The sequence below is a fragment of the Anopheles gambiae genome, chromosome 3, assembly GCF_943734735.2.
Source record: "Anopheles gambiae chromosome 3, idAnoGambNW_F1_1, whole genome shotgun sequence".
NCBI lineage: Eukaryota > Metazoa > Arthropoda > Insecta > Diptera > Culicidae > Anopheles > Anopheles gambiae.
In genome coordinates, this window is record NC_064602.1 from 38,706,559 (window position 1) to 38,778,647 (window position 72,089).

At 37.2% G+C, this 72,089-nt stretch overlaps 2 protein-coding genes, 1 long non-coding RNA gene and 1 other non-coding gene across 9 annotated transcripts in view; 2 read left to right on the forward strand and 2 right to left on the reverse strand.

Moving 5' to 3' along the window:
- Nucleotides 1–910: 910 nt before the first annotated feature.
- Nucleotides 911–3,054, forward strand: LOC1279084 (cytochrome P450 4C1). The gene is made up of 5 exons (XM_061658479.1): nt 911–1,426; nt 1,521–1,779; nt 1,991–2,117; nt 2,195–2,362; nt 2,432–3,054. The coding sequence occupies exons 1-5, from the start codon at nt 1,075–1,077 to the stop codon at nt 3,011–3,013; spliced, it is 1,488 nt and encodes a 495-aa protein (XP_061514463.1). The 5' UTR covers nt 911–1,074; the 3' UTR covers nt 3,014–3,054.
- An 8,276-nt stretch (nt 3,055–11,330) lies between these two features.
- Nucleotides 11,331–34,981, reverse strand: LOC4578054 (uncharacterized). Of its 5 annotated transcripts, XR_009766026.1 has the most exons (5): nt 34,840–34,981; nt 33,970–34,766; nt 25,567–25,719; nt 11,877–12,231; nt 11,331–11,619 (listed from the first exon to the last, which is right to left on the reverse strand). It is a non-coding gene; the product is annotated as an uncharacterized LOC4578054 (long non-coding RNA). The 5 variants fall into 5 exon arrangements; XR_009766028.1 differs by lacking the exon at nt 25,567–25,719; XR_009766025.1 differs by lacking the exon at nt 11,877–12,231.
- A 23,316-nt stretch (nt 34,982–58,297) lies between these two features.
- Nucleotides 58,298–58,370, reverse strand: Trnak-uuu (transfer RNA lysine (anticodon UUU)). The gene has a single exon. It is a non-coding gene; the product is annotated as a tRNA-Lys (tRNA).
- An 8,803-nt stretch (nt 58,371–67,173) lies between these two features.
- The window catches only part of LOC1279085 (zinc finger protein Gfi-1b), an 18,247-nt gene continuing 13,331 nt past the window's right edge, over nt 67,174–72,089 (forward strand). Inside the window, exon 1 of one of the 2 annotated variants that reach the window (XM_061657935.1) lies at nt 67,174–68,496. In XM_061657935.1, the coding sequence (XP_061513919.1) occupies nt 68,064–68,496 (433 nt within the window). In that variant the 5' untranslated portion in view covers nt 67,174–68,063. The remainder of the gene's footprint in view (nt 68,497–72,089) is intronic. The other variant, XM_061657934.1, reaches the window with a different exon arrangement.

Consider the following 72,089-nt stretch of genomic DNA (forward strand, 5'->3'; position numbering starts at 1 on the left):
TGTAAGTTCGTAGGCTGAAATTTCAGCCTGTCAGCTGATTGCATTGTATAGCAGTTTTCGAGCAGCTATCTAAGTGAATAGAATATACAGATGGGCTTATCCCAAGGTGTATGAATTTAGAAGGCTGATTTTTATCGCTTCTTCTTCTGAATGAAGATTTTAAGAGTGTTTTGAGTATTTGTCAAGCCTCCAGAAAGCTTGTTTGAACAAAAGTTTTCACCCATTCTGTTAAAAAGTGATATTCAAATTTGGTTTAAAAAACATACTATGAGACCACCTGGACTACATACACATTGATTCTAGATTCCACCTCGTGACCTTTTTAATGCACCTTGGGGTAAATGTAAACAACACCGTGTTTTCGAGCAGGTACTCGAAGTTAATTCTAGCTTTGAGGTTAGAATAACCTAGACAGAAAATTTTCAAAAAGTATTAAAATCCCAAACACGCTGCAACGCCAAGTACAGGACGTTGTATCGTTTGTGTGGTAGTGCAGGTGAACGATTTTTGTATTGCGCACCGTGCAACGGCGCACGCTCCAAACATGTTTGAATGCATTTTTCCACAATTGAGATTAAATGATAAGTTTGAATTTTTGACAGCATGTTGACCGCAAGTAAAATGAGGTATGGAGAAAATAATGAAGATATACAAAAGTATAATTTTTTCTATTTATTACCAAAGTTGAAAAATGTGGTTTTTAGAACGATTTCTTTCTGTTTGTAATAAAAAAGATGCTAGAACAAGAGTGGAATATTGTTGTTTTATTTTTGAATAAAAGTAAATAATATTTCCGACCGCCCTTGCCCCACTGTGCGGTGGTGTTTTTAGCTGATGCCACTGAGGTGAACAGCATCAGTTTAACAAAAGCAACAACACTTTACATTCACTTTTTTGCAATGTACAACCAGAACAAGAGGAGATGTGTGGGAAACAGATGAGGATCAAATTCGGGTACCTGTCCAAACTCCAAGGCAATCTCAAGGTCGGCATCAATGGGGAATATATATTCCCACTAGCGCCCTGTTTACATGCCAGTCAGTGCAAAGCAGTGCAAGTGTAAGGATCAACAAGATGTGGTGGTTTTGGTTGGTGGCTTTGGTGCTAGCAGCCCTCGGACTGTGGCAGGTGTGGATCGTACAGCGCCATCGGTTTGCATCCCACCTGCCGGTGGTGCAGCCGTACTATCCCATTATAGGGAATGCGCAGCTTTTCATCGGAAAGTCAAGCGTTGATCTGTTCAATCAGATACTGCAACAGTTCCGGCAGTATGATGGTTGGTTTAAGGCATGGCTCGGTCCAAAGCTGGTGCTGGCTACCTCGCATCCGGACATCATGAATGCAGTACTTAGACATCCCGATTGTCTGAAGAAACCGTTTTTCTACGACTTTGTGAAGCTGGAGCACGCAATCTTTGCGGGACACTGTAGGGACAGAGCGTGATGAGGAGTGACAGTGGAAGCGTTGGTGAAAATGAAGATAAAAGTGATGCGTGTGTTTCTTTTCTGTTTCTTTCTCAGATCATTTGTGGAAAACGCAACGGAAAGCGCTCAATCCGACCTTCAACACGCGCATACTGAACAGTTTTATTCCGGTGTTTGTGCAGTGCTCCAGGCAGATGGTGCAGCACATGGAGCAAAGTGTGGGTGACGTCGGCCGGTCGATATCCATCTTCCCTTTCATAAGCAAATGTACGCTGGAAATGGTGTGCGGGACGACGATTGGCTGCGATGTGATGGAGCAGCCAGGCAAGGAAACGTTCATTGAGAATCTCGACCGGTAAGCGATGCGAATGGTCTGCAACCTGTTCTCCTGTTTGCTATTTTAAGATATTTTTTTCCTGATGCTGTCCTGTTTGTTTAACCACAATCCATTTTCCTTTGTTTCCCTGTCTGCGATTGTTCTCGTTTACTCATTTACTGTTTACTCGCAACCCGTTTTCCTTTGTTGCCCTGTTTGCCGTCTCGACGTTTTGTGCGAGCTTTTTCAGATGGTTCGAGCTCGTCGCGAAACGTATGGTCAGTATCCATCATTACATCGAGCTGCTGTATCGGTTTTCGCGCGACTTCACGGAGGAGTCTGAACATCGCTCATCCTGCTTTCGATTCTTTGAAACGGTTAGGCCTCTTGATGGTTGCAGTGAAATTGACGCTCACAAAAAGAATCACAACGGACTGTATGCTTTATTGAATAGGTAATTGAAAAGGCAAAAGCTCGCATAAACTCTACCGCCATTGAGGATGAGTGTGAGGACTACAAAAAGCCACTCATATTTGCCGACCAGCTGTTGGCGGCGCAGCACAACGGAAATCCCTTTACTGACATCGAAGTTACGCACAATATTTACGCGATGATAGCGGCGGTAAGTGTGACGAATCGATGGTACAAAGCATTCCTTATGCAACCAGCTCAATAATGGTTTCCACCGCAGGGCAATGACACTACTGCACTTCAGGTGACACACACCTGTCTGTTCCTTGCCATGCACCCAGCGATACAGGAGCGCGTGTACCGCGAGGTGATGGACGTGTTTCCCAATCCCGATCAGGACATTGAGGTGGAGGATCTCAAGAAGCTGACCTACATGGAGCGCGTAATCAAGGAGAGCCTTCGGCTAGCCCCGTCCGGACCGAACATTGCACGTCAAACGATGAAAGACATTGAGATAGCTGGTGTACACATACCGCGTGACAGTTTGATAGTGATGAGCATATTTTCAATGCACCGCCGTAAGGATGTTTGGGGCCCGGACGCGGACGTTTTTGACCCAGACCGGTTTCTGCCGGAACGAAGCGAAGGCAGAAGCGCGAACGTGTTCATACCGTTCAGTGCCGGTGCGCGCAACTGTATCGGCGGGCGGTACGCCATGCTCAGCATGAAGGTGACGCTGTCCAGCATACTGCGCCGGTTGCGGCTTCGCTCGGATCTGCAAATGAATGATCTGCAGTTTCGGTTCGGCCTGACGCTGAAGCTCGAGTCTGAATATTTAGTAGAGGTAGAGAAGAGGATGTAGGTGCAGTGTGTGTGTGTGTGTGTGTGTGTGTGTGTGTGTGTGTGTGTTTTTTTTGTTTTACAAGGAGGGGGAATCTTCGAAAGACTCCCGTTGTCGCACGGGGGCCCTCATGTGTGTGTGTGTGTGTGTGTGTGTGTGTGTGTGTGTGTGTGTGTGTGTGAGAGAGAGAGAGAGCGAGAGAGAGAGAGAGAGAGAGAGAATGAGAGATAGAAAGAGAAAGAGAGAGAGAGAGAGAAAGAGAGAGAGAGAAAGAGAGAGAGAGAGAGTCGAGCAAAAGCGATTGTTCCTCTGCTGCTCTCTTCCTGAAATTAATCGAACAATGTAATTTATGTTTATGTTGAGAAACAAAGTGCTTCGTGTGGGTAGGGGAAGGTAGGTAAAGACGGACACTGCGGATAAGATGGACACTTCTCATAAATGCATGAAAAAGGTAATTTTCGAGTAATTCAACAATGTAGAATCCAAACTGAAGGTAAAACAACACATTTGAGAACATTTTTTGCATAATATATATAAAATTGGTTAAATCCACGAACAAAATAAATTTTCAATCATGTTCACCCTTGTGGATCTAATTTGACTACTGCCGATCTTAAGCTCTACAACTTGTATTGTTTATCACTTTGACCGCCGGCCTGACGTCACAGTTTTTGAGTGAGCACGTAGCGCATGGCAAGAGAGCAAAGAGAGCGACAGTTTCTCGTGCCATTGCACATTGGGCAAACGCCTGTATAAAAAGCGAAAAACCAACTTCATCGCAGGTTTACACCATAATCATTTTCTTAAAATAGATACTTAAACTTAGTTGAAACCAAAATATTTCACGTTTTTATCTTAAACTTACTGAGAAATAGGCCATCAAAGTGTAAACTTTGGGTTTTTTGTCCCAACTTTGAGCTATTTTTCGACCGAATATAAACCATCATATTTTAGTATATGATGGTTAGATTTTGATAATCAATGTGTCGTTGGAAAGGTTTTTTGTCATACTTTGATGTTATGTCTTAATATTTTGCAAAAACTTGTTTTTAAAGTTCATAAATGATTGAAAACCAAACATCACTGCTGAATTTTTGGATATTTTTATTTTGGAGAGTGATTTTTTTTATGATTCGACTCGATTTCACTCGTGAGTCGTATATCATTGGAAAGATCAACAATTTTCCTACGCATTGTCGTTAAAATTAGCTGCGACCATCTGCGACCCCGAAAATTATTAAACTTTTTCTTGAAAATAGCGCGAGCGATTTTGACGTGTTGTCGTATGAGCCATACACCACCAGTATCCAACTACCTGTCATAAACGGGCATTTGAAACAAACAGGCAGAAAACAAAGCTGAAGAGAGGAAAAACAGTTTAAAAAGGTCGTAAGATAGGAATCAGTTCTTTTCCAAACAAACCATGAAAAACACAACTTTTTTAGTGCGTAATACTTTAAAAATTCGTTTACAGTCAGAAACTTATTCCGCCTTCGTTTTAATTCCTAACAATTATTATTGATGCTGTTAACTGATACGTAATAATGCAATGTTGTGAGCGATAATTACTAAGTTTTATTCGCTGTCTTGACGATTTAAGTATAGGACTACCCTGTATAGTAAGAGCAATTGTATTGAATGAAGATAAATTGCAATAGCACGAGGAATTGATTTTCATCCCGGCGTTTGTATGGCGGTTGCCCACTGTGCATTGTTATCACTCTTTTGTTTCATTGCGATAAGCGGCGTAGCACATGTCGTTCTCGTTCTCTCTTTCCTACCTCATTCGTTCTCAAGAGAATCACTGAGCGTCAGATGCAAAGCTGAACGGTGAGCAAAACCGTCATGCGAATTTATATGACACGGCGCTTAAAGTGTTATATTTCCGGAAGTTTTATTTCATGAATGGGTTGTCGTGATCATTAATGAAAAAACTGGCGAAAGAACGAGGGTAAAAGCAATACAAAATATTGTTTTCTGGTGGTTTAAACATTCAGACATCAAAGCGGGAAAGACGGACACCTTGTTGTAGAGAAAGATGGACACCGAATTTATTGATTTTTTTACATCTTATATCAATTGGTGATAAATAGATTTCTTCAAATACCTTAAATAAGGATATTCCGATGCTATAAATCAATCAGTAGCTAGAGAAAGTATTGAAATAAGCGAGAAATGAAACACCGGTCAAAATAGTAGCCATTCGTTATGATATTACTCGCTCGACGCTGATGAGGCGCTTCACGAAATCCAATATGTTCTCACGACTTGGACAACTTTAAGCAATAAAAAGATGAGGCATTTATACGACATTGTTCAGGAATAGATGAGAAATTCTATTGGATTACAAAAATCAAATGTTGAATTTTGACATGGTGGAAAATGGATTAAACTGTTAACAAGTCCCTCATGAATACTGGGGTCGTGGACTTTTTGCGAAGTAATTTCCTAAAAGGAAGTTCTAGACTGTTGTTCTGTAAGCTGGAGCAACGTCAGCTGTAAGTGCGCGATATGTCAATAATGCTTTAGATGCTGCATTCTACGATATATTAGAAACGGTGTTTACAATTCCTAAATTCATGGCTGAATAAATCGCCGTTGCAATAGACCAAGAATTGGTTTATAAACGTACCAGGACGTGGAAAGCGATAGAATTTGTTTAAATATTGTAAAACTCTTCACTTTCTATCCTTTTCTACAGGTGTCCATCTTACCCTTCATGGTGTCCATGTTTCCCATATCAGGTGTCCGTCTTACCCGAACATTTCAAAACTGCACGAGTGTAAGATAATGTATGCACATTTTCATGGTCGTTGCACTTATATACTTTACTTTTACTTTATCCGGCGCTACAACCGCTTTGCGGTCTTGGCTCAGGAGTGTCCGAAACCGCTCACGGTCTCGCGCCTTCGTCTGCCAGTCCGTTATCCCGGCCTTAATGGCGGACGCCTCCACGCCATCTTGCCACCTCAATTTGGGCCTACCACGCCTCCTCTGTCCTTGTGGACGGCCTAAAAAGACTTTACGGGCTGGGTCGTCCGTTTCCATGCGTACAACATGGCCAGCCCACCGGAGCCTGGCGAGCTTAATACGCTGTACGACAGTGAGGTCGCCGTACATCTCGTATAGCTCGTCATTATAGCGGCTCCTCCATTGTCCTTCCACACATACGGGGCCAAGTATCCTTCTGAGCATCTTCCTCTCGAACGCGGCTAAGAGGGCTTCGTCAGATTTGGACAGTGTCCATGTCTCAGAGGCGTATGTGAGTACTGGTACTATATAGGTACTATATAGTCCCAGCTTCGTCCGTCGCGACAGGTTCTTTGAGGTGAACTGCTTTTTGAAGCTGTAGAATGACCGGTTGGCAGCCAGCATCCTTGCGCGCAACTCAACTTCCATACTGTTGTCGTTGCTGACCTTTGACCCAAGATAGGTGAATTCTGGGACGACTTCAAAAGTGCGTTCACCTATCTGTACATCACGCCTACGTAGATTCGGATTATTTATTGGTAGGTCCGCTGATGTTGCCACCATCAGTTTGGTCTTTGCCTCGTTTATCTGCAATCCGAGGTTCTCTGCCGCCTGCTCGATCCCTTGGTATGTTTCTGCTACATAGGAGAACCGCAGACCAATAATGTCTATATCATCAGCGTATGTCAGCATCTGGGTTGACTTATAGAAGATGGTTCCCGTAGTCTCCACCTTCGAGTCAAGGATGGCCCTCTCTAGCGCCAGGTTGAATAGGAGACAGGCAAGCAGTGGCGGATCTTACGGTAGGCGGACTAGGCGGTCGCCTGGGGCCCCGCCGATTTAGGGGCCCCGTAGATTGCCATTCTATAGTATGTCCTATGGACAGAGTACTAACGACAAGGGCCCCCTGAAGGTTGCCCGTTAGGGCCCCAAGGCTGGCGAATCATTTGCACCCCCCCCCCCCCCCGTCAGCAAAAAATTTAGAGCCTGTGACTGATGATCGAAGGGGCCCCCCACTGTTCCATCTCGCAAAAGCAAGTTTTGTGCCTCTACCCCCCCCCCCCCCTCCCCCGCCACAACAACATTTACCATTTACAGGAGACCTCAACTCGTCTTTCCGTCTAGGGCCCCCGATACAATTAATCCGCCACTGCAGGCAAGCCCGTCCCCCTGGCGCAGACCCTTGGTGGTAACAAAAGGTCCTGAGAGTTTTCCATCCACCCTTACCTGGCATGTGACGTTGGTCATAGTCATTCTAACTAGCCTTATCAGTTTGGCCGGGATTCCAAATGAGCTCATAGCGTCGTACAGTTTTACTCTGGCTATGCTATCATATGCAGCTTTGAAGTCTATGAAGAGATGGTATGTGTCGTTTCTGTATTCAGCCATCTTCTCCAAGATCTGCCGTATGGTGAAGATCTGATCAGTGATTGATTTTCCGTTTCGGAATCCTTTTTGATAGTTTCCTACTATCTCTTCGACGTGCGGGACAAGGCGATCCTGAAGGATCAGGGAGAGTATTTTATAGGCGGTATTCAACACCGTAATACCCCTGTAGTTGTTGCAGTCCAACCTATCTCCCTTCTTGTATATGGGGTAGATGATGCCGAGATTCCAATCACAAGGCATCGATTCCCTATCCCACACCTCAGTAACAATTTGATGAATCTCGTTTTCTAGTCGTGCACCTCCATTCTTGACCAGTTCGGCTGCAATTCCGTCGGTTCCGGGTGCCTTGTTATTTTTCAGCCGACGGATAGCCTTTCGTGTTTCTTCTATGCTAGGTGGCAGTAGCATGACACTATCTGCTAGTGGCGCTTCTAGCTGTTCGCTAAACTGGTCATTGAGTAATTCTTCAAAGTACTGAGCCCACCGCGAGAGGACCTCTGGCTGGTTACTGACCAGATCTCCATCCTTGTTGCGACAGCAGGTTACCTTAGGTACAACGTTGTTTCGGTGACCTGCTATCGCTTGGTAAAACTTTCGTGTTGGTCCGTACGCCTCTCTGGTTTGCTCGAGTTCCCGCATGTTTTGCTCTTCCCAAGCATGCTTCTTGGAGCGGTGAACTCGTTTCTCTTCGCGTCTAAGCCGTGAATATTCCTCTGCGCATGCCCGCGTTCTATGCCGTTGCTGCATTGCGCGGTATGCAGTATTCTTACGTTCGGTCACTTGTCTGCATTCATCGTCGAACCAGCCAGATTTGGTGTTGCCACGACGTGGTGGGAGTATATTTCTTGCACAGTTTATTATTTTTGTTTTTCGAGCGTTCCACCTCTCGCTCGTAGTTTCGTATCTGCCTTCTGGTAGTAGAGACTCTTCTAAAGCGGTTTTGAATTCCTGTTGGACAGCAATGTCCCTTAGAGAGTCCGTGTTGAGCCGAGGCTGCGTGTTTTCTTCGCCCCCATTGGCGCGGGGGCGGGCGATTCTACAACGTATCACTAAGCCAACCAAGTAGTGATCGGAATCGATATTGGCTCCTCGATAAGTTCTGACGTTTAACAGGCTCGACTGTCGTCGGCGGCTTATTAACACTTGGTCGATCTGGTTGAAGGATTCTCCACGCGGGTGCGCCCATGTGATCTTGTGGATTTTTTTGCGCGCAAATTTGGTACTTCCTACAACCAGATTGTTCGCTGCGGCGAACTGGACCAATCTACTACCATTATCATTACTGTGCTCATGCAGACTGTGACAGCCAGTGTATTGGCGGTACATTGGCTCCCTACCGACTTTTGCGTTGAAGTCCCCCAGGATGATTATGAGGTCATGCCTGGGACACGCATCAACGATTCTAGCGAGGCGGCCGTAAAAAAGGTCCTTCTCCTCTTCCTCTTTATCTTCGGTAGGGGCGTGAACGTTTATGAGGCTTATATTAAAGAATTTGCCTGGCATGCGCAGGGTGCATAGCCTATCGTTTATAGCAGGGGCCTCCAAACTTTTCAGCTCGCGGGCCGCATTGCTTCAAACATAACTATGTTGAGGGCCATTTGACGCTACCTTTAACTGATGAGTGAACGTTTAAATCTCGTTTTTATAATAAAATACCAATGATATTTGTACAGTTTTGTGTTACTAAAGCTTGAATTTTGTCTAAGAAAAGTAAAAACATACATTTTAATTTTAAAAATTCATAATAACCTAATATTTATATTAACTCTGGCAAAGTCATCGTGGGCCGCATTATAAGCTCTTGAGGGCCGCATGCGGCCCGCGGGCCGTAGTTTGGAGACCCCTGGTTTATAGCCTTGAAATCCATGATTGCGGGTTTCAACCGGGGACCTACGGTGAAACCCGTTCCGAGCACGCGGTGTCGGTCGTGGCAGCTGTAGTATATGTCGTAGCAATGCTTACCACGCCTGTTGTGCACACCGTTCCCTAGCCACCGAATCTCTTGTAAAGCTACGAGGTCCATGCTCAGTGTGGCTAGGGCATCATCAAGTTTTTTCAAGGCTCCGGCTTCGCTTAGAGTGCGTACGTTCCATGAGCCCATTTTCAGAGTAGTCCGGGGGCATTGCGTATGGTCGGTATCGGGATGTCCGTTTCGAAAATTTATGTGGCTTTCCGTAGTCGTTGGTTCATGGGACTGGGTGACTGGCCCCGCGCCCACGTGACCGTTTTGTTTAGCGTCGGGTTGCCCTCCCGACGTTCAGGCACCCAGTTTCCCGGGATACCCACCCCCCCCCCCCCCTGGTTCGCCATGTGCCACCATCCGCCCAAGGGGTTGGGTCAAGCCCGTGTACCCAAGCTTGGATATGTGGTGACACATGTTACCACTCTGCACGACGAGGACGTGTCGGAATAGGAGTTGGATGGGAGAGCCTGTATTATCCCTCAATGGGGCTTCGGATCCCATCCCATTACAGAGCACTTATATATCCCTAGATTTTTACCATTTCCCTTAACGTGTCCGTCTTTACCTACCTTCCCCAAAATGTCAAGTGATAACTTGTTAAAACACGCCAGAAATTCACCAAGATACTACCCAGCAACCATAACGTGAGTGAATGTTAGACATTAGAATCTAGTTTAAGATTTGATAAAATCTCAGTTGCGTGAATATTCTCAGCAGTGCGCTTCCAATAAAGAGATAAATCATGATCTATTCACACGCACTGCAACTGTACATGCACGCACACACATTCAAGCGCTTATCCTTAACCCACTAGCAGCATCTACAGCGCATACAGCAGCGCAACTATTACAACTCAGTTGCATTCGAATCGTCATCTTGAACAGAATGTTTGCAATCGTACTGTTTCTCATCACCGCGTGTGTCTGCTATTACTACACCTGTTACTATCCACTGATAGGGAAAGGCCTATCGTTCCAGGAAAAAGTCACCGGTCAAACTGTTCCAGAATGTCGTGCAACCCAGTGGAGGATCTAATGGTAGGTGGACTAGGCGGCCGCTTGGGGCCCCGGCGATTTAAGGGGCTAGTCGATAGTATGCCGTATGTATTACATGTATGCCGTATGGTCACAGTACCAGCGGCAAGGGCCCTCGGAAGGATGGAAGTTGGGGCCCCGAAGCTGGCGAATCATTTGCACCCCCCACCCCGCCAGCAAAAAAAAAAAATAGTGCCTGTGACTGATTATTGTAGGGCCCCACGGCATTTCAAGTTTACTGTTCAATCTCCCTTCAGCAAGTTCAGTGCCAGTATCAACTCCCCCTCCCCCCCTTAAAACAACTCGTCTTACCGCCTAGGGCCCCCGATACCCTTAATCCGCCACTGTATGCCAAATAAAAGAAAAAAATCGATAACATGATAACAAGGACGGTAATGTGGTGAGCGCTCCTTAACGCACAGAATCCGAACAACCTATGGACAGAGGTTTGTGAATGGTTTATTTTTCGGTGGGTTAAAAACGAGTGGCCAATGTTGAATTACATTATAAATGACAGTTCTGGGTTGCTTCAACACGTTCAATGTTTTAGGTTATATTATGCCCATTCAGTTCGAGAACGATTATGGGTCGGATATTTCAGCATGACCGCAAATGCGAGGTACACTGCACGCTCCTAAAACATTTAAAGGATATTTACAATCCCAATAAGATCTACCAAGAAGTCACCCATGTAGCCTGCGCTTTTTTTGCCCAATTTCAATAAATACCTCATGTTTATGGACCCGAACGAAGGACTAGCAGTTTATGTATGTGTAGTTTATATAGGAAGGGTAACACCACACCACAACAATTGTGGAAAGTTTGCACAACTGAAAGGATTTTTCTCATGCAACAAGCTATGTTCAACGATTCAGCATAGAAAGGGGTGTGTTTAAATGAAAAAAACAAATACTTACGATACTTTTTTTGAGTTTCGGATTTTGAAAATAAATACGGGACATACGAAAAAGTAGAAAAAAGGTTTTACGAAAGTTTTAGCGCTTATTCATTCAAGTAAAAAAAATGTTTTACTTGTATTCACTAATTTGAATGTTTATTATCGTTTATAATACTTAAAAGCATTATCATTTTGCTAATATTCATAATACTTTTGTCTGGTCATGGAAGTATAGACTGGTTGAAAGTTATCGACGATCGATAGAACAACATTCCTCGGCATGACAATACATAAATGAACTCTTGGTAATTATACTGTACACTCTACTATACACGTCTCTAACTGTAGAACTCATCATGCGCAAGCCTGTTTCCTGTGAAAGAAAGATAATTGCAAAATGTTTAATTTCATAATATGAACTAATGATATTAATTCGTGACGTTATATTTTGATTTTATGCTTTTTAAATCAGTTTTTTTAAATTAAACAGCCAGAATTCAAATTGCTTTGTACTAATACTATTTAACACATGTGGTCTAGATAGCGTTCAATGGGAAACTATATATTCCTACTATGTATTCCAACCTTCATACGTAGCGCTATTAGTTGGTTTGAGTTCAGTACACTTACCTCACATTCCTCTGCATCCTGTACGTGCGCTATAGCCTATCGAAGGCAGAGCGAAGGCAAACACCATACCAAAGACAGTTTAGAGCAAGATACTGCAAACGACCTTTTGGCAGAGGCAGCCAAATGGTTTCAAGCACACCAAACGTTTTATGGAGCGAGCAAACACCCATTTGTGTACCAGCACACGTGGAGTGAGAGACACATTCAAACCAGAGCAATATTAGATTTTTGGCAATTTACTGAGAATCGTTTACTTTCCTTTGTGCCGTGTTCTTTGATTGCGCATCGTTACCTCCGTGTGCTAGTCGAGCACAGAATACATTGTATGATTGGGTAAAGTCCGTACTCAAGTGTTCTACATGAATTTCAAAAATTTTTATGTGTGTTTATTATTAAAAATGTATTAATTTTTTTAATAATAACAAAAGTTTCAGAGGGATTATTAAAATTAATTAAATATGTATAACAACAATTCATCTAAGATGACACAAAACATTTGTCAGTAGAGATGTCTGCTCTATCCATATTATAATCAATGCATATTCAAAAAGCTCTTATCCAATTTACTTCAAATGATCTAATGTTTAATTTAATGCTTTTCATAGTGAAAGTGTGAAATAGAAGAATTAGACAAAAGTTTTAATTTATTTTCTAAATTTATTCGTCAATAATTCAAGAATTCTAATATTACAAGAATGACAACAAAACTAAAGCCTTTGTACGATTTACGACTGGCTTTAGATCGATCAACGAGTTTTAATTATTGAACTTACTTAACGTTACGGTATTATTATTATAGCTGAACTCAAATCATCCCTATCGCCCATAATCAGTTCCCAACCACATGCCCATATTCTGATTCCAATCGGTTTGGTCGTTACTGGTTTCGCGTTTCCAAAATCCAATTCATAGCGCCTCGCGTGGTTTTTCACGCTGCTAGCATTCTAACCATCCTAACCAAACGATTGCTGGGCTAGGTTTAAATCCTGTCTGGTTAATTTGTAACAAAACCGCGAACCATTTGTAACATTAAACTCGCTTTCCCATTTTGTGCCATGTTGAACATAAGTGAGAATGTGCCGGAAAGCCGTTGGCATCAAGCAAGTGAGCAAATGAGATTACACTTGTTTCGAGCGATTTAAGGCTTTACTGCTTATCCAGCATGTGTGCTTGGGTAAAAAGGGATGTGAGGTGGATGAGTAGAGTGCTGCCAGTGTATTATGTAGCTCAGAGCTCATTTGTTACATTTAACACATTTGTGCGCGTTCAACCTGATCCTTGGCAACTTGCTGTGCTGTTGTTTGACGCCGGTTGGTGTAGTGTTTATTTTTACTCTAGCCTCGGTGATGGTGGCCACTGTGCCTAAAATAATACAGGGTGTGTCAATCAAAATCATCTTCGCACCCTTAGTGTTGATTCAATTATCAGCATTGCACAATGGAGTAAGGGTGAGTGAGAACTGCGGTTTTGGGAGTCTAAATCGGGCTTGGATTTATGCAGCTATCAAGCGGATTAGCCGTCATACTACACCGCCAATCAATTGGGATAGTTGAATGAGTTTTGAATAATGTCTTAAAATGTCTTACTTTTTATAGTTTTGTAGTGCATTGGATTTTAAATTTTGTATATTGCATAAAAACTCGGGCTAGTAATGTTACCTTAGCATATAGCTATTTTAATAACATGGCAATAAGAAATGTCGGTTTGCATGATGAAAATTAATGCAAAAACTCTTTTATTGTTAGCTTTTTTGTTTCTTATTTTTAACAATAAATACATCAACGAAAGAATATGAGAAATTTTGTAAAATTTAATGTTTCACCACTTATTGTAAAAGCAGGATATCATCGTTAAACATATTAAAATCAATTGTATTACAGCTGCAGCTAGCATCCAAGATTAGGCCATCTCTATATGCTGTCAGGATTTGTTCTGCGTCATAAAATTTCAACCCGGCAAATCTTATTTTCATCTTCGAAACCCATCTTAGTTCGTCCTAAATCAGAACCCGACGGCGGGCTTGCGATAGGCTCTGTGATTGTGCCGAGTGAAATGGTCCTGATTTTGTGTCACGTTTTACTACCCAACTCGGGCGAACTCTTTTGACCTCCAGGATGGGTTCCAGTAATTTCGTTTCCGAGACGTTTCTTTCCACTGTTCTGCACTGGTGCAGAAGAGGCTATTGATTTTTCCATTAAACTCAGCGCTATAATACAAACAACTATGCGAAAGAAACACAAGAACACAAACGGCCATAAGAGCACGTTCAAGAGCAGTGGAACGTATCTGCAGATGAGAAACGAACATCTTTACCCAACATTTTAACGTAAGCGTAGAAATCAAAAGCCTGTTTTCTACTTTTATTTTCTCTAACATGATGTTCATATTTTTTATCCATTTTTACATTATACATTAACAGAGACATTCTTGAGAAAATCTGTGATTTTGTTCAAATAAGCCATACGTTGAGGTATAGATATAGAATCAGAAGAAAATCTCCTTTGTATTCTATTGCACATACAAGTATACTGACGAAACTGTCCAAGGAGCGAATCAGACTAAGCGCAGAAGAAAAAGAATGCGCTTTATGTCAAACCTTCATTTCTCCGAGGCGTCAGAGCAATGGATATAAAAAATACCAACCATTCACTAAGCTGCGACCTAAGCGTATATTGTGAAAGGAAAGATTGAAGAACAAAAAATCAAAAAATAAAAACCTCGATACGTTTTGATCAGTTTTATGTGACTATTATTCAGACTATTATCGTTTGTTTCGTTGGTCGCAATCACGATACTGATGTCCCATTTCACATGGCTGACTTTAATGACGGTGATTTGGTAGTGGATGGCGCGAGGACAGGAATGACAGGAATGATAATGAAAGATGGATTTTCCAGCATCCATGTCCTCAACTTTCACTCTATTTATGTTACACAACGTTTAGTTCAGTAGGTCTGTGATACGAAAGCATAAGAATGAAATAAAAAAGAATCGGGCAAAAATGATCTGCCAAAAACGGTTTGAAATAATTACACGTAGCGTTGATATCGTTATGTCTTCATACTCATGCCAAAATCCATCCAATACATAGCACGCAGACAGTATCAAACCGTAAAGTATTATAAAAACTGATTTAGCGTAAAGCAGAAAAAAAACCCTAACGTCTCGCTGTTTTTTGTTGTTGTTATGCCATACCCGGACCCAACTCAATCTAATGTTTGCAATCTGATTCCATGCTGCCGCGTATTGCTTCCGAGAGCAACATTCAGCGCTGGCAAAGCTCCAAGGCTATTATGTATCATTGAACCTTCCGCTTCCTTCCCTACATGGTGGAAGCAATGGCGAGGCAACCGCTGTAGCGGGGAGTCGCGTCACAAACGGCGAACCAAAGCCGAACTGAACGCCGAGGTTGAGAATCAGAGCTCATTTTATGAGCATATCCGGATACGTGTGTTTGTGATAGGAGCGCAAGAGTGGAAAAAAGGATGAAAAGGCAAGGCGCAAAGGGGGAATCGCTTTCCTACCCACACGTTCATCCTACGAAAAAGGTTACTGATGATGATGATGATGATGATGATGAAACGCAGCATTGAAAAACGGTGGAGTGTGTGGGAATATCAATATGTATGTATATATGTGTTCCGTTGTATCATCATAGCCATAATCATCGTCTGTTCCATGATGCATACTACCACAAGCTCACTGATAGCAATCATCAAAGTGAGGCGTAATCTGTACATCGCTTCTATGCGGAATGGTAGGTTTTTTTTATCTCTACCCAGTTTGTTATCACACTCGCTTTTCGCCATCGCATGGGATAGGTTGGGTCGGACACGAGGCAGGAATCTCTTCATAGGAGCTTCTTTGTTGGGGTGATTTCTGTTGAGTTGTTCCGCAATGATTAGATGAAAGGGAGTGGAAGCAATGGGAAACGTAGTTTGCTATCCATTTTCACTATGTATTTCTGCTCGTTTTATATATAAACAGACACGGCGGAAATCGGCGCAGGAGGGTGGTGTTGAGCGATTCCATTGAGGTGCCCACCTCCAACCAATCTCTCCGTCTACTCTCTACACGCGTCTGTACATAAGCGTTCGAGATTTCTATGGATACAGATTTTTCCCCCTGCGCAGGAACCAGACCGTGAAGCCATTTTATTGAGCCACGCGTCACGTCCTCTGTGGGTGTATGGAGTTGCGAGTGTTTATGTGTGTGTGTGTTTGGGGGAAAAGAGCGTTGATTTTCTTTTTCCGCTGTGCAGAATGGAATTAGAAAATGGAATCTTGCTCACCGTGGTTCATGAAATACATACTGCCAGATATGGTGGATAGAGGCATAGAGGTAGACGGTCAGTGGTGGAGGGGGTGATAACGAATCCAGACAGACAGAGTGCGCCACAACTTTTTTCGCTTTATTTTGAATTGGTCCCTTTTTGGGACCGTAATTTCAGGCGGAATCTGAATCAGAGATGGTAGAAATCCGTTAAATTTAGATAAATAGTGACAGCTGGATTGCGCTGGGCGATGAAAGTGCGTTGGAAAAAAATCGTTTCTCCGCATTCAAGAATGTGGACAATAATTTAAGGTGTAGATTTTTTGGGAGTATAGTAAAAGACTGGTTGTTTGCTCTTATGTAGCTATCACGATTTTATCAATAGTCATTTAATTGAATGATTTTACGGAGAACGCTTTTACGTATGCACAAAAAAGTAATAATAATTTGTGTCTATCCATCGCAAATTTGAAATAAATTGTCTTTCCTTTTATTGGTAAATCCTAAGGGATTTCAAATGGACGACATATATTCTGCAAAGGCGATGATTACATTTATTTACAAAGCTCTTCCCAACATAAATAAGCAACTAATAGCAAAGCATAGTTCTGTTCTTTTTCATTGTCCACATATATAATGGTTGACAGGATTATTGGGTTATAACGCTGATAAAAATACATTTTTTCAGCGATTAGCGCCATGTTGAAACACAATAATAACCTACGCTAATAATACTCTCAATAATTGAAGAATTTTAATTTATGGACGATTTATTGGCAAATTTGCGCAATGACTAAACTAAAAACATGTCGCACAAAAAAAATCATGAAATCAGAAATCAGAAAACATACAGGTATTTAAATGAATAATGGTATGAAATATATGAACATAAAGTAATATCTCGCACATGCGCCGTCGTAGCACTCATCAAATCTCCAATCAAATCAAATCGAATAAATAATGTTCTCTTCCAATCATGAGATTGTTCTTCGCTAGATTCGAAGCATCATTGGTTTAGAATATAATGATTGTATAGGGGAACACGAAAGGAAGCCACTTGTAAAACACTTCCCCTTGTGAGAGTAATGATAAACTTGGCAGAATATTTAGAAAAGTTGTATGAACCTACAGTGGCATAAAAACGAATCACAAAAACCAATACATAACTCAATTTATGTACCTAACCTTACACTTACAGTAAACAAAAATGCTTACAGTTAGTTCAACAAACAGTACGGGTAAAACAACAAGATAGGAATCTTACTCCAACATTGCATTAGAAAGATTTGTTTTAAGCTTGCTCTAGTTCAGCGCTTGAGTGAGTAAAGTAGGTAAATGTTAAGCAAATTATGCCAGCTGAGGTATCGGTGCATCATCAGGTTTCGTATCCTTTCAGAATGCCACACGAATACACGCTACATACATTTTATCCATTTTCAAAAGCAAAAAACAAATGATGCAAATGGGCTTCGGCCCTTCGTTAGCTTATGTGAAAGATTGTATAGCTTCCATAAACCCTGCTAGACTATAGCGGCGAAGAGATGCCTTCGTTGGTCGGTATAGACAGTTTAATAGGAGTAGAAGTTTTCTGTTATAGTGTGTTGAACCAGGAACTGGAAAAGGGTCGTAGCTTGCACATGGACACGATGTGCCATTGAACGAGAAAGACGTCTTTGCCAATGAGCAGCTGTAGTATTGGAACGTTTTGTAAACCTTGCCCGAAAGCAGAACCTCAAAGAACCGTAAAACGGATAATGAACCGGGATGGAATCTCAAATCGGTCCAATATCGAATCATGGGTTTTATGAGGTTTTCCGCATCGATCGTATGATGGTATGGAGAAGAAAATCTCCTCGTCCTTATAACTAGCAAACTTGTGTTTGGTTTTCGTCTAGTGGAGCTGTTTTTTAGTTATTTGCAACGTTCTACATTCGTACATTGTTTGGTGTATCAGTTGTGCTTATGGTGTGATGGTCCAGATTGGAATCGATACTTGTTTCGTTTTATAGCAGTTGGTTCGTCTACCCATCGGGAAGAGCCAAGTGACGCAAAGTAATAAAAAATGTGGTTTGTTTTGCATGTTTTTTTTTAAAGAAAAAAAAATGGAAACCATAAACCTATTCAGAAGATGTTCTGTTAGCATTGTTGCGACTGCACCCGACAGGTTACTAAAGGGCTGCCTTGCATTAGCATAATGAGAAATTTATGGTTACGCTCCCAGACTGTAATCCTAACCATGACATCCCAGTGTAAACCTAACATTTTAAAAGTTTAAGCAGGTAACTTTGATGCCAAAAAAGGGTGACTTAGCAAGCAGTGAAATCCTGGGTCGTTGTTGAAATTTTGGGTTTTGCTTAATTTTGTTCGAGAAATGTATTACACTGTTGCCGGGTGATGATGTGTGAAAGTAAGTGTTTATTTTATCATGCACGTACGTAGTTGGTTGTTACAGTTTCAATCAATAATATGTTATTTTTTTATTGTTTAACGCATACTGTACTGTGTACTGTGTACTGTGTTATCCGAAAAAGTAAACAATTGTATTGGATTTGTAGACCTTGCTTTACAATTGAACTATTAAACTTGAAAAGGTTAAAGATCTAATGTTAGGCACCTAAAACAATTACTTAAATAGTAATACTAAATTAGTAAAATTAGAACGTAAACGATTTTAAACGAGAATAAAAGAGACCGATAAATTTTTAAACTTACTCAACATACACATAGAAAAGTGTTCAGTCTTCTTCGTAACAATCGCAAAAAAAACTTCTTCAAATGTCTTAAGATTCAATCCTACGTGATGAACAAAATAAGAATGTAGTAGGAATTACCCCAGAATTAGTCAGCGACATCTTAACCCCAGTGAGTATTTTTTCGCTTCTTTTCTTTTTGAATAGATGATTTTTCTTCTAAACACGTATTCTTCAGACTTCGACTTCGAAAGACCACCTTGATGAGTCAATATCGTGACTGTGCTGATCGTTCAATTACTCTTGTCTACACTGCTGTTACGCTCCGTGTTCGATTTGTCTTGTATTTTTCAAAGCCATTTTAAAATCAAGACATTTTCTGAGCGACGTCAGGCATCTTCATGCATTCCAACACGCCAGAAAAGTTGCTTGTAAGTGTTGGGTGTTCGTTTAGTGTGCTGAAAACAATAGAGGCTAAATTTCAAAAGTAATTATTTGGAAGATGGAATATGAAATTTGAAAACACTTAGAGCAACGAAAGGTGAAGAATTTTGGTCTAATAATACATAATATTTATAATCAATCAAAGGGAGTTTCTGTGACATAAATATGTATTGCTGATAGATGCTGCAATCATTGAAATTCGCCAATTCGAGATATGATGATATGCTGTTGATAAAATTTATCAAATCCTAACAATCGTTGATAGTCTCTCCATTGATTTGGTGTTCGTTTCTGAGCGGAAGATGGTTATGAAAAAGGATTGTCAGTCAATGGTGAACAAAGAGTAAATATGTAAGCGTCTGAGTTTACTTTTAACTCCGCTTCAATATTTCAAGCATAACAGGGCGCGCCAGAACATGAACCAAGAACCTACCAGCGTTGTTCATGAATCAAGTGATAAAATATTCAGCTCTACGATGCTCTAGATTTACTCGAAAATGGGATCTCCTTTTCCGGTTCACCTGGGACTGAAAATATCTAGTAAGATGGAACCGAAAATGGAACAAAAATGTTGAACAAAACCACAACACATTTATTTTCCACACTAAGGTATTGTTGGAGAATACTCATCGTTAAATTAGCAGAGCACAATCTCCAACAATTGATGCTAGAACTAGGGTTAGAAGAAAAACAGGATTGGGTTTGGTTATCCCGTTTGATAGTAAATCTATCCCACCATAATAGTTAACTACCATAAGCATTACATACTAGCTGCTTTATATGATTGATTAACAGTATGATGCTTTTCTTTCTTTCTAAAGGTTGAATCTTAACACATCAATAAATATCTGCGCTTAATATCATTTCCTTCTTGACCCATAGCTAGATGTGCTGACTCTCACTAACTTTGAAAAATAGTTATTCATAAAAAGTCTGTAGTATTATGTAGTAAAAATGTATACTCTTTTAATTATTATATACACTGACATCGTTCAAAAGCCATTAAGGATACCCAAACGTTCAAGTAAAGGTATGAATCCATATACAAAACAACCCTCATATTACACTGAGGTTTACATTGCTGTTCCAATGGGGATTCTCAACGATTTCGTAGAATCTTCTTTTGGGATGTTTCGACAACAACCAATTTCCTACGATAACAGCGCAAACTGTACTGATACGATACTCTATGTTTGCCAACTCCTCAGAGAGGACTGTCGTCGGTCTCAAAACAATCGTTCTAGTTTGAGTGGAAACAATATCGTACAAAACCATTGACCGAGCCCTTTTATTGCTTTGAAATTTTTGGGTGATTTTCGTGTTAGCAGTAAAGTTTTGAAAAACAAGGTGGAAAAAGGAAATTTTATTGAAATGAAAACAATATCCTGTGCAACCATTAGACGAGCCCCTCTTCTTTGATGATATACGATGTTGGGTCGAGTATGAACCTAGCAGTTGGGAATTAAGTATGGCTAAATGGATAAATAAAGTAAACGTAAATGAGAAAACAATTAACTGTAATAGCAAAATTATAGAAATACTAGGAACAAAAGGTGTAATACTAATGCTACTGACAACATTGTTTTTATACACTAATTGTTTCCAATTTTATATTACCTCTTGATCACAAATTAATATGCAGCAGCATCCTACTAAGCACTAACTGTTGAAGAATTATTAGAAAATCGAACAATGCTTTAATTTAACGGCAGCACGTAAAACATGCTAAACACGCAGTAATTGAGAAAAGATTTACATCCATCACCCCATGCGCCCCGAACAGTGTCGTCTGCCGCGCTGTGAAATTAGTAGTTCCCTTTTAATTGATTGTCGTTGATATTTTACGACCATCGAGCACTCTAGGTGAAGGTGAATTCGACAACCAACCACGACACCAAAAGTCTTAAAAACAAATGAAATACCCACCAAAGCATGAGCCTCTACCTTGGCAGGACAGGGATTTTATTACCCTTCGTGAATTTTAAGTAGCAAGAGCGTACTAATTAAGGGAGATTGTAAATTTTACACTTCAATATTCAACACATTTCCAGTCGAGTGATTTTCGTAAGCAGTGTCTTTCGTGAGATTGTGTTTTTTATAGCATTCGCGTTGCGAACTGTCGTTTTACGACAGTGAATGATTTGCTGTGTGAACAATCGTGTCAAAATGTGTCAAAATGCAAATACTAAAAACGAGAAAGTTGTTTCCTAAGGGACATTGGTTGCTTAACGTTTGTTTGCTCGGTACGTTTTTCCCATCCCAAAAGTCTGTTGATGGATTGAACAATGCTTATGCGTGTGCCAAACACGGAGGCGTGTAAATCCCATCTGATGTGAATGTTAAATATTTACCCACTACACACTGTAAAGCCGGTAGATTAGCTCTAGGAGTGACTTCCGATACAAGCGAGCTGGGAGAAAAATGCAACATTTCCCCAGATCAGAGATACTTACTCAGGAGTATCAAGTGTCACGCGGGCACGATTTCTTCACGCGACACGCGTCAAAGTTCCGTTCCCAATAGGGATTGTGCTGGACAAGCGTAGGAAAACGGATACGGGTAGGAGTGTCAGTCGCATGGGGACAGTATCACGATGCGTGGAAGGTAATCAAGAGGTACAATCTTGACACTTGTTGGTGGGTATGGCCTGGATCGCTGTTGGATTTGTTAATGTGCGTGACATTTGTGTCACTGTTTGTCAACTATTTTTGAGTGTTTCGTGATGGCTCATCATACTGCGAAGAATGGGTCTAATGCAGTAGGCATGTGTGCTTCTGATCGAATACGAAGTATACATATTTCACCTTTAACTAGGAATCATGTTAAAAATCTATTGTTGCAGAATATAAGGTGAAAAAGTTTTGTAAATCGTTTTGACATACTTCAATAAACTAAGGGGTGATTTGTTTTCTTATTGAACTATAATTATAAGTTTTACCTCCAACCTGCTCTTTACATGCATTTTGCATAAAACCTAAATTTCCATCCCCTTACATCGGTCATTCATTCTCTTATTTCGAAAACAAGGTTTCTTTTTGCACCCTGCAAAAAACGGAAAGTTTGTCAAGAAGAGCACACATTAAATTTAGGCCCAGGGCGAGGTCCTGCCAATTCCAAGGGCAATTGCCGCCAATGTGTCATCACGAACAAGGGAAGCACACCAGAACGAAACCGGTTATTCCCCTAGTGTAAAAACTTACGCACCACGGGGGTGCCACGTTCTTGGTGGACTATTTTCAGTAATTTTCGAGGCGTGCTGCACGGCGTCATGGGGTGTGACTGCCAGTTGCGCAACTGGACCATTCTATTAGATCCAATGTTTCAATTCAAAGCGTTGCCCCTTGCAACCCGGTTAGATTCGGTAAAAGGAAGCGCTAAATGATTATTGACACTCAGCAGCAGTACTCGACCGCCCAGCAGGATATCGATGAGAGTTTATTGCGGTAGGACTTGTTAGGCAGTAGGCACTTCTGTTTGTCGGTGAACAGTGAGCACGGCATACGGCAGGTGTCAAGTGGCAATGGGAGGGTCGCTGCTCGACGGACAGTTTGCCGACAGCATGTGCTGTGATTGCTCATCTTGGTGGATTAAGCAGGGAAAGCAGTGAAAAGATAAAACATCACCCGTGTGGAACCATAAATCAAGAGGATTGCTTAATATTTAGGAATTAGGAATAAATAATATTTATTTATTTCGTAAGAATTCATATAAAATGATTAGAACTGTAAAACAAAAACTAAGCAAAGACATATAAGTGAAGCATGACATCAATACTTTGCAGCATATCGTTTTCCATTATGTGCGTATTCGTAAATATTAAGCGTTATTTATGATTAAAGTTCCATTTACTGTTGCAAGGTTATTTCCGCTGTGCGTTGTAGGTTCATCATGAATTATTGAGAATCAATTTGTCAAAGTTTCACTGATCCATCTTAGCGTCCCTCAGATTTGTTGTGCATACACTATTAAAGACACACTTTCGATGAACAACTGGAGATTCAGAAAAGAAGTCCAACAGAACGATGCAGCATTCCTCCCCTGGGTCTGTTGAGTCCCTAATAAATCTCTAATGATTGGTAGTTGTATGAAAGGAGGAGACACATCGATCTCAAAAAGGCCAAACGAAATGTTGAACTCTTGCTACATGGTACTACCAGCAAGACCTATGCTCCATTGATTTGATTCCAATTCAATCATCAGTGAGTGGGTAGTGGTCGATTATTAGACCATTTTAGGTTGCTGTGAAATATGATACGTTCTAAAGACGGGGAACAAATTTGAAGAAACGAAAAGTGAATCGGAAGCAATGCAATGCAGAAAATTGAATTTAATTATTAATTACCATTACTGGTAGTCTCTGTTACTTTGCGGTATCTAAGGCAATGTGATTAAACCATATTTAGTTAGGTTGGTGCAACATCTCTTTATGAGGAAATATTTATGTCTTAATATTCAAGCTAATTTTGATATTTGTTCAATGGTTAAATAACGTACGCAACCCTACTAGAGATAATTTATTGGTGAAGAAAAAGGAATAACACAATTAATATCTCATTGAGATAGTATATAAAAAAATTAATAGCCATCTCAAGAAGTGAGAATAACCTCCAGTCAAGATTATTCTCATACACCGAATGTCCTAAGGTGTAGAAAACTCTTTACGGCTAGCTGAACCTGTTGGACGATAGCCACTGTGCACCATTCTTTACACAGCTCCAATCCCAAAGGCCCATTGACACATATTTCGTGCGTTTTGTTTCATCGGCTTACGGATTCATCGTACTATCCGTACTCGTCAGATGACCTTACCAAAAGCGTATTTTTGTTTACTTTCAACGCCTTTTTCCGGCAACAAACCCCTGGAGGCATAGATTTGGCCAGATGATAACCATTAGCCGCTCGGGACTGTTGTTTAATCTACTTATTTTATTACCGTAAACGACCCATTTCGAACCATATCCAGAAACGTTGTGCAACGAAACACACGGTACATTCGATGTGGGTTGATGCGTTAGAGTTTAGTCGAGGGTGACTGCAAACGAATGCTACGATACTGGGTGAGTAAGCTTCACCATGAGGATGATTGTAGGTGGATGTTAACGTAGCGCAGAAACCGTAACATAGCGCAGAATGCATAATTATAGTTTTACAAAGATGCACTCAAAACGAATGAGATAACAACTGTGATTAAATGAAAATGAGAACGTGTATTTTGCACCGTGACGCAAGATTAAACATTAAATAGTGACTTCTGACAGTAAGATACAAATAGTTGACCTTCTGTCAGCACCATATGGAGTTTATTGCGAATGCAAGAGTTCTTCCAAACGAATCACCAGCTAATATGCAACTAAGTTGCTTGGGCACGTAAATAGAAAATCGAGTTTTTGCAGTTTGGAAACATCATACCTGATGTGATTATACAGTTTGTACAGCTCCGGTTATGTACGTCTTTATTCTCAGCACGAATGTCATTGCGTGTTTTACTAGATACTATTTTCAATGAACATTTGTTCAATAAATGCTTTTATTTTGTTTCAAAAATCCTGAAATTTTTTCATACATTACACTTTTTTCAATGGATGGAATTAGTCTCCTGTTTATTGAACATCAAGCGAAGCGACCACCTGGAATGACCTCAAAATTGCTACCATCTGTGGTTAAATAAGCAACAAAATGCACAAACATGCGTTGTTTAATTGAACATTCGGTTTTAGGTGGCTTTTCGTGCGGTTGTGTTGTGAAAACATAGCATTCAGTTGAAAAGGGAGTTGTTGGAGTGACCCCTTAAGATAAGTGTTTAAGAGAGTATTATTAACAACCGCTTGCAGGTTGCTGCCGTATCAGGGTAAACAGTAAACAATTGCATAGAATAATCTCGGTATAGGTTATTTTATCCCAATGCTCAATAACATTCTGGCTAGCGAAACACGTGCTGATTGAACGTGTGATTGTAATCCAATTTTCATCACAGTTGGGATAGGGTCCCAGGTGATTGCTTAAAGACTTATAAAGTGCATTTGTTTCTACTCGGATGTCAACGTTCAGTTTAATTGAATCAACGATAACATAAATTTTGTTATCGTGTCCAAGTTTTTCCGGTTTTCAGGTGAAATACATGAAGTGAGTATTTTTTTATTTATTTCAATTGTAAGCTCATTGGAGATGTTGTAATGAAGAATTGTGCGCGACGGTTGCTCTTTTTTCAAAACTCTGGTGATTAATATATATTGTGCAATAAATGGTTTAAATGCTTAAAACTATATGAACTATGATATACCTACCGATTGGAATGCTTCTAAATGGCTTGCTTCTTGGCGTGCTTCTAATCGTCTTGATAGTCATGTTAGGACAACTTGTGTTTCGGTACAGATGACACTACCATTATTTTAATAATTATATTATGTGTTTGAGGATCGGGTTGGTTTGAAATTGAACTGGTCTGTAAAAGAAATAAAGTACAAAATAATACAATATTATATCAGACATATTATAATGACATACGCATTCTTAACCTTTAAGTTGGCAACCAGATACCCTATTATTTTTTAACTTTAAACTGAAATAAATTTTGATTCATTGCTTTTTTTGACCTGAAATTTTCCGTTGCCTTCCAACTTTTAATTTCTGATTTTTTCGTGCATAAATTGCAAATTTAGCCTGTAAGTATTTTATTTTGATTTATTTTAAACTTCACTACGTAAGTTGGCAACCAACATACCCGGGTATTTCACACATTTTGTATGGAGAATGACGTTTCTCGTCTTCCTTTTTACGTATTGTACTTATTTTCGAGTCAAATTCAAGCGATAGCAAATATCAATTTGACCGTTCAATTTATCATAAAATAAAAAAAAACTGAATCAATAAATGAAATTGAAGAGAACATATGGTCGACATTATCTTCTTACAGCATTAAAATATAGAAAGCATTGTTTACCTATGAAAACCGTTAATTTTTTGCGTCAAAATGTGTGGCATACCCGAGTATGCCGATTGCCAACTTACGTGTGTAAATCTGATTGCCAATTCTACGGTTAAATGCTAGACAAAAGTGAGGAATGAAATAAAAATGCCTACAACATGCAAGTGCCCTTCTTTTGGCAGCAGTATTATTCGTATTATTTTGCTTTAATAAGGATTAAGGAAATAATTGATAAACAGTGATTTTACCAATGTTTCACATATATCTGTACGGAGTGAAAAAAATAAACAAAAAAAAAACAGAAAACAAGCGAAACAAAAATCCTCCGGTTTAATCTTCCCAAAGCGATCTGTAACTTATTCAGTCTTGTTTTCTTTGCTTCCTTTACGTACAACACGTTATTCGGTATCATCGCATCGATTATCCTCGGTTTATCTTGCTTTGACCCAACATTGATCCTTCACCATGATGTTCGTTTCCATAATCTTATTAGGCGTGTTATCCTTAACAAAATCCCACAAAATTCAAAGGTGACTTAGAATCAGTAAACAAAAAAACAAGGACTTTTATCAATGTTCGTTGCGTTGGTTTGATTTTATTGAATATGTTGCTTTTATATATGTTGAAATAGATGTGAAACACAAGAATAGCAAACAAATAAATTGTAATTTGAACATTGAAGAATTAATTGCTGACGGGCTTTGAATCATGAAGCCTATTCCACAGTACAAATATCACTTTTTGAATTTGTAACAGCTCGATACAACTATTTGTAATTTCATTGCACTAGACTATATTGTAAACACAAAAAAGCGAAAAAAATCAACAGCCTTCATTCAATAACCCTTCATTTTATTAATACATTTATACTGCTGCTGATGCGAAGTTGTCTGATATCATACTAACCGATATCGTGATGATAATGATTGACAGCGGCAGGTTATGTGATGTTGAAGCAATACTTGATTTAATGACACAAAATTTGATGGTTACTCTATTACTAGCTTGGATCGTGATTGGAAAACTTTTACTCCAGATATTGCTGCGAAGGGGTGGAAATTAGTTAATTGTATTATGCTTCAATTATGATCGATTACTCGTTATCGTTTTTGGAGTTGTATGGAATTTTTAGAAATAATAAACATTTTTATAGTCCGAGTGTCCACTAGTCTTAGTTAGAATTTTAGACAACAAATTATGTAAATCTTATAAATTGTATGCCGTTGGTTTTATTGCAACGATCTGAGAGATACATAATTTGTGCAAAAAGCATCCCATTCGATTAAAATTATATAGCACTACTCAATTTGATTTCATACGTGAATTATTGAGGAATTATTATGGGGCCGTCCATAAATTATGTAACGCTGAAATTGGGATTTTTCGACCCCCTCCCCCCCTATCGTAACAAAACGTAACGTTGGAGGAGACCCCCCTTCCAAAATTACGTAACGCATGATCGAACACCCCCCCCCTTAACGGCTCTTAAACCTGTTTTACACGGTGGATTTTTTCATGGCAATTTTCTGTCAAACCTCTGTTTTGGTATTTTATAAATGTCAAGTTCGTATTCCCTATCAAAAGATATAAAGAAATAAAAGTGCAAAACTTACCCAGGTGGGCGATTTTTTGTCAGTGACCAGTGATAGGATTGTATTACGTTACGTAACAGAATGTGAACCCCCCCTCTCCCCTATGTAACAAACCGTAACGCTACAGGGAACCCCCTGCCCCCCCCCCCCCCTTTGAGCGTTACGTAATTTATGGACGCCCCTTAGCTCGGAAATCAAATCAATATTATTGGAACATGTAAGAAAGGATAATAAAAAAATATAATCAAATACTGACATCGGAAGCTCTCTACTTGGCAAAAGATGAATTTATTACTATCTATTGTTTTCTATTCAACTATTCCTATCTAGATACTGATGATGCCAAGGCGAAAATTAACATTTTAGCTTCTCATTAAGGGAAAACTACTTTGGTACTGTCCAAACCCTTTTTGTAACTCTCTGTAAACAAGCATGGCTGGCCGTGAATAAAGTAACATTGTTTAGCTAGCTTCCCAACCATTCATGTTTTTCTTGACCTGCGTGTTCAACAACAACATAATATTTCCAGGCACAAGCTTGTTTTACGGTTGAGTCGAGTCATACCAACACGGAGAACTATCATGCTGTGTTGTGCTCCCAAGGGTAGCTTAGAGGATTTGAAAGGGAGTGGCATGAAATAATTGACACTACGAAGGCTTATTTCGACAGGCTACATGATGAAGGAGCATAGAGTTTTGAACATCTAATCAGTTGAAGTTTGCATGTCGAGAATGTTGTCTGATTTTCGAATTGATTATTATCATAATCAATTAATAATAAAAGGAAATAATCCTTATAAAGGAAACTTCCGTCTATTTGGTAGGCAGTTGGACTATGAGTGAGCAGGAGACATCCAACGTGCAGGAGGTGAGAAGGGAAATAATTGATTGTTGTTGATAAACAACTATTTTTTTAATGGTAAACTTTAGCAAAAAAAATATTGTCAAAGTAAAATTTAAATGATTCTATATTATGATTCTTATATTACCAACACAAAGAAAAACAATTACTACAAAGAAAACTAACATCACCTGCTTTCATGGAAAAAAATTGAATCATATACGACATTCTGAATGCCTTCTAATCAATATTGAAGCAGTTGTTGAGCTATTCGGTGCTGCAATAAATTTTCTAAATATTGATAAAATGATAGCTGCATCAGTTGAACAGATTCCAGAGGCACTTCTCACCCTGCAATCACCAAGGTCTTGTGCGTCGGTTCAGCGGACATTAGCGGATAGGGCGTTTGCTGCGATTGCGGAGCAGAGTGACACTTACATTGAGCGTCCGGTACATTGAGGTAAGTTGTAATGAAACATGCTGTTCCCACCTTCTACTGATAAGCAATGATTTATTGTCCCAGGACTTAGATGGAACGCTTGTATTGTGGCACAATTTGATCACTCGTTAACTAACGATCAAGAAGTCGTTCAAACCATATACCGACTGTTGTGAGAGCAAACGTATGCGTAGACGCATAGAGATATTGACACCTTTCATTATTATCAGCTGTTTATTTTCTTGCTTGGAGTTGGATAGCTCAAGATTGGTAGAGTATTCGGCATGTGGTGAATATTTCTAATGCATTTGGATTCTTCTCGTAGCTGTTGGTCATAATGTGAAAAAAATTGTTCGTTCGTGCAGGTTATAGTTTTAGACTGTTGAACTAATTATTACTAATAGAATATTAATTATATAACGAAATGTACTTTCCAGTTTCTAGTTTATCGTCCTAATTGTGCCATCTTGCAATAGTTTTTAAATTTATTGATAATTACTGCAAGTAATGTAATGCGTTTGATGATATGGTTTAATGTTAGTGCCAAGGCCTCTGAGGAATTGATTTTTAATCAATCATATTAAATAAAGTCGTAAAATGCATCATAACATTATCTTTTAATCGATAATTATTACTAAATCCAATAAGACTCGAGTGGAATAATAATATGATTTCAAAAATATATGAAATAATTTATAATTAGCAATAAATAGATGAAAAACTCTATGTTGTATCTCACATTTAATTCTTCATGATTTGCACACTTATTATTGACTAATTCGCCGGCTTCCACCGAAGTCAAATCTCTATGTAATTAGATTGCTGATAACCATCCTATCAGTTTGAAGTTCGACCGACCACTTGAATGGTGTGACGATTGTTTTCTCTCTATATCGGGACCACTGTTTACTATCAAACTAAATGAAAAGCTAGTCACACAGTAGAAATAATTTCAGGCTAAATATAAACTACTTTTTTTCTATTTGACCTATCAATAAAGTTAAATATAAAAAAAAAACTACATTAAAAACTGTGCAGAGTTACGTAGAATCCTCATCGCAATATTGTATTCATATTTACTTTACCAGTTTATGATAACACAGCTTTAACCATTCACTCATGCAAAAGATTTCCTTTCCATCTCATGTATATATTGTACCAAAAAAAGGCCTAACTAAATGCCCCGAGGAGTTAGCGTAACTACAACATTGCTTGCAAGAACGAAAGGAAGGAAAGCTGGAGCTCATTTATATTCCTTTTGCATAGTCAGTATCATACCTCCACTTTTGCAAGCAGCATTTGGACTTGGGGGTATGATTGGGGTAAAATCTTACTATTTAATGATAATGAAATTGGGCTTGGAAGAATCCTGTGAAAGATTCATATAAAATTCATCTTGAATTGTATCACGCATTGCTATCAACTTGTTCTTGAAGTCCTTGTTCTGAAATATAGCTGTTACACAGTATACTCATCTTCTTCCGTTTAGGCTTTCAACGATCATTGCTTAATTGATTTAGCGATAATTAACAGCTATCCACTCTTGATACATTGCAGTCCAACCTAAGGCAAAACTCACATTCGGAACAAGAAATTCCCATGACATGATTTCAGCAGCCAACTGAAACTTCATAGCAATCTTCACAATAAAACTGCTTAACAGGATGACACCCCATTGACAGAATTGGTAGAAATGTTGATTAAAATTTGAAAAATTGGCGGATACGTTTTGGCTCGATGTATTAAAGTATCTGTATTAACAATAATCAGGCATAATTGATTCGAGTATTGTTAATACAGAGTACTAGGAATACACCATGCTAGTAGTAGTAGTTGTAGTTGTAATAGTATGCTAAAAAATAAGGACATGTTAAGCGGTTTACTCATAACTTTTTCGAATTTAACATTACAAATTAGAGTTATAACACTAATTGATGATTTTACTGTTCATCTATGAATTAAAACTATTATAAGTAGCGCCTTATCATCATGTAAGTGCCTAACATCGATGTTTGACGCGATGCTATGCGTGCGGCAAAGTCGGCATATAAAATTTTTACAAACACTACGATCAAACACATTTTCTACACGTTTCAGCCGACAAAATCAGACATTTTCAAATTGTGTTGCTTAGCTTTGTTGTGTGGACAAATACAACACAACAACCTCATCAAAAATCATATGTCAAAAAAGCTGCTCATTTTGACCCGAGCACGACTGCCAGTTTGTTTTTTTTTTTACTTTTTTCTACGCTCTTAATTTCTTCAGGCAAATCGCTTTTTTTAAATAATAAAAATAACATATTTATGCAGTTAAATCGACATTCATAATACTCTTTATGATTGTTAGTATAAAATGCATAAGAATACGATAAATAATCCCTGGTATCGTATGGCTAACACATCCCATCAACGGCTTTTCAAATAAATACTTACCATATGGTTTATCAGTTTGTTTGTTTGGTTTAATTTGGCGAAACGATGTGATTCGTACGACTCTTCCATCACGGAAATGAACAGACAATATTTGATATGGGTTTATAGTGAATTCCATTTTGGCAGATCAAAACACGTTTTAAGGGCAGTAAATATTTGCAGTACATTTTCAATGCTTCTTGATTTTTTCCCTTTCAATAGCATATCAACCTCTTTCTGACATTCTTATCAGGACCATACCATTCATTTTCGATCCATTCTCATTTCACCCATATAATTGATGTGATACATTTGTTCTGGTGGCTGATTTGTCATATGTGTGGCATTAGATTTGGGTTTTGGCTTTCGTTGTGCCAGAATTTTGCCTTCTGGTCTGAAGATGAGGAATCGAATCTCCACCAGACGCAGTGAAACGAATGTCCATAAATAATAATTTTATTTTCCCTTTACCATGAACAGACGGCCCTACTCTTACCATTATTGCTCTTCTTGCATTAGAGTAAGTCCCCATGAACACAGCCTGATGCATGTGTTACTAGGTCGCCGGAGTGGCAGGCATAGCTATAAGCCTGATTCGAGTTCACTTGGTGAAACCGTAGCCACATATGATACCAATGAAACAAGGTTGAACAAATGCACGAAACTGCCACATTTGGTACTCATGCAGATGATGATCACATGCGCGAACGATCTGCTACTGTTTTTTACTTTCTATCTTTCCGTTTCTCTCTCTTTCCCGCTCTCTCTCTCTCTCTCTCTCTCTCTCTCTTCCTTTCTGAAACTTCTAAAACGCCACAATATATCAACGAACATGACGCAAACACATCAGGGTTTAAGTATTTCACGCCTTAACCATGCTGTCTGCTGGGGATCAGTTTTTATAATTTTTTTTCTACTCGCGTTGTCCTATTATGTCAAGTTCAAGCTGTCTTCATTACGATACTTCATTCATAAAGTCGAATACAAAAGATGCTCCACTCATTGACAAACAAGCTACAAGACGGGAGGCCGTACAAAGATTCTCTTCGCGAGAGTCGTTCGTCTAGCGATACATCATACACATAAACTGAACTCCTCCCAGAACACATTCCCACGCATTATCGATGATGCTTAACGCTCATTAACTTCAACTGACTTTGAAATGACGGTCGTAATTGCTAGCTGTTTGTTTACACATTTGCTCGAGGCGTGTTTCTAGCCGAGATTTATGGAAATTATTTTAATGAGCTATTAATAAGGAAGGGTTCAGTTCGAATGATGAATGGCATCGGTTTGTCATAACTGTGCTTCATTCATGAATATCAATTATGAATATTTAATTGCTTGATGGTTACAGGTGGAGTGACTGGGCTACAGGTGAACATTGAAATGATGCAGACATATTACTCACGTCGTATCTACCGATCTGTTGAATATTTCCGTTCCATTAATCCATAATATCCCTTAGAACCTCTGTTCAACAAAGATAGTATCATCCTAACGAAAGATAGCTTGATTCCCAAGATGACGACAGATCATCCTTGCTGTAACTCAAACATTACAAGCCGCTTTAGCTTACTTGCAATGGACGGGGCCTGTTGCCCAGAGAACTCCCCACGAGACTATAATTGCACAGTTATGTAGTGGTCAAGGACATCGCCAAAACATGCTGGTCAAGGTTTTTATTAATGTCCCTTCATTCTCACCAAATCAACTGTTTTCTAATACTTCCAACCAACGTAGATGGTGAAGTACTCCATACTTTATGATTAATTGTAATAAGTTTATCTTTAAAATGTTGACAGGTGCTTAAAGATAGACGGTCAATTATATCATCAATGAATTTTTGAAGGATCTTCAAACTCCATTTTTAAATATTGGAAAAAATACTATAGGTATAAACATGAAATTAATTGAAATATAATGATAAATTGCGTTATGAAAAATAAACAGAAATTAAACATAAAATAATTAAAATCATCAAATTGTCGTTATTTCGCTAAGTTCATCAAAGCAAATCTAGGAATTCAATGAAAAAAATCTTTAAAATTATAAAACGGATAAACAACTTAGCATGACTTTATTTTGATAATAACTGTACTGTATATGTTCCCATTAAAATGATGATTAATGTATTACAACTGGATGTATGAGCACATTTTTGTGTTCTTTTTTTTACAAATTTGTTTTAGTTTTGTTTTATTTCAAGTGTTTTAATATTACCTTTAGATATTTTTGTAATTTATAATGGAATGATAATAATATACATTACCTCTTGTTATACAATATTTTTCATTAGAAATTTTGGCCTAATTTCGTTAGAAAATTTCATTTGAATAGTTTGAACTTTTGCTAAAATTGTTATAATTAATACTAAACTAAACTAACTGCTGAATGTGTAATCACTTAGAATGCAGTAACTGGGATGATTACATTTTATTCAATAGTTGACAATAATGCAGCATAGTTGAACTTACCGACGGCATTTTCACACGGGATAAGTACTAAAATAATGCTACGCCTGCGCTGCGGCACTGGTTTAATATGACCAGTTTTGTATTCCCTCGTACAACGGGCATACAAAAGTCGCTGTTTCACAAATATTGTGGATTTATATAGATTAACAATTATTATAGGTTGCTATACCACGCATGCCAATTAATGTGGTAGATCCATTTTATTGGTAACTAAACTTTTATTTTTCTTTGCTTGATTTGTTTGATGCACACTATTGTTATTAACAACTTATGTTAAAATTGCATTAGTTTTTGTTAATAGTCTCACATGCTACACAACAAAGATTAGTTTTGGAGTTGAAATAATGTTCAATACTTAAAACCATTTCATCAACCTGAACAACATACATTACTGAGATTATGCTGTTATTTAAATACACCATGGCAAAGTCGTTTTGTAGAAACATAAACCATTACACTCGCGACATCCGTTTTTATACCAGCACGATACTATCATTCGTGGTAGTCTAATCGAAAGCATGCTGGATATCATTATTTACACTTCTCCACTGCACGTTCAGTTCGTAACTGTTGGATAGGGTTCGCGAAGACTTGGCAAAGATTTGCAGAGTGCTGGGCTTTACTTCTACACACTGTGAAATGTTGCTTTCCTTTTTTTCTTTCTAGCAGTATTCTCTGAAGTTCGTATACTTAGCATTGACTTTATTCGCCAGAGAGAGAGAGAGAATGTAACGTACCACAAACCAGCTACACTGATAAAAGCCAAAATTTAGTCTCTCTTCTTGGCGCTGACAAGACTGAAAATCACCCAAAAAAGATTCGTTGCTGGTTAGCACCTTAAGACTGGCATACTCACTACATCTCACTTACAACTCATTGCCAGTATCTCATGGATAAATCCTCAGATATCAAAGCCGAAACTAACAAACATTGCACGCACTTCGTCCACGTATTTGGAGCAAAATATCCGCAACAATTCCAGCATTGCCACAGACGCAGACTGGAAAATCGAGCACTGATAAACGTGCTCGAAGCGTCAAAAAGATCAACAGATTTCAGTGAGCAAACCACGCCTTCTAGCGCAACATGGCTCTAGTGTTGTGCATCTTGCTTTGTTTCATGTAAAAAGAATCCTTATTCGCTTTGCCATACGGGTAAGAGTAGGTCTGCTCGCTCTTTTAGAGTATTCTCGCTAAGGGGTAGAAGCACTCATCCCTCAGCAATCGGAAGGGTGTATTGTGCGTGATGCCGTTTCTCACTTTATCTCACCATTGCGTATTGTTTTGGTTGAAACATTTTGCTGAAGAGTGAAATGAGTTCTCCAACACAAACGAAACAGTTTTTCCTTGGATGTACTGGTTGTTAAACACATACCAAAATAATGTCCGTAAATGACGATTGTCAGAAGGTATACGAGAGGTTTAGAGCTTAGACAGCCAGTTAACTAGCAGTGTGTATGTAAACAGAGATATAAAACCAAAGGTTTAGGAAATATTTAGCACAGGGTAGTTCATAGTCACATCAAGCGCTAAGTATAATTCGACAAATCAAAATGTTATGAACTATTCTGTAAAATAATAACGATTATTTAAAACTTACTAAAGCTAAACGATGTAATTCTGAAACTAATATAGTTTTTTACTTTAAATCATTTTTGTTTAATGTACAACAATAAACTAAAATTCAATGAAAAAAAAGTCATACCTTAACTACCATTTGGCAGTTCAGTTAATGTGTGATGGCGTGACTGGTATCGCTCAGACAACAGGCGTTCAGTTTTCACTTGAATTACGCTACGCATCACATTGGCAATGAGTCGGCAGCTAGAAATGTTCAATCAAGTGTTTTGAACAAGGCAATTACTCTAAGCCGAAAAACAGATTTATTGGGCTAGATTGTTCGATCGGTTGAGGCCGGCAAGCCAAAAACACATAAATGTATCAGTTTCATACATGTTGTTTTATCATCTCACGGTTATTAATCTATCAGTAAAACTCATTATCGCCTTGTTTATCGTACGCATCGAAATCATGTGCTTGGACCTTTAATTGTTTTGCAGCCAGTTATCGCAGGAAAGGTGTAATAGACTTTCATACTGTATTGTGCACTAATGTTGATGTTGGTTGATTGTGCTTTCTCGTTATCATCTAGTTTTAATTTGTCCCTTTTTTGTTGCGTATTGTACTTTAGAAAACTTTCGTCGTACTCATGTTTATTCTAATCGTAGACAGATCTATCGTTCAAAAAGCATCCGAACAGAGACATCGTTTTAATACTTTTTATAACGTTTATAACGACGTTGTTACATAGATTTTTATGAACTTCTGTTAGTTTTGGATGAGGTTTGAATTCCTTTAGCTAATTTTTAATTTATTGTTATTATTAAGATTCAGAAAGTACTTATGGTTGTAGTAATTGATGTGTTTTAACAAAGGTTTTGGTTGTAGTAGGCCAACATATTTTTTAAAAGCCTGATAGTTTTGATATTTTACAACTGCTCATCCCTGTACACGCACATTGTCCTGTCATACACAAATAAAAGGAATTACAGCGAGGTCACGGCCGGCCAGGACCCCCATTACGATTGCATGCTACTACCCCTTTTCACGCCCCATTAAATGTAGCTCAATGTCCATTTATTTATGCATAGATTTAATCAAAGATAGGATTCATTCCTAGCTAGTCTCACCAAGGGTCACTCACAAGGATGAGACTAGCCTGTGACATGTGGAACCTATAATTAAGGTGACTAAACCGTGTGTATAGCTACGTTGGAGCAGATACCTTGTTGGGCTGTAATAAGAGGGCTTCGTTGTCACAATGTACGTCAGTACGGTCCAACCGTGTCATTTAACTCATCATATTAATTAAGCTCCAGTTGTTTGTTTGTTATCGGTTAGATCTAGGTTTGAAGTAAATCCATGCAAAAAATACATTAGATAATCACGTATCGATGTACGCATTGTGCAAATATTTTTATGTAAGAAAAAAAAGCTGCATCTAATAGGCTCACGCTTTCTTAAAAACTAAGTTGCCGTGTTAAAGTAAACGTGAAATATTTTTATGATGTCTCAAAATGTGGGTGCGTTTATGATAATTATGTGGGGCGGTCTCGTGGTACACTCGTCAACTCGAACAACTCAATAACATGCCCATTATGGGTTGAAGCCTGAAATGGACCGTCCTCCCTGTGTGGTAAGGAATTAAGATTCAATACAAATTTAAATACAATTTGTTGACACAATAAACACAATGTCTGTTGAATTCGTATGTAATAATGCTAGGTTTGAAGGCAATCTGTAGATACAGGAATTTGTTAGGATATCTATCTGGTGTAGCTTCTTTAGGCTTTACTAATGAAACATTCATGTTATGAACAAGATGCTCTCTCATGTATACCAGCAATTATCGCAAAAGGTTGTGACAATTATACATCGCGTGGTAACTCACCATCATTTACTTCAAATGATCCAAGTCTCATGACCTTTTTGTTCCAAACCAACGTAAGTGATGTAATACCAATAAATTGTAGCACCATAAAAAGGCAGCGAGGTCAAGCTATGTGCTTGAGAAGACGCACACTATTATGTGAGCGTTTGATGTCAACGGTATGTTAAATTTCATGAATCTCTTTGATACGAAAAAAACACCAAGGTTAGTCAGGTTCTTAAAAACACAACTGTAATATTTTTTTCTGTGTTCAAACGGCGACAGTTTGTTGTCATGCCATTTGAAGATGTACTGACTATAAATTCAATTCGATGACCATTTTTGGATGTGCAAACAAACGCCATATTGAATGCTTAAAGATTTCATGGTGCGGTTGCGCGTAATTTTCCTTAAACATTTATCGGTAAACCTATCATGCTCTTTTTAACATGGTACATGGGACTTGTTATTTAATACTCTATTGCAATAAATTTCAAATGTTTCTTTTTAGTTACAATTATTGATATTATTTAAATGAGCAACCTGTATTTAAGGAGCAAAAGGCTTTTTTACTTTTGCCTTCGCATCCTGTGTATTTTGATCTTATTTTTCTTGTGCTTAAATTTAATACGTTAACTTTAGGTGAATTAATTGCAATATTACACTGAATAATGTTTAATTTATTATAGACAGCCAAAATCTGTTTATTCAAAAAAATTCAATAGATTGTAAAACTGCAGGAAGAAATGGTGTGGAATCATTCAATTAAATAAATAAATAACAAAGTAAAGAATTAACTTGATTACATAAATGAGCATATTTCAATTTTATTTAATTTCTATGAATCCATATGATCTTGCTCGCTTTATCCTCTATGCGTAAATAAATTATAGGTTTATTGTGTTATATTCTAAATGAGAAAAGAATTATTTATTTTATATTTTATTTGCTATATTACACTAGCCTAGTTTATAGTATTTTCAACTGAGTCAATTTTGGCTTTCCATCTGACTGGTAGACCCTAGCGTCCTCTCATACCGTACCGTCAAATATTGTTTTGTTTTAATGGCAGAATTTTTAGTCTAGTTTTTAGTACTGAATTTTTAGTCTGACCTAGTCATGGGTAAGAGATATGTGGTCTTATAGCTCCTTTTTACACCATTACATCCTCTGCCCGTAGCTAATTGCGTAAGCTACTGAGTGATTCCGAGTGATTGAGGGTGAACGGGAGTGATGCAGTTAAGATTACTCGGTCTTTGCCTAAGTAAACTACGAGGGGGATTATAGCATCAGAAGCTTCTAACAAGATGAATTTTCTAGATTGCTTCAATGATCTTAAATACAAGATGGTGATTTAAAGTCGAAGTCACTGCTTATGGGCATGGTATTTACATATCAAATAACGTCGTTATCGATGGTCAGAAAACGTTCTCCACGGATACTTCGTGGTTCAAGTTACTTCAACCCATTTCGATCACGAAATATTATTGTTTGCTATAGTCCCTACATTGATTAGGGAAGTCCAAGGAAGATGGGAGCTAGATAATAATTTGAATTAGTTTTCCGAGTTATTTACTCTCACTACGATCGATCGTGTGGTAATGAACGAAGAAATAAAGGAACTATCTTAGGTGTTAAGATTAAGGAATGATTTGCAGTTTACTATTTTAAAGATTTTTCCTCATCTAAAATCATAGAGGAACTACAAAAAAATGATTTAAAACATCTTTAACCATGTTTTCTTTTCCTTTCTTAGATTGTAGTAAGAAAAACAGCTAACATATCATGAGGAGTAAATGACAAATGCAAAAATAATTTGAAAATTTTGAACTTGTGGAGGACATTTCTGTTCCAATAGCGATGTTGCGATAAAAACTAATTGGATAAACTTTGTTTCAATATACACAAATTATTAATAAAACCCACATAGAGGTATCACATTTGAGGAAACCGGAGGGTGGTAAATGATGGCAAATAAGCAAACAAGCATAAAATATAGTTGCATTCGTACATAATGATTTTGGGAGTGGCAATCTAGATATACTGACTCAGCCCTTTGCCACGTGCAGATACTTCAACCATTTAATCATTCTTGGCAGCTTCATTTACCACGACACGCATAAACAAATATTTGAAAGTTAGATATGGCGCTGTTTATTGATTCTGAAATAAGTTCAAATTATAGGAAATTAGTGGTAAGTATCGGATATTTTTGGTCTATTCATTACGATTTGAATTAAGTAATCAAAAAAACTATCAATGCGTGAAATAAATCCTACACATCTTACCTTATAATAGCAGGTTACATTCTAGACATTTGATAGAAGACTTTTTCAATTTCTTAAACTTTTTAGTAGCTGATTACACAAACTAGGCTTGTCTTCATATTTATTTTAGTAATTTCAGCGAATAAAAAACACAGAATGATCGAATGATCAGAGGCAACATCTAAAAAAAAAACACGCTACAATTTTTTTAGCATTTTGATATGGGAATTGAGAATTTCAACATGAAGCCAACATCGTAATCTGTCTAAAGACTTAAATGTAGGGGAAGGTAGGTAAAGACAGACACGTTAAGGGAAATGGTAAAAATCTAGGGATATAGGGGAAGGTAGGTAAAGACGGACACGCTAAGGGAAATGGTCAAATATAGGGATATATAAGTGCAACGACCCTGAAAATGTGCATACATTATCTTACACTCATGTTTTATCAGAAAATGTGTTGAAATTTTTAAGTTTCCATCGAATTTGGCGTTTTTTTTCATGAATGAAAAACATGTTTTTTTTTGTGCAGTTTTGAAATGTTCGGGTAAGACGGACACCTGATATGGGAAAGATGGACACCATGAAGGGTAAGATGGACACCTGTAGAAAAGGTTAGAAAGTGAAGAGTTTTACAGTATTTTAACAAAATCTATCGCTTTCCACGTCCTGGTACCTTTATAAACCAATTCTTGGCCTATTGCAACGGCGATTCATTCAGCCATGAATTTAGAAATTGTAAACGGCGCTTGTAATATATCGTAGAATGCAGCATCTAAAGCATTATTGACATATCGTGCACTTACAGCTGACGTTGCTCCAGCTTACAGAACAACAGTTTAGAACTTCCTTTAAAGAAATTACTCCGCGAAAAGCCCACGACCCCAGTATTTATGAGGGACTTGTTAATAGTTTAATCCGTTTTCCACCATGTCAAAATTCAACATTTGATTTTTGTAATTCCTTGGAATTTCTCATCTATTCCTGAACAATGTCGTATACATGCCTCATATTTTTATTGCTTAAAGTTGTCCAAGTCGTGAGAACATATTGGATTTCGTGAAGCGTCTCATCAGCGTCGAGCGAGTAATAGCATAACGAGTGGCTACTATTTTGACCGGTGTTTCATTTCTCGCTTATTTCAATACTTTCTCTAGTTACTGATTGATTTATAGCATCGGAATACCCTTATTTAAGGTATTTGAAGAAATATTGGTGATGAATCCAATTGATATAAGAAGTAAAAAAATCAATAAATTCGGTGTCCATCTTTCCCTACAACAAGGTGTCCGTCTTTCCCGCTTTGGTGTCAGAATGTTTAAACCACCAAAAAACAATATTTTGTAATGCTTTTTTTCTCGTTCTTTCGCCAGTTTTTTCATTAATGATCACGACAACCCATTAATGAAATAATACTTCCGGAAATATAAACAATACAAGTTGTAGAGCTTAAGATCGGCAGTAGTCAAATTAGATCCACAAGGGTGCACGTGATTGAAAATTTGTTTTGCTCGTGGATTTAGCCAATTTTATATATATTATGCCAAAAATGTTCTGAAATGTGTTGTTTTACCTTCAGTTTGGATTCTACATTGTTGAATTACTCGAAAATTACCTTTTTCATGCATTTATGAGAAGTACCCATCTTGCCCGCAGTGTCCGTCTTTACCTACCTCTTGAAACCAAAGACAACGCTGACCTCTAGGTGTTTTGTGTTTGAGGATCTGTCATTGTAAATATTTATCAAATGGGTTGTATTTTGTAATTTGAATCGTTGCTTGTTTGTTAATGATTTGATTAAAAAAATGTTAACAAATATTACACATGTATAGAATAAAAAAGGAATCGTTATACTCCTCACAATCAGCAATTTTAATTCGGAAATGTTTTAGCACTGTGTCGGATTTTAAAAAAAATCAAAATGGTCCTACCTTGGTCATAATCCCCCCCCCCCCCCCCACCCCCTAATCTACAAACCTTGGTCCTAATCCACCCGATAAGTAACGTACAGCGAGTTGTCCTTTACGATTTGGAACGAATTGAACAATTGTCACAATTCTTGTCAGAAATCTCACTCATTAATAGCCATGCCATTCGGTGTGTTTACACAATCATCATCCCTCTTAGGCTACAACCGTGTCCGTTTACGGTCCATTTTATTAACGTTTTATGAAACATTTATAGAGGTATCGCTAAATTTGATAAAACGTATCTTTCTTTTGCTAATTTAATCAAATACTATGCTTTGAGTTCCTCAAAAATGTATTGGACAAGTCGAAGAAAAAAATTTAAACAATATGAATCGAAACTGAAACCAGGCAAAAAAAGATTAATTATATGTTTTACTATTGTGACCATCTCCCTTCAACTAAAGACGATTAGAAAGTTTCTCTTTTTTTAAAGACAATATTTGTCCGCAACTCACTTCCCTACTACGATAACATTTGTCTGCTCTCAAATCACCAGAACCGTTGCTTTCCCCTTTCTTAGTTTAATGGCCATAATATGAGAAATAAATAAAAACGGCTCTCTACTCAACCGTGTACTTTTTTCAACACATATTGTTTGGAGGCAAAAAGGGTGAAATCAACGTAATAAAAATTCTAACAAAATAAAATGCTTTGTAGAGAACTGAGGAAACATGCTTTTAATTGAATTTGAAAGAAAGTGCCTTTTTCTCAGTTATGTAAGGATGATTAACATGAAGCTTCTTCAATAAATTATTTGCTTAAAACAAATCAAGCTGGTTAAAACTATGTCACAACATCAACCTGTCCTAATTACTGATTCTCCCTTCGCCGTAGCTCTTTTTTCGATGCTTTGAATTCTACCGCTCTGGTGAGTCTTGCTTAACATTAACCCTATTTAAATTGCGTTAACGATTTCTATTATTTTACAGCAGAGTAGATGGACCGCACAAAATGCACTCAAACTACCACACACAATCGACGAGCTTGGCTGTTATATGCCAACAAAACTTACCATTTGATTATAAAAATCTAACAGTCTTAGATCAATGTTATTTTTAAATTATTACTGAGGAATAGATGGAGAATAGAGGATACTGCGCCACATTAAAAAAGCACCACTTTTTTTTTTTTTTGCAATAGCAGGGAATTTACCATATCGATGAAGTTTTTTTTAGTTCAGAATGTTAAAATAACTGGTTTTACACCTTTCAGATACATTACTTTTATAAAATGATGTGATATTTTTAAATTATGCTGGAATATTCCTCAAAAGAGGTGCGAAATAGAAATAGCACCATCGCGTAAAACCAACTTATTGTTAAGTTTGTTTAGGATTTCGTCTAAGTTATGATTCAGTTTCCATTAGTAGTCATCAGAAAAGAAGAGTTATTCAAAAAGAAGCAAAACGATATAATATTTTTTGATCGACTACCAGTATTAGTATATTAGAGGTATATTTCGACCATAAAGACGATTCAATAATCGTTTAAACAAATATGTGAGTCGGCAGCATATTGAAAAATGAAAAACTATTACTTCTTAGACCAAACTCTAAACAAAAACAAAGTTTCAATGACACATAAATGACTATTCAATACAAAAACTGTGTACCAGTTACCGATATCCTATCAAAATCGTGCATGATTACCATTTCCGGTGTTAAAAATAGCGGTTTATAAAATTCTGCAACAAATTAACACATACAATAGTACACACTTACAATTTTTCGAAATGTATTTTCCTACCTTGAACATTTTCCTACCTCTGTAATAATGGTTTCTTTCCGGATCTTTCTGAAAATTAAGCTCAAACTTGATGATTAACATTTGTGGAAAAACTACGGATACGATAAACGTTAATACCAGTTTGTAAATTGTGCCAGAGCTCTTCGAGAGCAGAGTACGTTTCTGGCAATACACTTATTATTTGGGAAGCTTTGTTTTAATGGATACAATGGCGAAAAATGAACCATAATGCTGGAACGTAACTATATTAACCCTTTCGACACACAAATAGACCTAGTACCAGTTTTAAATAACAAAAATATCGTTAAAAGCATACATTTTATTACTTAAGCTTGGATATTTGACAATCTTATTTCAGTGATCAAATGGTCAGTATGTTGTCCATCTCGGACACCTGATGAAAAAACATTTTATTACCCTTGTTTGTTGTTGTTTTTTTAATGAAAATAGATAAAAACAAACAGGATATGCATGCTACAATATATTTGGAACTGATCGAGTATCTCTTGCTATAGTTAATATTTTTGACGATACTTAGAGATTCATTGCATTAATATGCATCAATTACATGTATCGTTATTCCTCGAATGTTCATTATGTATTCAAAAATAAATTTGTCAAAAGTCCAACTGGTACTATTCGTATTGCGCATCTATTTTGAGTAATATCGCAACATAACTGATAAACATCCCATATTAACATCAAACTAATTTGCTTGATAGATGTATCAGTGTAAAACCAGATTATTTGATCATTCCGAACCAAAAAACTCTTTACTGATATGGTGAATCTACATTTATTGCAAAACAAATAGTAGTGCTATTTTAATTTCACGCAGTGTATAAGTGAATTTATTCCTTTTCCACAACCTAAACATCATTTTATGTGCCACATCGAGTTTGGGAAAGTGGCTAATGGGCTTACCAAGAAAAGGCACATTTTGGATGAAATCATGGTGAATTTTGATGTAAAGTCGTTCAATGATTAACATTTTGCACCAAAACGATGATGTTAAGAAAAAAAACCATGGTTAGTTAATTCAAAATCTTTAGTTTCCTACAGTGCTACTCTTATCGAAATGGTAAGAGATGCCAAACATCTTGGCAACACATTTTAAAAGGGTGATAGTTAACAAACGGTAGTGGCCAGCACGGAACTATTGAAGCACAAATGGGTTAAAATGTTCATATTTGAAATGAAAAATCCATCCGTGGATTTAGAATGCAAATTTACTGTTTCAGAGCGAAAGTAGTGTTCGTTATAGCCATAATTGGTGCTGTAGCCACAATTGGTACACTTAACCTACCTGTTTTTTTAGAAAACTAGTTTTCTATATTAATTAAATTATTTTATATGGCTATTTACATGCAACTTCAGTTCAATTTACTTGAACAATGAATGAATTTAGTTGGTAATTGCGGTACTCAACATACGTATTGCACTTTAATAAAATTATTACAAAAAAAACATTTAATTTTAATTTTTTATTTAATAATCATAACAACTTTAGTTGAAAAGTACCATAATATGCTCACAAAAATATTACCATACATTTAAATGGTCTATTAATGAGGTAATACTTAGCAGAGAAATCTCATTAGCAATCTGCCTTATTACTGCTTTCATCCGCAATCAGCTATTACCATAAGCACTATACAGTACTTTCTTCACAGAATGCGAATATTGTAGCGGCAAAAATCAGACTAACGGTGATATTGACTCGAAAGGTAAAAAAAAAACAAATGAACAGAGAACTCATTTATATTCCTTGCACATTTGCCGTATCAGGCTACCGCTTTCCCAAAGCTGTTCGCGCGTAGTTAGATTATTTGAGAGGAAATCCTACCGTTTAATGGCAACGAAATTCAGTGCAGATTTGTAGCTGTAGCCGTGTATACTCAAAATTCCAACGGTGCTTCCAGCTACGAGAGCTTAATTCATTTAGTCTTAATTAACTGCTATCTACTTTTAATACAGCGTCTGCATACGCCACAGCCTGAAATAATAGCCCCCAAAGGAATCAACGCGACTGAACGGGAATGAGCAGAGGTAATGGCGATACTTGCTGCAGCAAAAAAAAAACTCCATACCTGCTGTCTGCCATGGAATGCCTACACTGACCAACGCGGAATTGCTGGAAAGTGATTCAGGAACGTTTGAGGTCACCTAACGGACGGTAGGAAATGCTGCATAAGTAAAAATCCACTAGAACGCGATTTTACGCCATTATTTCTGGTTCAAACCACTCCTTGGGGATGGTGTACCGTGCATTGATATAATATTGTATGCATAGGCGATGGTTTTTTAAGCAGTTCTTATGAGAGATGCGCTATGAATCAAGGATAATTTAATTACTGAGACCGTAGCTAAAGCTGGGCCGACTCATATCATTGCCCATGGTGTATCGTTAAAGCATAAATTATTCTCCATAGATAAAATCCTACCTCTGTGCAAATAATTATTTTTCTCCAAATTTGCAAAAGAATCACAAGGTTCAACATTGAATAATGTAAACATTGAGAATAAAGCCAATAAAACCAAAAACAACGATAAAAACGGAAAGTCTTCTATCTCAGTTATAATTAGCTATCTTTTATAATCATCATCTTAGCTATATTTTTATTAGTGTTAGTGTTGCCAAGATGTTTCACACATAAAAAATATCCTTATACAAATCAACAGATGGGGTGCGTAGAGGAAATATATTTGTCCGGAAGAAATAATTCAAACGATACGCATGTCAGCAAAACATAACTAGCTCTTTTAGTGTATGTTAGCGCATGTTGCCCAAGTGGAGCTATAAATAATGGTTCAAAAATTAGCCAAAAAGTAGCAAAAAATACTGCGATACTAGGTCAAACGTGACAAAATACTGGTGGAATAGCGACAATTCCATTTTTAGCTATAGTTTACTCCAAATCTTTCGTTATCTTTTTGCTATTGAATGCAAAATGCGATAAAACTGGCATCTTAGGCGTCCTTACTGAAAACATGGTCTATCAACGCCACAGCTGCGAACATTAGCCACATAATTGATGTGATACATTTGTTATACTGGTTCGTTTTGAATGTGCTTGTCAAAAGATTTACATGCTTGTTTTCCGCTCTCGCACTGTACTAGCAGTGCAAAATGTTGAAGTAATCTCCACCAGATGTGTCATACTAAATACTATAAATAAACATATCTGATCGCAGTTTTCATTTCATTTTCGCATTGGCTTCAGCAGAGTTAATCGTTTGTTTTTAGTATTGCGAGAGTGTATTCAAGAAACCAGCAACATTTGTCACCACTGCATAAGAGGCGCATGACTACGTCAAATCCATCATCGCTTGATAAAAGCAAGATGGTAAGAAGAATGGTAAGAAAGATAAATTATGCTACAAATACAAAAAAAATGCTTCGCTGAACGTTGGTATTGACATACTAAACAATCGATAACACAAGTGCTAGCAATCATTCCATTGCATCTTCCCTTTCTATTGACCAAACATGCAACAACAGATTCGACACCAACTCAGTGTTGTGTTGGACGTTTCAATCCTTTCGTTTACATTTTGCCCTTTCGTCTTAGTTAATCGCTTTCTATAATAATATCATTCATAAAGTAGTTTATACATTCAATTTACTTAATTTTACATATTTTCTGGTCGCTGGTATTCTGAAAAATATCAAGGACGGTCCTGAAGTACATTCGTTAACTCGCATGACTGAATAAAATTCCCGTGGTTAATTCAAGTCTCGTATTAACTGTTACAGGATTAACTGCAAATGAAGAATTTAAAGTAATAGAAACTATATGTATCTTCCTGATACAGCATTTCTAGTACAAAAATGTATTTTTGCCTTCATACAAGTATCATAGTTTATAAACATATTTTGTCATTGCTTCCTGTTATGAGGGTTGTAGGGTGTGCATAAGCACTACCACTACTGGAACCGAAAGCAAAAACAAATGAATGTTTTATGCCCTCTTATTCATCAAGGGCTCAACAAAGTTTTATCATTCCCTGGTTTTGTAAGACGGACACCTACGGTGGCGGTGATCAACCGTTAATGTCTTGTTTATTTTTTATTGAGCTTCCATTTAAAATGACATAACTCATTGATTAGTTGTAACTAAATATTGTCGTAAAAAGCCGACATGCTACCATCCATAGTACCATAGCTAGCAAATATTGAGCTCAGCTTGATCACTAAATAGCTTAGTACAATGAGGTACCATACAAAGGACAGCGAAGATCAATAGTATTGAAATGGTTGCTAAAAGGGAAACAAATTTACTGTGGAAGACCATGACACATACCGGCAACTGACACACACGCTAAGCATTTGAATGATCGAAACTGTTGCTCATTAAACAGTGAACGTCGTCCGGCACGTGCTTACAGATTTTTTTACAACTTTGTGATGTGTAAGCACCAGGAAAGTTGTATTTTCGATCTAGATTGGTGTGAGAAAACTAATGCTTGCGTAGCTAAGATGTGTTTGTTGGGATATGATGCAATTGTCTAGTTTATAACACAGTTCTTTATAATACTTGTGTCATAAATATATGAGAAAGTTATATTTTAGCCATAAAAGAATAGTTCCATCATTCCAAAATATGCAGCAATCAACCGCTAGAATGATTTGTGGATGAGACAGAATTCTTATTACACATATTTTCTAGAAGAGTTCTAACGTTTCTTTGTTTTAAACAGACCCTCATAGATTGTACGAAATGAACATTTCATTTCAGGGTGATTGACACTGACCCTACCATAAAGAACACATCTTCATTTTTCAGCGCTTCCCTCGGATGGAAGGCTATCTGAACTTCAGAGTACATGTCTTTGTTACGCTGCATCCCGGATTGTTTATGCGCCTTGTGTGCGGTCCGCTTGTAGAGTGTTTTAATCAGTACCTTAGAAAACAACATTCACACCAAATATCTTTTTAATTCGAATTTACTGCCTTGTCATACTTGTCGATGCGGGTTGAAATGGTGATGGATCAGGGTGAACGATGATGATATCAAAATAAAAAATAGCATTTTTTTATCTTTACCATAAAATATATTTGTAGTTATTCTAATCACGTTAATAAAAGGCATTCAATTTTTAACATTTGAATTGCATTTATGCAATTATTACCCTGTGTGTGATATCCCATATAGCATTGTTTTATAAGAGTTTCGATACATAAGTAGTTTGGCTAACAATTCCGGTACATTCAATCTTCTTCTTCATTCTAGCAAAAACGTTGTTTACTTGCATTTAATCTCATTTTTTATGATTCATTTAAAATATTTTTTAACATTTAGCCATATATTAAGCAAGAAAGAATTATATTACTAAGAAAGGATTTTTTTATGTAAAATTAACGGAGAGATTCCATAAATTTATAAGAAAATTTCAACTTCACTTCTAACTTGAACTTAAAACATTAACAGACTTTTAATTAACTTTAACTTCAACAGAAACCCAAATTTACATAATTTAAATGAAAAGTGATGAAAAAGGAACCTTCAAACTCTAGAAGACAAATAAAATAATCGGTGTTCTTGATTTGAAACTGATGTTGCCATATTTAGAATGGTGAAATAACACCATTTCCTTGTTGGTTGGATAACCATTACTAACCATTTATCGTCAAGTTGCCGTTTGAGTGATTCTTTACGAAACTGTCAAACCATCCATAGAACGGTTGTTTGGGTTTTTTACAAGGCGGTCACGATCTTTTACCCTTCACACTCAATTCGCCCCCGTTTGATATTGAATACCTATCCCAAAGGTGCCATTTGTATGTATACCGATGGATCGACGAACAGTAACAAACTCCGCAACACATTGATACTGATATACATTGATCCTAAAGTTTAGAGAATTCCCTGAGGACAAATTGAGGCGTCATTTGAACGGATGAGGAAAATGTTCGTTACAAAATGTTTGTGTCGGTTAAATTTAAAGTTGGCCATATTGATGAGACTGGTCACGTTAATGTAAATGCCATCATGTTGTATCTGTATTGTATGAAGATAAAACATATAACTTAATTGAACAAATTTATAAACTGTAATATAATCGTGTATCAGCATGACATTTGATTCTGATTCTGAGATACTTCGTACCCCAAATTGCTTACAATGTTGAGAGCTCAATGAATGAGGTCTCCGCATAATAACGCATCGCTTATTAAATTTAAGCTGTAAAAACTTTTAAATCCATGCAATATTTGGTTCATACAAAAAATTGGAAAATTGAATTAAATTAAATAGAAATAGTTAACTTAGTGATATAAGTAAACATTTTATTTCATAAGTTATATGTTTGCTTGTCTATCTTATATCATAAAAAAGTATCATTCTTTAAAGCATTTCATTGTTGATTGTCTTATGTATGTCGTACTATATTAAATTCTTCTATTGTATAAAGAAAATTGAATTCTAAAAATTACTTATTACATACTGAACAACTAAAAATGTTTAATACAGCCCATTGTCATTTCTATTTTGTATATCTCTTATAGCAATTACTACATGTTGCATGCCTGGATATCATTTAGCGTGTGCACTAAACTGGTTATATTAAATTTGCAGCTGGATGGTATTACTAATGGTTTCTGCTTTGGTTGATTGTAAATGACCTTTGGACCGTTGAAAATTAGTGCTTTTCTAACTCAATCTAGAATATCATATCTAGAATATGCCTGCTGCATTCCACCGGTTAGTTAGCCAATCTACTTCAATTCGTTAGAATCTTGTTTTCCAGCATGAAGAAATTAATGTTATTGTTAAAAAAGGTTTAAGAGTAGGTATGTAAAATTATAAAATACATTTTAAAGCGGTTTAAGTGATAGTTTATTAAACTATTCACCAATATTATGATCTTTTAAGATCGGATGATTTAAAAGATATTATGTTCCTGTCTTGTGCACAGAAATAAAAATTATGCAAAGATGGTTTTTAGATTTCATGGGACCGGAAGTGTAAAGTTAAGTAAAGTTAAACTTTTTACGATTTTATTCCGTTTTATTGGTCTACTTATTACAGAGATACTAAAATATTATTCTCACCAAAGTCACACAAGTCTCCTACTAACGTAATTTTACATTTTTGCTTGCTTATAGTACCGTGCTTTTAATCAATTGTCTATAATAAATTTAGTTGTATGAAATCATTGCTAAATCCATTAAAATAATAACAATTTTAAATTATCCATCATGGAGGAGGAAATCAGTCATCTTGTTTTAGCTAATACATGATATACAGCACAAACAAGGCGGTAATGCTTTCCAGACAGCCTACAAAACGGAATCTTGGACTACAGACTGCAAGGAGACTTTGATGAATGATGGCATCCTATCTGAGGACGACGAACAGTGGACAAATGACTTCAGTATAGTCGTGTTTGCTGGAGGATGTATCTGTTCGTTATCACACAGTGATAAAAATTTTCTTTAAAAATAAAACTTATTTTCGAGACGGTGAAATTTACATCGCCTAAAGCAAACATTTTATTTGCTAAATTATTCTCTTATTTTGAAATCTTATGTTATGAAACGTTCATGGTCGGCTTTATACATTGTATTTGATGTTTTTTAATCATTAGAAGTTATCATAACCGTGTTAATTTGCCAATAATGCAGGTGACCTGTTCTCTCCACTTAACCATTTTGCTCTAGGTTCCTCTATAAACTTTCTTGCTACATCAATGATGATAGTGTTATTGTAAGAAAACTAAGTCCTTGTTAGGACATGCCTAAGAAACTCACAGCAATAAATTGGAACAATTTCTCTCATTTAGTTCGTAAGAAAGAGTTCATTTCTTTGCCTTACACAAATATTTAATGTCTATAATTTAATATAACGGAATTATTTTTTTAGATAAATGAAAAATTGAAATAGAATAACAGAATGGGTTGAAATGATCTCAAAAATTAAAAAAAAGCAATTCATGACTTTCTTTGAAAAGTCAAATTCTGAAAACGAAAGATATAAATGTTTGTCATTTTCTTTGAAATTTTGAGCACAAAAGTATGAAGTTATGCCTTCAAGTAAAAGGATTTTTTTGAGTTTTTAGAATTGGTATTACTTTAGAATTTGAATTGAATACTTTTTCTCAGGAATATTTGACACCTTTGATATTTGAATAATGTTTACCCATTGAAGCGTAGAAAAAAGTACGTAAAACAGGATCACATAAACTTAGGTGGCTTACGTTCCCACAGAGCTCTATTACGCCCTGGCAGAAATAGTTTGTTCCCTTTTGGTCTTAAATAGAGACATGCATTTGCTTTAACTTTAATCTAATTATCGTTACAGTTATGGTGCTTCGGTCCCATGAAAAAGCCTGTACAACACATGCGTTGCACTTGTTTCAGTCGCGTAATAATACCGGATGTCAACATCCCTTTTAACGGGATAAATTCTGAAGAACATCTGATAGTGGCACGTGCCCTGCCATGGGTGAATAATTTACTTGTTATGATTTTTTATGTGGTTCTTTTTTCTGGCAATACCAGCTTGGACACTGATACTTCCCTTCTCAAGATATTTCAACCCTTGTATTTGTCACGTGGCCTACAAACACTTGCTTCATGTGCTGATGCCGCAAACACGTGTTCAAACTGTGCCGGTGTTAGGAGCCTACGCCACCAACCAATTGAGTTTGTTGTTCACTTTTTCAAATCACCGTAGCCGTTCGAAAAATTATGATATTTATTTCAATAACAGTATGGCTCTACTTTATACTATTTAGTCTAAGAAATATTAATTCACAATAATCTTAATTTAATCGTTAAACAAATTAATTGTTTTTTTGATAATATTTTTTTTCCTAGATTTTGGCTGGAAAGATTGCTAATTCTTAATCTTCCTCTTTGGCACAACAACCGTTGTTGATCAAAGCCTGCCTGAACCTCAAGTGGGCTGTGCTTTCAGTGACTTATTGATAACCCATGGCAGGGTTGGGTATGGGTATGGGGGCATGGTTTGGGGTTTGAACCTATGACCATGTAGATTTCTGATAAGGTGTATTTAATTTATTGAAAATAATTTATTATTATTTGTATTTATAATAAAATACTTTAATATACCAAATATAAGTTTTATAAACAAAATTAAGTAAAAAGCATTTTTAAAATAAGGTGTGCGAGTTTGAATGATGTATACTAATCAAATACTTATGAGTGCAATATTATTTTACTTATTCAACGGTATAACTTATGTTAGGTAGGTTTAAACAAGATTTCTTAACGTATTTACAATAAAAAATACATTGGTTTTACTTAGATGAAATATTGATTATCTTGTTTAAGTTTCTGTGAACCAATCATAAAACGGCTATCAATATATGAGCAGCTATAATCAAAGCAGTTTCTACCTGTAATGCCATTTTTCGGTATTTGTTCATAAAACGTCATTTATCCATTTTCCGTTTTTCATCTCTTACTGGTTATCTTTAATTTTCCTTGTTTATATGTTATCTTTCAGTAATTTATTTGGCAAAGCTTCATAAACTAATTTTATAACAGTTATGTATAGGATATGCTGAATTTAAAAACCACACAATGAATTTTAAACTACTAAATTTCTCCACGTCTCACAAACAATAAACATATGTATAACATGTAAACTAAACATATAAAAATGAAGGAAAATATAATCGTATATTGGAGTTGGATTACTTTGAAATCAAAAATGTTGTTTTTTGCTTGTATTCCTGGTGATCACAACCTAACTCTAGCAAAGAAGAAGCAGAATGAATCATTTATGACGGTGCTACAAAGTTTAAAGACAATAAAGCATGATAGGCTGTATCTGAGAATGAAAGTACGGAAATTTTGCTCCGTTTTTATTATGTTGTGTCATGGGAAAGTTTAGTCATTTTTATAAACATATTTCTTTCTTTCAGATTCTTCTAAAAATAGTAAGTCTTCTTCTCCTTGGCGTGATATCCTACGCAACATGCCGGCCTATAAGGCTTTCAAGACTAGTAAGTACGAAATTAAATCATTTCGCAGCAATGCGAATGCTAGGCTCATTCAACAAAAAAATATGAGGCTTTAAAATGATGATTAAAACTAAACTTTCCGTAATAATGTTATTTTCAAAATGCACGATACTTGGTTCAATATAACGCTATCTTAGTGATGGCGTCATTTCTTGTGTAACAAATCGTTCATTGCCAATCCTCTTAATAATTTCTATTTTAGGATCACAATACTATTTTCGATCCAGAAACAAAACAGTTTAATATAATTAATATTAAATATTAAAACTATAAGTTAAGAATCTGTTGTGTAAATTTAATTGCCACGATCTACAATTGCACCTAACTGTGGCTTTAACAAATCGCGTGAGATGATGAGAATACATTTGCCTTTGTTGAAAATCAACAGCAATAATATAATTAAATTGTATATCCATAAAAAGAAACGAAAACACAAAAAAACACAGTAAGTTTCACGTCCTTTCAAATGTGAATTGGTTCAATGCTTGGAAGAATTATATGTCCAGGGAGACAAATAAGATCATCGGTGCTAAAGATACATCGGTATCGTTAATTCAACTGCACGGATGGTGCACGGGCGTGGCTCAAAGATGTTTCTTTCTTATTCTTGTATTATCATTCCTTAAGTTGCTACCCTTTCGATTTGTCTCTCCCTTGCTACTGGATTGAACTATCCATAGCGTTAATACTGTCAATACCTATCAAGAATGCATTACCAATGTGTGCATCAATCCCTTCGGGAGGACATCTTTCGCCATCTATCGCCGCCGTTACGTGCGTGTGATTTTTCCGTGAACTGGCCAAGAAACTGCTCAATTTACCGATTTGTGGGGTTTCTTTAATGTGGTCACGCGCAGTTATCTCTCTAAGCTGGAACCAATAACTGTAGACTGATATTACATCTCAATCCCTCAGGTGCCATTTGTATTCCAAGTGATCCGAACCCGTGGCACCAAAGTCGTCACCCAATGCCGACGACAACAGAGCGTAGCAGCTCTCGATATCCAACATTAAGCGGTTTTAGTGTCCACTGTAAACGAATTCAATTCCTATTCGTCCGGATGTGGCAAAGAAAACAGTGATAATTTGCCAAAATAAATAAATGTCACTATGTACAAACAGTGTACCTACGGGTACAAACCTTAACGATGACAAACTCCATTAAATTAGATGGATTCAGCATTGGTACGATTGCTGCAGGTTGGATCGATGGATCTGGATCTGTATGTGGTTTATAAAAACATTATCAGTTCAACTGAACTCCTAAAAAGGACCATTACGATAAATTGAAATGGCTCTTGAATTGATAAAATACAACAGTTGAAAGAATATCAACTGAAAACGATTAAATATGGAAGCTGTTTTTTATTAAAAAGTTAATCGTCTTGCTAGGACTACGAGTTGCAGGGAGAACGGAGTTTAGAAATATTTCATTTCCTCCATACAATCAGTTATGGCTGAACAAACTCATCAGAAGAGTTTTAAAATGTTTCGTTTCTACTATACGAATTTTATATGGAAAAGCTGGTACGTGGAGACATCAACAGGTCATTGGGCATTGAACTGAACCGTCGTTCGAAAGGGGCGAATAATAATGGCGAATAATTGTGTAAATTAAAAAGACAATTTTTTACTTCCCTTTGAATGTGAGTTAGAGACGAAATGTGCATGGAGCTGGTCTAGTCTTTATAATCATCATCATTTGTTTTGTCCAGCCGTTTACTAGGCGCCATTAAGTCACAGTGCACGCTGCTTTTAATCTCATAATAGAAAACATTCAGATCGTGGTACTATGCTGGTCTATTTGTAAAGTTTCTTGGGTGTTGCCGATTAAAACATGATCGGAATGAATAAAATAACTGTTGAGCGTTTGTTTATGCTATTCAAAAGAACTGGATTTAAATTATTATTATTATTATTACTATTATTATTGGATTTAACGTATGTAAATTATAAAGAAAATAATTCTACCTTCTTTTTACTTTTTCTGCAGTTCAAATAAAACATTTCAACAACATTTCAAAGCCAACATTTCAACAAAACAATTTTCAATCCAATGACGGCCTTTATTTTGATTCTTGTTCAACGTGACTTTACACCTTTCGTGCTTGTGTGTTTGTTTTGTTGAATATTTCATGTGATCATCCTCTACTCATTGTTTCGTTGTTTCATGTGGTAAGCCAAAGGAAAAGATTACAATTTTTCACACACTTTATAGCGCACCTAGACCATTCATTGTAAGAAGATTGCCATCTCGTAGCATACGCATGGAATCCCATATTACCCATGATAAACGCAAGTGAGGATTGTGTAGCGATTGATACGCCCCAATCACGCAACACTTACTAAAGCGACTGGTTCGATGAACATCCTTTTATGAAGATAAGTGGATCAACTTGATGTTGTAACTATCACTAACCCAATTAATGTTCAATTTGTTTGTTACTAAAAAGAGTGTACACACGAAAGCAAACTTTACCTATAAATATTGCTTACTACATCGCAATTAATAAACAACCTTAATTGTATAGCTAAATTGATTGGCAAGATGTCGTATTTTGCCTTTTTAAAATGACTTCTGCCTCGGTATTTGCAAACGAGATAATGACCGACGATCTATTACCGTGCAAATTATTCTTTGGTAAAAAACAAGATGTGCGTGAGGGCACATTGAAAGGTTTATTTCATTTTTGAGAAGGGTTAACATTTTATACAAATCATAAATCAACTCTCTCACATCAATTTATTATTCTAATCATCATAACAACAACCATAAAATAAAGTGAAAAGTGTTGTGAGAAAACTGGGGATAACAGACTATCACTAAGAAAGCTCGTCAAGGCCCGAGCCTCAAACGAATTCAGAAGTGTCTCCAGAGGCATGCTTGACGGACATATTACAAATAGCCATTGTAATGTTCTCAATTATCTACCATTATCATCTTCCATTCCATCGCAGATACAGGCTGCTTGCTGATAACCATCTTGAGCTGAAGTCAGTATGATGTAAGCGTCAGTATTTTGTAAAAGATAAAAAATCCTCGATACAGGACTTTTTAAGGGTGACAGAATATATTAAATTTTTGCTTTCCGTACGGTTAAATACATTTTTTTGTAAACATTAATCAGGTTCAATGATAGGTCATCTACTGCAGATCATTATTGGTGACCAAAATTCAAGGGAAAAAGCAAGCAATACTACTCCCAACACCGAAAGGATGATGGCAATAAACTTCCCGAAGAAAACCATAAATCAATGATCTTGGCAATATTGCATTTAATTGACAAGTGGAGAAAAATTTGAAAAATCTTCTGAATGTTTTTTTTTGTTCGCTGATAGCCCCGTTTCATGGTAACTCAACGAGACCGCTTTTGGTGTATGAGGAAAACAAAGGGAACGTTCTTCTTTTTTCTTTCCATCCTTTCACTGGATTGTAAATCATTTCCCAGTGACAACGCATAAAGCAAAGAAAAACGCGGGTTGACAATTGTTGCTGCGAAGATTGTGAACCAGTGAACCAAGCACAGAATACTTGTTGCCACATACACAAAAATGAAGAAAACCGAACATCGGACACGAGCTAAAGAGAGTGTTTATTCAAATCACGTTTATGTTAGAACGGCAGCGAATACACAAGAATTTACAATAATGGTAGGAAAAATGTTAAAACCAGTCAATCGATCTATATGATGGAATTCTTAAGGGAAATGCAAAGTGAGGCAATAAATATATTGGAAGGGTATTGAACATAGCATGAAAGATGTAATAATAACCGTACGTTTGTGAGTGGGTCATACTTGATAAGAATGTTGAATGAGCAGACAAGTATTGACTTCCTTAGAATTTACGTATAAAGCTGCTTTTGCTTTGCTTACATGTTTTTTTTTATAATTCACAATTTATAAAAATAAAATGTACTGATTAAAAACTGATCTAGAGACCATCCAAAACCTCTTAAGATTTTACATCATTTTGTCTTGATTGTTTAATTTTTGATACGCTAACCATTCATCTGAAGGATTGTCTACGAAACGAGCGAATGGTCAATCGCGCATTGGTTATGTCTTATTGACGTGAAAAGCATTAAAACAAACAATCGTCGTGGAAATAGTATGACATAAAATAGAGAAACCTTTCAGGACCAAACAAATGCATTTTACTACGACCACAAATTAAAACTTCCTACTCAAACAACCCCACCCAGTGCAATACATTTTGTTGCTCTGCTTGTTGAGCAATGGAACATGCGAACAAGGGATGTGGTCATAGAGACCTGTGAATAGTCCGGAAATGAAGTGCCACTATTTGCCAAGCTCATTTTGATGAATAATTAAAATTGATCATTCATTGCCGTTTGATGAGCTATCATGGAAACCGCCTAACAATGCCGACTCTTTTTGCATTGCTATAGATTGAGTGGAACATGCAATTGAAGCATCGATCACGAGTGATGGTTATGCTTACTGATGGAATTGTTAATTAAAATGTGCTTCTCCATCAACGAAGGAAGTGACCGTGTGGGACAATAGATGCGATAACCACAAAGACAAAGTGAGACTATTGAGAAATTTCGAAGGTTTCCGTTATTGCTGGTTTGAATTATAATTTTTTTTGGGTTTACTGTTTAAAATTTTATTTGTTTTTCTGCACAACAGTCAGATTTCATAGCACATAGTTGAATGTAATGTTTAAATCATTTTCACATTTGAAACTGCCCCTCGCATTCTATTGTTTTATCAAATATTGCTTGATTAAAATTAATACTCGAATACTGAAGATTAAAATTATACTCGACGAATTTTCAAATTTTTGATCTAAGCTTCCTTCGCATCTATGATTTAATCTTATATGTTCGGATTATATAAAAGCAATTCTCCAGGCAAAAAGATTTAAATCATCATACATTAATAAAAACAACATTACCACGCCCGAATAGGGACTTGAACCCTAGACCGTTGGATTAAAAGTCCAACGCTCTACCGACTGAGCTATCCGGGCTGCACAGATTCATGAGCTATGACTTTAGTTTTGTTGCTTTGGTGGTTTTATGGTTCTGATCTGAGCCTATTACATTCTCCATCTACTGTTTAGATGGATGAATTAACAATAGGCAAAAGTCAACAATTTGCAACCATCCTCATATTTAATCTATACGATTCAAATCCTTGTTGGTAATTTTTTATTTCGCTTTGTCAGCCGAAAAATAATGGAGTTGAATTATGATTATTTTTATTACGATTTTTCTCCATTTTTACAAAGTATCAATAAAATATATGACACTTGTTTATGTTCATTTATCATGTTTTTGTTTAAAAAAAGACAATTACTTACAAAAATGTAGGTTATTGGTGGATGTAATCCATTAACTGGATACAATCCATACACATTCAAAATGTGCATTGTGTTTTAACACGAAATAGCCTATTTCTTAAAAAGTTCGTAAAAATACAGCGATAAACCAATAAAAAGTTTAGACCTTGGAAAAAAATTAACAAAATTGCTTGCCACTCTGTACTTGTCGAGCAGAATTTGTGATGCTTGAACGGAGTGAATGAAAATGAAATTTTTTTCAAGCATTTCATGTCCAATATTCACACAAAGCGTGACCTTTGATCCTAATTGAATTTAGTGCGTTGATTTGTGTCAACGACGTATCACGCTATTATCAGGAGGATTTGTGTTTAATTAATATGATGAAGTGAGTAGTGCGTTGATACTGTAATATTCCCGGGGCATATCCACCATATTGTAGTAAGCTACTTGGTTCTGGGTCACCTTGTTTGCTGAATGCATAATCAACGAGTGATCGACCTGCTGGAGTTCCCGTAGCGCGTTATTAAGGAAAATGTTAATATCTTTGATAGAATTTATGAATGGGACAAAAAGAACTTTAATAGATGCTCCGATGTGCGCTCTTCATGTTTTATATGGTGTAGTGACTTTGTTGATATTGACTTTTGAATAGTTTTATGGTATGAAAAATACAATAAAGTAGGGTAGCTTTAACAGTTTTTGGAAGTGTTACTTAAAACGCTAAAACGCATTAAAATTGTCCCAAATACAATTTTGAAATCAAAAAGCTCATTTGTTATTCATATAAAAACTTTCACTATATTTTCTTACGTATTTTTCAAAATATCAAACAAAAAGTGCAGAGTTCAAATATTTTCATCAGATCAGCTGTCAGCCAATAGTTCGGCAGGTTTCGTTATCATGAGAACCTGAACATTAAATCAATGAAAGTGGAGGTTTTTTTAAATGAAAAATTCAATGATTGCAGAATTTATTCCAGCCTACATTAAAAACAATTTTAATTGTTTTTAAAAACTCTATTTTTATTGTACAATTTTAATGAATTTTAAAACACGCTAAACAAGTTATTTTTCACATCAAACGCTGCCGAAAATTGCAACAAAAAATTTCCGAAAAGCAACATTGTGTATTGACATTTTAAGGCCACTTTATGCTTGCACGAACCAACCATTGAACCACATTTTGATAATGAACAAAGGCAAATTCATTGTGGGTAATGAGTAGATGGGTTATTTATTTATCGAGCGATTTTGTTACGCTTGAGCAGTGCTTGTGTAAAAGTGATCAGTAAATCGTGCACTTGCAGCTTCGGGCAACGTTTACGCATCGTTTGCTATTACACGATGCATGCCCGTGGGAAAGAGCGAGGATGTAAAAACGTTTAAAAAAATCTGCATAACATTGTACTTTCAGTACCTTTACCAATTTCTATTTGCTTTGCAAGGGTAAAGGCTAAGCACAATCCTTCTACCGCAAACTGCCCGGGAGTACATGTTCCGCAGTAATGACATGAGTTCTTTGAAATGTAAATGCTGTGCCCAGGAGCGTTACATTGACTTTGTCTCGATTTCTTCGTCCTCAGAATCGCTGACGTCCTTATCGTCGATGAACCAATCTACTCAAAGGAGTTATGTGCTGTAGTTTGGTGGGATAGCTCGACCTATCTTGTAGTTTGTTTAGGACAAGACAAAGAAATCCGAATTGAATCACACACCCACTCGGAAGCATCTTCAAAACCCAACCCATCACCGACATATCCAAACGGGGTGATGAAGAGAATCTCGTTCATCTCACTCTTTGTGTAGCTTCTTCAATGTGACCAATTTTCGTGGAACGATTCAGTCGGCGCTCTTGATCCGCATCTTGGACCAACACTTATAGGCACCAACCAATCGCTCCACTTAACTTTATCTCAGTGCCTAAATTAAATCCCACACCAAAATCGCAACCCTAGACGATCCATGGTTTGGGCTCTTAATTGGTAGGGTAGCGAGATTAATTCAATCTCTTGAGCAATCCAAGCTTGCGATGAACAATCCAATCATGCTGAGCTCAAAAAGAAACTTTTCAAGACAATGACAACGATGTGTTTCGGTCCAAACGCTCAATTAGAATGGCGCCAAAAGAATATGACAACGGAACAGCGTCACATTCGTTAATAATTCGTTAATATGTTGTGGCCCCTTAAAGCCAGGCTTGCTTTTTAAATAATTTAATGCGTACAATCTGCTCTTGAAACTGAAATTCAAGCTATATTCAACTTCTTCCTCTTTTAACATGGTCCAATATATTAAACCACCATAATACAGCCATCACATGGTCGTAAACCTACATTTGCTACGCCAGTATCTTTGTCTTCTTTGATTCGACAGTGCTGCAGTTGAGCAAATGTGCAAACTGCGACACCATCGGTTGTGTATCACAAACATTTTGATCTTTTGCTTTCTTCCACCACCTTTCATCTACCCTTTTGTCTGGTCCATCGTGAACACAGTACCGTGAGAAAGTCCGCGCTGATGCAACTGACACTAACCCGGTGTCAATGCATTTGCCACAGCCTCTCGGGCTATATGATGAGCAATGCTCCCTACATGATGTCAGTTGGCCGGACCGGGGATACAGACAGTAATGGATCGACACACACTAAGGGATTCTCTCCTCAACACCTACAGTGCTCTGCTCCACTCTCCACTGATTCACGGACGACTAATTTTGATTCATTTGCTAAATTGGTTAATTGGTTGTTTTAATTGTTTTCACAACGGGTGCGTCAAACAAACCCTTGGAAGCTGTGCTTTGAAACCGATGGTGAAACTGATCCTCAAGGAATGAACAAAACTACCGGAATAGAAAAAAAATTAATTGCATATGCTATGGACTGGCAAGATATACAAAAAACGCAGCAGAACACTATCAATTGAGATTTATTTCAACACCTTCCGTTCCCGTTGTAAACTCGGCACCCGGTCCGAGAAACACATACTACTACAAATACTTCCTTTTGCCTACACCCATCGCTAATATTGCTGGCTGGCTCTCAGAAATGATCCTCTTGTCCATCACCAGCAGACGCATTGTGTTATGTATCGTGATGATATCATCGTTGACACTGCTTCGTCGCTATAAAATGATGATATATCTTGAGTCGCTTGGAGTCGCCTTTCAAAAGCGTAAAAATGCGACTGGCATAGTGCAATGATTGTTTTTAATCTTGGGTGCTGCTAATTGAGGTTCAAATTGAAGGCAATGATCTTTGCCATCGTATTAATGGAGCCGCGATTTATTCTCTCTTGCACCTCGGATAGCGCGTTCCTTGCTTTGCTAAAGTACGACTGAGAATAGTTTACTTTAATAATCAACAGCGAAACAGCATCGCTCAAATAAAGGCAAATGCTGTAGAACATGCGCCACGGAGCGCCAGCATGATTCCGACAAGACGTTCCCTGCAAGCACTGCTGGAATCGTAAAACGTTTAGACATCACACACCCACGCAAGCGAATGTTGGTTCTGTGTGGTTGCGTGATCGATGTAATTGAGTTGGGCAAGGCTAATTTCTTTAAAACCCTTAGGGTTGATAATGTGTGCCCCACGATATCACCCCTATTTTTGAAATTGCGGGTGGATTTGGGCCGCTGATGGACTGCGTGTAACGTACGTAAGTGTGACGATGGATTTGACCCTGTTGCATTTTGTTACAATTAATTCAGCCAGCGTTTCATAAAGATTGATGATGCTGGCGCGGGAATTCGGTAAGTATTGTTGTGAGAGAGCTCGAAAAGATGATCAAAGTGTAGCAAGAACGTTCTACATGACATTGTGGGTACCAAACCTAACCCGATCGTAAATTTGCAGTCATTAATCGATTAGAGTACTATTTTTCAAATAATCAATTAACAATCAACTGCCATAAATGTTGCATACAAATAAATCCACAAGTTGCGAGTTGCATTAAATGCTTAAATACTACACAATAATTTTGTAGCATATCTGCTAAACAGAACTTATTATAAACCACACTATCAGCTATAGATACATTGTAACACACTTCGGAAAGTCAAATCAAATTGCAACACATTCATTATATTACATCAGCAAATCAATCCACAGCATGGCAACATACCCAGACCATACTGTCCATAGAAAAAAACATTGAGACACATTTATCGCGAATGTTACTGCAGCAAAGTGGGCAAACAGAGAACACATAGCAACTTATTGCTAATAGCCCAGTGTAGGCAAAGATCGACGAACGCACCCGTACTTTGGCTGGAACATTTTATACTTTCCAAAACCTTCGTAAAACACTAAAAGCGCAGCATAGGCACATAATGACAAATACCTCGCTCTGATACAATGTATAAATTGCACCTCATATCAATAACCTTTAATTGGGACAAAAACATATTCCAAAACCAAATGTACGAAATCTATTGAGTATAAATAAAACCAATTCTAATTGTGGAAGTCAGATTCGATCCGACCGTCAAGATAAGACGTTACGCTGCCCAAAAACTTCGCCTTCCAACTTATTTCAAGAGTTTAGTTATGTCCTCCTTCCCAAGGTAAGGTTTCTAAACTAGAACGTTTCCAGTAAGGGAAACCCCTTCTGGGTTTCTATGATCGTCTGGACGATCAACTGTTGAAAAGTCCGCTTCGAACAAAGTATAATTCTACCTCGATACATGTCAGCGAAACACTGACCTACCGCAACGGTACTCGTTGATCGACGTTGATCGTTGTACTGTATGTACGCTCATCACATTACAATGTGTATCCTTGCAATGTAAGTGTATTTTGTAGTAAATAAATCTTCTAAAAAAATATTCTTGCATTGTATAACCAACGTTTGCCAACACAAAATCTTCAACATTAGAATAAGAATACTTTTATTTAGAATATAATAATGGAATGGCTGGTCTCGTGGTATATTCGTCAATTCCTAGAATGAACCGTCCCCCCGTAGCAAGGATTGACTATCCGGCTGCGTGCTAATGAATTAAATCTTGAAAGCCTGTATAGGCCGGCATATCCGCGTAGGACGTTACGCCGAATAAAAGAAGAAGAGTCAGTCATTGCTACGTGGGGACGGTCCATTCTAGGTTTGAGCCCATGACAGGGTTTTTCAAGTCAGGGTCAGGGGACAGTTACAGGGTTTTCCAAGACAGTTTCGAATGTAAACGTTGTTATTCATCGCTTGCTAGATGTTTCAGGGTTTCCCAAGTCAGTTTCGAATGTAAACGTTGTTATTCACCGCATGCAAGATGTTAATCCACCTGAATGTGATATTTCATTTCCATTATCAATTTTTTTAATTTCTTCAGCATAATTTTCAACACGTCTCGAGCTAGATTGAGTTTGACAGTTCTTATAATGTGTTGAAAATCATATGTAAGAACTGAAATTTCATTATGAAGCAAATAAGTCACTTTAAAGCTGTTGAAAAACATCTTAGAGGTGATGAATAATTATGCGCACATTCGTATTTGACTTAGAAAACCCTGTAATCCACCTAAAAGTTGAGACCTATTTTCTGATTTAAAACTTGCTTGACAGTTCCTCGGACCACTTATTGAAAAACTATGCTCATACGTCGTAAATGATAGTATTTAACTATGCTTCAGACAAAAATCAGGCCCATATAACGATCAATCTAAAAACAACCAAGGAAAAGCATTAATTTATTTCTGACCGTAACTTGCACCGTTCTTTCCTTACTTCTCGAAACACAAAAAAACCAAGTCCGCGTTGCGTTTTCCATAACCAAACTGGTTGCCATTGTATGGATGTAAACTAAGCAAAAAGCATCCAAGCTACCGCTGGAAAGTAACGCTGATCAGTCATTATTTGAATTTATTATAGAAACTAGTTAATTTTGCCAGGTTACAGGGCATCGCAGTCGAAATTATGAAGGCATTTGCAAAAACCATGGAGTATGATACAGGGGTTTCCAAGTCACTTTCAAATGTTAACATTGTTATTTACCGCGTGCAACATGTTAATCCACATAAATATTTTTTTATATCTATTATTAATCTTTACTTCATTTCCATCACACTAATTTTTAATTTCTTCAGCATGATTTTCAACACGCTTAAAGATGGATTGAATTTGACAGTTCTTTATGATGTGTTGAAAATCATGTGTTGAAACAGAAATTTCATTTTGGAGCAAATGCACAATTTGACAGTTGTTGAAAAACATCTTGGATGCGGTGAATAATTATGTGCACATTCAAAAGTGACTTTAAAAAGCCTGTATTTGAATGTGGTATAGAGTATTTACTCATACTGTTTTACTGTTCTTGCTTCTTAGTCCAAGTCTTCAACAATAGAACACAGAATGCCAGACCCGTTTATGTATCGTATGTTGCGGTTATGTAGACAGCCGGTTATGTATCTATTTAGTATGTTGGTACCAATTGTGTGTACAATTCTTATTCACATGATAAGACTACCTGTTATCCACGACTCAGTTTCTATCAAGAACTATTCATGGTTATTTACTTTTTAATGACCATTTTATTGGCCAGGTTGTTATCATTTCGGTGGTTATTAATTCCGGTTACACTTTTTGATTTATTTTCAATTCTTGTTGATGTGACCTATAGACAGAGCTAAGCCAGGGTGTATATTAATGTCAGGGTTCAAGATTTTATTTAACACATCTATTTGCATGTACCCCCATACTCTCCATTTAAATTGTGGAATATATTGCTAACCTGTTGCTTCTTTTTATTTTTTAGCACAACAGCCATTGTCGGTCAAGGCCTGCCCGTACCAGTAATGGGCTAGGTTTTCAGTGCCTAACTACTGATTACACATAGCAGGATAGTCAGTTCTACGTACAGGGGGTACACGGTCTATTCGTGGTTTGAACTCATGACGCGCATGTTGTTAAGTCGTACGAGTTGACGACTGTACTACGAGACCGGCAAATGCTTTATTTATCCCGTTTTAATTTGCTGCCCCTCTAGATACCACACTATGTTTCACTTCTGTTGACTGACTTGGTGACAAAGGATCAATGTTATTATGCATTCCTGGCTTGAAACCAAAACTGGACTGAATTGGATAATGTTTCTACTCTTCTTGGATTGGATCAATAAATATACAATAAACTAATGAGTGAGAGACCAATAGGAGAAGTAAAGAGAAAAAAAGTGTGTAAGTGCAACCACGCGCGCAAGAAAAATGTCTAATAAAAATACAGAGAAAAAGTAAGCTGATCAATGTAGCCTGGTTAGAAGCCTCGCTCTTCTGTTTCATAGTATGCACACGCTGCAACGTTGCTTTTCAATCGAAATAGTCCAAGAGTGCTTGCAGTATCGTACCATAAGTCGTTGCTAGAATTTGTATTATTGAATTTTTTTTCTTAAAATAAATGCGGAAATCCATTAAACATTCCTTAGCGCAGCTTAACCCTAAGCAAATTTAACCCTACCAACGCACGATAAAGCTAAACAGTGTTCCAATGCTTAGCTTATCGGAGAAAATTTGCTTCCTTCAATGAGCGCAAGTGTTTGAAAATCAAGCGTTACTATTACGATTGTGTAAAATTGCAACGGGTTGATCGAATGCGGGTGATAGGTGCACCAATATCATTATCACCGGTGCCGTTTTGGCGGGCTCAGGGCAATCAAACAATCTGGCCCAATAAAATCAGTTTCACCTTGGCTTACGGGAACTGTTTGTCAGTTATTGATTTAATGGTCTTTGATTGATTTGCCAAACCTTTTTTACTGATTACTCTCAACAGCACCAAGTGTGTGGAATTGTAGAAAAATTATTGCCCAAATTTGTTACCAGTCATGCCATATAAATTATCTGATCAGTTAAGGCCTTTGACGCCATTGTGATTACGTCTATGGCTTCCAGATTGCGCATGTACAAGCGACACAAAAATGTCTTTTCTAACATTAGGAAATTTTGTGACGGTGTGGTCGTTTTGAGATGCTATGGGGTATTATTCATGAAAAATACGAATCATTTTCGTTCGAATATGTATGCCCACAACCACCCTGTGGCTGACCTTGCTTCCAACATATGGTTTTTATTGCCCTTTCAAATCCTCACACACAGCTGGTTTTTGGAGTGAATGTATTGAGCAAAGTGCAGCTTGAATCTGTTCCTTCAGTTCGTTTTCACCCAGCACTGAATGCCACTCTTCAGCGAAAGCTTTACTCCAACCAAACAATCCAACACCCCGTAGTGAGTCGAAGTGAGAAAAGTCAGTGCGCATGCAATGCACACACACACACACAGCCGCACTGTTTTGATTGCAAAGGGTGAGCATTTCTTCCCCTGCAGGGCAGATATCTGAGATAGAGAGCATTTACCAGCAACTCACCATTCGACAAAAAGAGCAAGAGAGCTACACACGTGAAATAAAATGGGGTGCACCGCTTTCCAGCTATGTTTCACTGGAAGGCGTGGCTATGCTGCTGAAATCTGTTGATCTTTTTGACGCTTCGAGTGCGCTTATCAGTGCTCGATTTTCTCAGTGCGCGTCTGTTGCGGAACCAGGATTGTTGTGGATATTTCGCCCTCTGGCACGCGGACGTAGTTGGTGTTGTGTTTGCTGGTTTCTGATTGAGGAACCACGCGGTAGGGTCGCCTTTAGCGTTGGGACTGCCACCCATAGGAGGATTCCAGTCGAGGATTAATAACAGAGGATTTAGCTGTGAGCTTGCGAGAGAGGAGCTGAGTGAGCTGCTAGGTACAACACGACGCATAAAGTGGTAGTGGATGCTAAATCGTACGCAATCGTCAACCGCACTACGAAATCTAACCCGAGAGGACTCGCTGCGTACTATCAGTGTGCGATAAAACGAGAGACAACGTGCTCTCGAATCAGTGGATGAGCGTAGCTGTCGGGAAGAGGATAGAACAACATCAACATTATTACTCATTCCGCAGTGGTCGTTGAATCAGCGGCAATCATTGCTTCTTTGCTGAGCCCACATGGATGAACCATCAAACAGTAGCGAACTGAACTTTGACGAAGACGGCAAGTGTGATACAAAGAATTTGCAGTAAATGCGTTGTGATGGTGATGAGACAGCAACGAGCTAGTGACGATTCCTGATCTGGAAACAGATGTCGCGTGTGTGATGTGTGGCGTTGATAAGTGTTGTTAAAGTGCCGATGTTCTTTTTAGCACATTGTGGGAAATATTGGTGTTAATTTGTTAGTGTGCTTTATAGCAGTGCATTTTCTGAAGTGTGATTTATATTCAAATAACCTATTTTAGAATAAAGTTTAAAAGCTATGAAAATAAGAGTGAATCATATTTGATGAATGGAATCAACTGTGGATGGTCCTTTAGAGGACCTTCAGTGTGATAAAAGAGTTAGTTTGAGGCGTTTTTGATTATTCCATATGATGGAAGTAAGTGGAGTACCCCAAACGCATCACCAAACGGTGTCACTAGTATTGCAACAACCACCGCAATCTCAGCTACCATTGGATTTCAGTGTCACCATGGTGAACATTAAGTTGAACAGTGTCAACGTGAGTCCAAGTGGTGGGAATAATATTAATAATAATGATAGTAGTATTAATAATAATAACACCAACAACAACAACAACAGCAGTATGATGATTGGTAAAGGCGGAAGTATGGGCCAAGCACCAGTGACAGATGAAAACAAAAGTAGTCCATTGAATGGAGTTAGCATTTCGCGGCCAATGAGCCCAAATGTGCTACTAACAGCAAACAGTAGTAATTCATCCGTTAACATGAATGGTAGCAGTAATGGAACATCAATGACAAGTGCTTTTAAGGTAGTGACGCCACGCGGGAAAGCCGACGGTAAGTGTGAAATATGAAATATTACCAGAATGGAAAAGGGAAAAAGGATCAATGGTTTCAATAATTTTAACGTAAAAATCAGCTCATAATGTTTTTTTCGGTGCTCAAAATGTTTTATGAGCTTTTCTCATTTGAACTTTCAGTTTACCCATTTTAATGATTAGTCGAACACGGCTTTATCATTGATAATATTGGCATAAAGTGTAACAATAATTAAAATAAGTTAAGGAAGAGTTTGACTGTAACTTACTTCTTATTAGAATTGAAATTCTTTTTGATCGCCTATCCTGTTCTATGATAGTCAAGTAATTATTTTAAATTATTTTAATCCAGTTTTTGTTTCTGTATCATAAGTGTGTTTTGTAAGCTATACAGCCAACAAGGCCGATTTTGCGAAAAAAACAATTCTCAAGATGGTTTAAATTGTTAATCGATTAATTTTCCGGATCTTATTTGATATTTACAAGTATAATATGAATGCAACATATAAGACGAAGTCAGTCAAGTTTTCGAAGACAAAATTGACATTTGATAAACCTAAAAATGTTAATAAAACTGCAACTTACAATCAAGAGCATTGGAAAGGCAATTGCGCTTACATTTTCTTTTCATTTTTATTGTTTTAACGTCTTCTTAATTTTAAATTGAAAAAGTTTTCAATTTAAGCTTTTTGCAATGTTCTTGTACAGGAAAATCACAAGCTTTTTTTCAAAGTGTTTAAATTATTGCTACCTATCTACACACAAAGCATCTGTAGACTAAACAAAAACCAGCAACCTATAAAACATGATGACGCTTCATTAGTCCCGCAGTATTTGCTGATATTAATATTTAAATGCGTTAACATAAATTAACCTTAATTGAAAATATATGCTTCGGCAGCCAAAGTGTAGTATGTTATTCCATCACTTAGCTCGACAAGCCACCTTTTCGTTTGTGTAACAAATTCGCCTCACTTGTGCGCAACATGTGCTCCCTAATCTCCATAGCATAATCAATCGATGTTTGTCCGACAAAAGACCGTGATCCAAAATATCCAATACATACCTCAAGGCGTCGTCACGCCTAATGGGAAGCTGCTTCTACGTGCAACGTCTGTGCAAGACGATCGTGTGGCAATTAGACACCGATAAGGGGTGAGCCATTGGTTGACCAAGTGAAAACAGAAGTACCCAGTGAACCATTACTTGGATAGGATAAGATTAGACGACCAGAGCTTTCAACCAGCATACTTCGGTTTCATCCTTGACCAGTGCAAAGTTAAGCATTTGCGGTCGAATGGGAACGAGTACGATTGGGTGCAATGTCCCCATCTGCTAACCTAGCTTGGCAAAGTATAATGGTAGTGTTTGAATACCATTAGATATGCTTCTAATGGTTGATGAAGCAGAGTGTGTCATTTGTCGTTGTCTTGGGAGTTGAGGAATGGCATGCACTGGTCCTTTGGTATTGCTACTAGAGATTCTGTGGTGTGTTGTGACTGTTCTGTAAGGAAAACGTTTGCCATCCTGAACATCGATTAAGCAACAGATGGTCACTGTCAAACAAGTGTTAATTAAAATTTAAATGGATTCTGATGGATATGTAAACTTTTATCATTATTTATGAACCTGTTGCTCTGAATCTCTGGTCTCCAACCTGTGGTCAGCGAGGCACTTGTGATCCTTTGTGCTCCTATTCTAAAAAGATTCACCAGTATTTTTGCGTTCACACACAATTTTACAAATTACGGATAAAAAACGAATTCCTGTTACAATAAATGCACTTTTTTGTAATGCATGATATTGTTGTCATGTTGTAATAAGAATCAATCGAAAACTAATGTTTAAACACAATTAAACACGATATTTCTATCAGCCTGTACAAAGTATGCGAACAAATATTGTTGTTATCTATCCAGCGATGAATAGCTTGGGTTGCTAGAAAAAAATTCGCTGAAGGCTGCTAGACTTCTCCTACTTCCGTGAAAAAATGTGTTTGACAGATACGTTGTAGCAGAATATGTCGTGTTAAAACGTGGCTATTAACACAGCAAACGGATGCGCTCCAGGAGGATACGTAACGAAAACAAATATTCAATATTACTGGGAGGTTGTTGTTTTAAATATAATTACGTTTATATAACTTGTTTACTGAGTTATTTTCTCAATTAAGTACAATATTTATCCAATTCTGCGTAGTTAATTCTACAAATATGCATCAATCAAAATAGAGGTAGGATAAACTAATCATTAAACAAACTGTAGTTAAAATAGACTCGGGCTAACATGACTCAAGCTTCACCATAATCAAGAATTGCCTAGAATTAGCTCTGAGCAAATATAAGAGCATGAAAAAACGCTGCTTTAAAAAGATGCTCTACCATATGTTGTAAAGACTAACCACATGAATGACATGATTGGAACAGCTTAAACGTGCTTAACTAGTTGTTTGTGAATGACAGTGGCATTCTGTCTAAATTTATGAATGGAATATCGCGATCGAAGAACGGAATGAATTTGACATTTCTAGACACCGTGTGTGTATGAAGTCGAACATTAATATATTGAAACGGAATAAAAACTCAAAGAGGTTTGCCCTTATTCGTTGTTTAGACTTTCGTCGACAGAATTAGCAGTAGAAGCATTCTAAAAAAAGAGGTGTTCAAAGAGCTAAATGATCGCAACCATATGTGATCGTCTTTCGAGTAGAAAACTATTTATTTTCTATTCGAGAGAGCTCGCATTCGTCATCCGTATACATCAGAAACGTAACACTTGATGCAACAGGCTATTTGAGATGATATCAAAATGAATAATAAGACCACAATCGTTGGGTTATGTGAGAGTGAGAAATAACCTACCATAAGCGATGTTTGTTTAAAAATACTATGTTTTTGTTCTTTTTGCTCACGATGTTTCAATACATTCACTTTAGATCACAAGCAGACGACTCAAATGTTATACAAATATGAGTAATATCAATATATGTCTCAAAGATGTGTTGATATTTAGCGTCATTTCATTATTTTTTAAATTGTAAAGAGTGTTATTTTATCAATAAAATGACATAACATTGATTGGTTCATGATTTATTGGTGTATTTACATTGTATATACATAAAAAAATGCTGATAATGAAAGAAATAGTGGAATAGCGGAAACTACATTAATAGAATTTATCTAATTGTATGTGTGCATGCATCGATGTGCTCTACAGTTATCACTGCAGCTCTGTTAAACGCTAACACAATTATTCCGTGCCTTGATTACTTACGCGATGATCTGTTTCTCTTGTTGCCACACACATGCATCAGTCATAGTATTCTCGCAGATGATAGCAGCTAGCGCTGATGCTAACTAAACAATTTAACTCAACTGATTCACAAGGTGCGCTTCTTCGCACAACTTGCTTTCATGTGCTCTTTTCTGTTGGCACTGGACAATCTGTTTCGTCACAACGCGTCTGCATTTCATCGTTGAATTTATTAGTCTTTCTAGTGCGTTAATTGTTTTAGATTTACCGCCAAGCGGAAACAGTTAATTTATTTGGGAATGAGTGTGCGAAGATGGAAGCGCTTGGCTTGATGGTAGATGAATTACTTAGGGGTAAATT

Excerpts from the sequence above, each read along its gene's own strand:
- LOC1279084 (XM_061658479.1), top strand. The coding sequence starts at position 1,075 with ATGTGGTGGTTTTGGTTGGTGGCTTTGGTGCTAGCAGCCCTCGGACTG. Across the intron at positions 1,427-1,520 it reads CGCAATCTTTGCGGGACACT|ATCATTTGTGGAAAACGCAA; the intron begins GTAGGGACAGAG and ends TTTCTTTCTCAG. Across the intron at positions 2,118-2,194 it reads GCTTTCGATTCTTTGAAACG|GTAATTGAAAAGGCAAAAGC; the intron begins GTTAGGCCTCTT and ends TTTATTGAATAG.